At 38.8% G+C, this 72089-nt stretch overlaps 2 pseudogenes; both read right to left on the reverse strand.

The window, feature by feature from the left end:
• Positions 1–14369: 14369 nt before the first annotated feature.
• LOC105092525 (tubulin alpha-1A chain-like) lies at positions 14370–15708 on the reverse strand (annotated as a pseudogene).
• Positions 15709–59563: 43855 nt separating this feature from the next.
• LOC105092512 (tubulin alpha-1A chain-like) lies at positions 59564–60911 on the reverse strand (annotated as a pseudogene).
• Between the last annotated feature and the right edge of the window lie 11178 nt (positions 60912–72089).

Genomic DNA, 72089 nt, shown 5'->3' on the forward strand with positions numbered 1-72089 from the left:
AGCTGCCTCAGTCCTCCGCCCGGTTCAGGCAGCCTGGCCCGGCCCCCAGCTGCTGGCTCACGTCTCAGGCTGGGTATCGCAGGGACACTCTCTGGCCATTTAACTTAGTTCTGTCAGTCAAGGGGTGCTCCATACAGGTCTGAGCCTCAGAGGCTCCCCTTCCATCCCGCTGGCCATTGGAGAGGGGGAGACCCAGTGAATGAGCGCTAGTCCTCCTTTGCCGCTCCCTCACCATGGGACCAGTCCCACACTGTTTTGCCTTTTCTTCTTTCTTTGTTTCCTTTTCTCCTACCAGATTTTTGGTGTCTTTGTCTTTTGAAGAGGGTGATGTTCTGTCGGAGTTCTACCGGTGCCGTGGATGACTGAGTGGGTCCGTGGATGTGAGTCTTGGTGTATTTGTGGGAGAGAGTTAGCTATGAGCATCTTAGTACTCCTCTGCCATCTTAGCCTGTTGAACTACTTATCTATCTGCATCACTTTAAACATATCATGCCACTGCCTTCTGGCCTGTGGAGTTCTTCTGAAATGAAGCTGGTAACCTTGTTGGAGTTCCCTTGTATCTTATTTGTTACTTTTTTTTTTTTTTGCTAATTTTAATATTTTCTCCTTATCCTTAATTACTGTCAATTTGATGGCTATGTGCCTTGGTGTGTTCCTCTTTGGGTTGATTCTGTCTGGTACTCTCTGTGCTTCCAGGACATGGGTGACTATTTCCTTTCCCATGTTGGGGAAGTTTTTGGTTAGTATCTCAAAAAAATTTCTCAGGTCCTTTCTCTCTCTCTTCTCTTTCTGGGACCTTTATAATGTGAATATTAGAGCACTTCATGTTGTCCCAGCATTCTCTTAAACTATCCTCATTCCTTTGTATTCTTTTTCTCTTTTTTCTCTTCTGAAGTAGTCATTTTCACAATTTGTCTTCTAGTTTACTGATACATCCTTCTGCCTCATTTAGTCTATTCTTGGTTCCTTCTAGTGTATTGTTCATTTCAGTGATTTTATCCTTCAACTCTGTTTGGGTGTTCTTTATATTTTCCAACTCTTTGCTAAAAACTTGACTCTGTGCATCTATACTCCTCTTGAGTTCTCTAACATCTTGGCCATCATTACTTTAAACTCTTTGTCAGATAAATTACCTCTCTTTATCACTTATTTCTTCTTCTGGCATTTTATCTTGTACCTTGGCCTGGGAGCTATTCCTTTGCCACTTCATACTGTGTGTCTTTCTATGTGTTTGTAGATTCCTTCCAAAGAATTTGGCTTGATTGTTTTCTTATTTCTGGTATCTGCCTCTGGTGGATGAGGCTGGAAAAGAGACTTATATAGGGTTCCTGGCAGGAGGAGCAGTTGCCTGCCCACTGCTGGGTGAAGCTTGGTCCTGGACCTCTGTTGCATAGTGCTGTGTCTAGAGGCCTTTTTGGGTTAGGAAGTGTGATGATGGGTGTGGCTTTTTTCCCACTCTGTATGTTGTTTGGCCTGAGGCTTCCCTACAGGCTGTTGAGTGGGGCTAGGTCTTGGAGCTAATGATCCAATCAAGATGCAAACCTCCAGGAAAGCTCATTTAGATTAACACTCCTGGAATGTCAGCCACCAGTTTTATGTCCCCTGAGTGAGCCACAGCAGTACCCCTTGTCCCCAGGAGACCCTCCAAATCCAGCAGGAAGGTCTGGCACAGGTTCCTCTGAAATCACTGCCTCTGCCCTTGGACCTGGTGCACATGAGTTTTGATGTTTGCTTCTCAAGCTAATGGAGTCTGTTTCCCCCTGTCCTGTGGGGCTTTTGGAGCCAAGCACATCTGGCCTTAAAAATCAGATGTCCTTATGTGTTTCTCTTCCCAATGCTGGAACTCAAGCTGGGGAGACTGACTTAGGGCTTTGAGCTCTCACTCCTGTGGGAGGGCCTCTGTGACTTAACAAATCTTCACCTTGTGGGTCACCCACCTGGGGGGTATGGGGCTCAATTATATCATGAGCACACCCGCCATACCATCCTGCTCTGGTTCCTTCTTTATGTTTTCAGTTGCAGAAGATCTTTTTTTGCTAGCCCTTTTTCTATGCTTATTTAGCATTCAGTCCTGATTTCATTGTAGTCACGAGTAGAGGTGAGCTTATGGTCCTACTGCTCCACCATCTTGACCAGAACCCTCCCATTTGGGTCCATTTTCAAATGTGAGAAGTTATACTATGAAAAAGGCACCTGCATCTAGAAAGCTATAAGTGATTTATCAATAAATTAGCTACCAAATTATAATATGTGCCAGTTAACAATTGCTTACATCTCAACTTTCTCTTTAAAAGTAAGGTGGTTAATGGTTACATTTTTTAGTCAAAATTTATAAATGATACTACCAGGACTAATAAGGTAAAAAAAAATTCTGTATGCAGGAAAAGTAACACGTGATTTTTTTTTAAATTGAAGTGTAGTTGATTTACAACGTTGTGTTAGTTTCAAGTGTACAGTAAAGTGATTCAGATATGGATTTTTTTGCTATATAAGATATATGGGAAGTGAATCTTGAAAAGGCTTCTTTTGTGATCAATGCTAAGATTGGAAGAATTATTTATAAGGTTTTTAAAGCTCTGTCTTAGAATTAATAGCACCAACAAACAGAACTCGAATTTGGTTTTCTTTCTCTGCTAAAACAACAAAGATTACTTAGCTTCATAATGTGCTCTTGATAAGAAATTGTAAGAAAAGTTTATTCCTTAGGTTTTAAGTGTTTGCCTGGGAATCTAATGTTTATATATTAATGTTTTCCTGTAATTCAGATTGTCTTTATCAGATCCTTGATTACTTAAAGAAAACTGAGTTCTTGATATTAACAGAGCCAGATATTTTGCAACTATATAACTTTACATATTTTCCTTTGAAATATTTTGTCAGTTGGGTTAGATGAACTTACTGTTTCACAGTGACTGGTTATCCTATTTAGTGAAATGTTCAACTTTTTGACTTTTTGGCAGCTTCTCAAAAGTAGACTCTAAATACAGTCTTTTTGACCTCAAACTAATTTTGAGATTTTCTAGATGGCCCCTGGAAAATCTCAAAGTATTTGTATCTTATCTTATAAAAGATAGATGCTAAACTAATTTGGTTTATTTTGTATGTAAAATTACCTGGGATCCATTGTCAAATGAGAAGTGATAGATTTGTCAACAACTTGGTTTTCAGATTACCATATTAAAATCTTTCATGCCACAGAAATAACTAATATTCCTCATCAAATAAACTATATCAGAATTTTAACCATGGACATTTTATTTGAAACTGTGCTCTTTTTTAAAAATTTTGTTTTCTGGGCTGAAGGAAATGTCCCTTAACCTATCTGTATTGTACACCAATTTGGTAAGGTATCCTTTTGGAAACAAAGATGTGACAATTGATTTTTTCACCCTTCTTGATCCCTCCATAATTTGAATGCTTATATGTATGACACTATGGTAATTTGCATAAGCAATAAAATATCTTCTAATTATAATAGGACACAGTTGGAAACATTGGTTACATTACAATGAATTTGACTAGAATTTTATATTTGAGAGTGTTGCACATCCAATCAGATATGGCCTGAGAGCTTTAAGGAAGTTAGATGGACTTTAAGGAGCCAATACTTAAAAGTCTGTCTTTCAGCTTTTCTATTTGGCATGGGCAGAAGACAAATGCATAGAAGGATGGGAGTAGATTGTTGGGAGATTAACATACTGATGCAACTGCTGTACTAAGTGTGGTTTTATTGATACAGGGAATTCACATGTACTCTGATACTCAGCAGTGAGCTGTTGACCTGGCAAATGCCTCCCTCACCTTAGTGCCTACAAGATGCATTTTCCTTACAGGTGAGAGGCCAGTAATTCACCTTCACTATCCTACCTCAGGGATGTATCAACTGTCCACCCTTTGTCACATTTTAGTTTGCAGGGATGTTGATCACCTCTTTCACCCACAAAATGTCACAATGTTCCATTATTTTGATACATTACATTATGATGTTATGCTGCTTGGACCTAGAGAAGAGGACCAGCAACTACCCTAGACTTAGTGGTAAGGCATTTGCATGTCAGAGGGTGGAGACTGAATTCAAATAAAAGTCAAGGAGCTTCTGCTTCAGTGCCATCTCTAGGGAGCCAAAGCTGTGGGGCATGTCAGATACACTTTTTAAGGTAAAGTGTAGATTGTGGTATCTGCATCCCTTCTTAAACCTAAAAGACACAACACCCAGTGGGCATGTTGATTTTGGAGGCAACATATTCCTCATTTGGGTTTGTTAGCCTGTCCCACGTATCAAGAGACAAGAAGCTACTAGTTATTAGGGAAGGTGGTGGGGGGAGAAGAGAAGGCTCTGTAATGGGTCCAGTATGCTGTGCAAGGCATTCTACCACTTGGACCACATAACCCAGCAGACGGAATGGTTCTTGAAGTTACATTGGTTGACAGGGATACTATTTGAAGCCTTTGGCAGCCCATAGGTAAATCACAGCACTTGTATTTAGAATTTTAGAGCAAGGTTCATCTGTCAACCTCCAAATGATACTCTCCTTTTGGGAAACAAATCATGCTCTGTGACTGAACCTCATCAAGACTGAATATTAAACAATGAGCTACCAAGACATTATTTTACTGGAGTTGCCTGAGTTTTATCTGACCCAACAAGTCTTAAAGTTGGGCAGGCACAGCAGCACTCCTATGTCAAGTGGGGGTGGTACATATATGATTCAGCCCAGACAGGCCAGGAAGTTACATGTAAGTAACAAGAAAAAGTGCCCTCTCCCATCCATACCAGCATCCCATAATGTGGAGTTCTTTTCAGCCCCTTGTCACAGGAGGAAAAGCTGCAAGCCTGGTTACTGATGGCTTTGCACCATATGGAGGTGTAATCTGAAAGTGGAGAGCTGTGGTGCTACAGTACCTACCTGGGGCTTCACTGAAGGACAGCCAGGATGGACATTGAACATCCCACCATTGAGAACTTCAGGCAGTCAGTGCACCTGATTGTGCATATTGTTTGAAAGATAAAAAGGCCTGAAGTGTGATTATATAATGATTTGGGGCTATAGGCAATGATTTGGCTTGATGGTCAGGGACTTTAAAGAAACATAATTGAAAAACTGATAAAAATGAAATTTGGGTAAGAGTTATGTGGATAGACATCTCTCAATGGGGGAAAAATGATGCATGTGTCCCATGTCAATGTTTACCTAGGTTTGACCCCAGAAGTGGAAGATCTCAACAATCAAGCAGAGAGGATGACACATTCTGTGAGTATGTCAGCCTCTTTGCCTGCCATGCCAGTAGTTGCCCAGAGGGCTCATTAACAAAGTGGCTGTGGTGGCAGTGACGGAGGTCAAGCATATGCTCATCAACATGAGCTTCCATTCCCCATGGCTGAGTGCCTGATCTGCCAAAAGTGGGCAGCAGCACTGGGTCGCTCATGTAGCACATTCCAGGAAGTCTTCAGACAGACCCCTGCTGGCATGTTGATTAGATCAGAATGCTTTAATCATGGAAGGGGAGTAATTTTACCCTTGTTGAAACAGACACCTACTGAGGGTCTCGATTTGCCTTGACTGTATGCATGCTGTTGCCAAAACTACAGTGTGGACTTAAAGATGCTTTATCTGTTCTCCACAGTTTTCTATGAAGGATTGCTTCAGTTCAAGGAACTCACTTCACAGCAAAAGAAGTGAGGCTAAGGGCGCATGCCCATTGAATCCACTATCTCACCCTGTTCACCACCATCCTGAAGCAGCTGGTTGGATACAACAGGAAAAGAGCCTTTAGAAGACTCAGTTTCAGTTACACTCAGGAAGGTGGCAGTATATTGCAGGGTTGTGGAAAATTTCTTCAGGAGATTGTCTATGTCCTAAATCAGCTTCCAGTAATGGTGCTGTTAATAGGTCCAGGAATGAAGGGGTGGAAATGGTAGGGATGTCAGATTCTATATTACCCTTAGAAACTATTTCTTTCCTTCTCTCAAAACATTAAGCTCCACCGACATACACTTTGTAGTTCCAGGTGAAGGAGTGTTTCTGCCAGGAGACAGAACAATGATACTTCCGAGTGGAGGTTAAGACTGACACCTGACCACTTTGGACTCCACACTCCTCTGTGTCAACAGGCAAAGAGGTGAGTTACTGCACTGTATGGGGTGATTCTGATTACTGTCACAGGACAGCCATACCTGGAGAGTACTTAATGTGGTAAAAACATGTTTAATCAGAACTATAGTAATAAAGAAAAAGAGACTGCAAAACAGAATGGGGCTCAATGAAGAACAGAGAATTAGGAAGAGGGAAATTATATTAAAGGAGCTAGTCGAGGTCACTGGATGGTGTATTACTAATAGAAAACAACAAGGACCAGGGAATTTCTTTCTTTTTTTCAAGTTATTTTTTACTTTTAACATTTTTATTGATTTATAACCATTTTAAAATGTCAAATTCTAGTGTAAAGCACAATTTTTCAGTTATACATGAACATATATATATTCATAGTCACATTTTTTTCTCTGTGAGCTACCTTAAAACCTTGCATATATTTTCCTGTGCTATACAGTATAATCTTGTTTATCTATTCTACACTTTGAAATCCCAGTCTAACCCTTCCCTCCCCAGGCCCCCTCGGAAACCACAAGCTTGTATTCTATGTTTATGAGTCTGTTTCTGTTTTGTATTTATGTTTTCTTTGTTTGTTTGTTTCTGTTTTTTTTTTTTTTTTAGATGCCACATATGAGTGATCTCGTATGGTATTTTTCTTTCTGTTTCTGGCTAACTTGACTCAGAATGACATTCTCCAGGACATCCATATTGCTGCAAATGGCATTATGTTGTCAGTTTTTAAGGCTGAATAGTATTCCACTATATAAATATATGAAACCTTCTATATCTAATCTTTGGTCGATGGAGATTTAGGCTGTTTCCATGTCTTGGCTATTCTAAATATTGCTGTTAAGAATATTGGGGTACAGGTGTCATTTTGGGGTAGGATTCCTTCTGGATATATGCCCAGGAGTGGGATTCTTGGGTCGTATGGTTAGTCTATTCCTAGTCTTTTGAGGAATCTCCATACTGTTTTCCACAGTGGCTGCACCAAACTGCATTTCCACCAGCAGTGTAGGAGGGTTCCCTTTTCTCTACAGCCTCTCCAGCATTTGTCATTTGTGAATTTTTGAATGATGGCCATTCTGACTGATGTGAGGTGATCCCTCACTGTAGTTTTGATTTGCATTTCTCTGATAATTAGTGATATTGAGCATTTTTTTCATGTGCTTTTTGATCATTTGTATGTCTTCCTTGGAGAATTGCTTGTTTAGGTCTACTGACCATTTTTGGATAGAGTTGTTTGTTTTTTTCTTATTAAGTCATATGAGCTGCTTCTATATTCTGGAGATCAAGCCTTTGTCAGTTTCATTTGCAAAAATTTTCTCCCATTCCGTAGGTTGTCCTTTTGTTTTACTTGTTTCCTTTGCTGTGCAGAAGCTTGTAAGTTTCATTATGTCCCATTTGTTTATTCATGATTTTATTTCTATTGCTTGTGTAGACTGTCTTAGGAGAAAATTTTTGAAATGTATGTCAGATAATGTTTTGCCTATGTTTTCCTCTAGGATGTTTATTGTATCTTGTCTTATGTTTAAGTCTTTAATCTATTTTGAGTTGATTTTTGTATATGGTGTAAGGGAGTGTTCTAGCTTCACTGTTTTACATGCTGCTGTCCAGTTTTCCCAATACCATTTGCTGAAGAGACTGTCTTTATTCCAATGTATATTCTTGCCTCCTTTGTCGAAGATGAGTTGACCAAAAGTTTGTGGGTTCTTTTCTGGGCTCTGTATTCTGTTCCATTGGTCTATATGTCTGTTGTTGTACCAATACCATGCTGTCTTGATGACTGTAGCTCTATAGTATTGTCTGAAGTCTGGGAGAGTTATTCCTCCAGCCTCTTTCTTTCTCTTCAGTAATGCTTTGGCAATTCTAGGTCTTTGATGGTTCCATATGAATTTTATTATGATTTTTTCTTGTTCTGTGAAATATGTCCTGGGTAATTGGATAGGGATTGCATTAAATCTGTAGATTGCCTTGGGCAGTGTGACCATTTTAACAGTATTGATTCTTCCAATCCAAGAGCATGGGATATCTTTCCATTTTTTAAAGTCTTCTTTAATTTCCTTCATCAGTGGTTTATAGTTTTCTGTGTATAATTCTTTCACCTCCTTGGTTAAATTTATTCCTATGTATTTTATTACTTTGGGTGCTATTTTAAAGGAGATTGTTTATTTTCTTTTTCTGTAGATTCATCATTAGTGTAAAGAAATGCAACTGATTTTTGAACGTTAATCTTGTAACCTGCTACCTTGCTGAACTGTTCAATCAGCTCTTGTAGTTTTTGTGTGAACCTTTTAGGGTTTTCTATATTTAGTAACATGTCGTTGGCATATAGTGACACTTTTGCCTCTTTTTTTCCAATTTGGATCCCTTTTATTTCTCTCTGTTGCCTGATTGCTGTGGCGAGGACTTCCAAGATGATGTTTAATAGGAGTGGTGATAGTGGGAAACCTTGTCTTGTCCCAGATTTTAGTGAAGAATGTTTTGAGTTTTTGACCATTGAGTACTATACTGGCTGTAGGTTTGTCATGTATAGCTTTTATTATGTTGAGATAAGTTCCCTCTATGCTCACTTTGGTAAGAGTTTTTATCATAAATGGGTGTTGAATTTTATGAAATGTATTTTTCTGCAACTATTGAGAAGATCATGTGGTTTTTGTCCTTTCTCTTGTTGATGTGATGTATTATATTGCTTGATTTGCATATGTTGAAGCACCCTTGTGTCAGTGGGATGAACTCCACTTGGTCATGATGTATAATCTGTTTCATGTGTTGTTGGATTCTATTTGCTAATATTTGGAGAGGATTTTTGCATCTATGTTCATCAGAGTTATTGGCTTATAATTCTTTGTTGGTAGTGTCTATGCCTGGTTTTGGTATCAGGGTGATGGTGGATTCATAGAATAAGTTTGGGAGTATTCCTTCATTTTAAATCTTCTGGAAGAGTTTGAGAAGGACTGGTATGAGTTCTTCTTTGTATATTTGGTAAAATTCCCCAGTGAAGCTGTCCAGTCCTGGACTTTTATTTGTAGGTGGGCTTTTTTTTTTATTTCTAATTTGATTTCATTTGTAGTGATCAATTTGTTCAAGTGGTCATTTTCTTCTTGGTTCTGTTTTGGTGGACTGTATTTTTCTTGAAATTTGTTCGTCTCCTGTAGTTTATCCATTTTGGTTCTATATAGTTTTTCATAATATTCTCATATGATATTCTGTGTTTATATATTATTTTTGTAATTTCTCCATTTTCCTTTCTTATTTTGCTTATTTGTGCTCTCTCTTTTTTCTTCTTTGTGAGCTTGGCCATAGGTTGTCGATTTTATTTACTTTTTCAAAAAACCAGCTCTTGGTTTTATTAATTTTTTTCTATGGCTTTTAAATCTCTATTTTGTTTATTCCTCTCTGATGCTTATTATTTCCATTCTTCTGCTGCTTTTTGGGATTTATTGCTCTTCTTTTTCTAATTCTTCTAGTTGACGGGTTAAATTGTTTATTTGAGATTGTTCTTCTTTTTTGAAAAGGGCTTGTATCGCTATAAACTTCCATCTTAGCACTGCCTTTGCTGTGTCCCTTTAATTTTGTGTGGTTGTGTTTTCATTTTGATTTGTCTCAAGGTACATTTTAATTTAACATTTGATTTCATCGTTGATACACTGGCTTTTTAATATCATGTTGTCCAATCTCCATGCTTTCCTTTTTTTCTCCTTTGTTTCTCTGTAGTTGATTTTTAGTTTCATGGCATTGTGCTCAGTAAAGATGCTTGAGGTAATTTCTATCGTCTTAAAATTGTTAAGGCTTCTTTTGTGCCCAAATACATGATCAATCCTACAAAATGTTCCATGTGCACTTGAAAAGAATGTATATCCTATTTTTGTGGGTTGTAATGCTCTGAAAATATCTATGAAATCTACTTTTTCTATTGTATCATTTAATTTCTCTGTTGCCTTATTTATTTTCTGTCTGGACGATCTGTCTAGTGATGTTAATGCAGTGTTAAAATCTCTGAGTATGTTTGTATGCTCATCAATATTCCCCTTTATCTCTGTTAGTAATTGTTTTATGTACTTAGGTGCTCCTATATTGGGTGCATATAGATTAACGTGTGTAATATCCTCATCTTGTATTACTCCTTTAGTTATTGTAAAATGTCCTTCTTTATCTTTCTTTATGGTCTTTTTTAAGAATCTATTTTGTCTGAAATCAGTACTGCTACATCTGCTTCTTTGGCTTTTCATTTGCATGGAATATCATTTTCCTTCCTTTCACTCTCAATGTATATGTGTTCTTCTCCCGAAAGTGGGTCTCTTGTATGCAGCATATTGAAGGTTTTTGTTTTATTATCCAGTCTGCCACTCTATGTCTTTTGACTGGAGCATTTAGTCCATTAACATTTACAGTAATTAATGATAGATGTGTGTTTATTGCCATTTTGAACTTATTTTTGCAGTTGATTTGGTTTTTCCTCTTTGTTCCTTTCTTCTTCCTTTTGTGGTTTGGTAATTTTCCTTTCTATTATCATGGATTTTATTTAGTTTTTATGACTCCCTTGAGAATTTTTGGCTTGTGTTTATCTTTTTTTTTTTAAGTGTATTAGCCCATTACTCTATCTTGAATCCATCCTACTGATAACAAAAAATTTAAAATAGAAAGAAAAAAAGCCTTATATTTTCTTGCTTCCCTCTCCCACTCTTAATGATTTATATGTATTCTACAATTTCACGTTTATTTTATTTGTAATTCACAGTAGTTATCACCTTTCCAGTTATGAGTTTCTCATTTCTGTAGCATAGTGTTGCTCTTCTATTTAGAGTAGTCCTTTCAGTATTTCTTGTAGCATGGGTTTAGTGTTGCTAAACTCTTTTTGTTTTTGCTTCTCTGTGAAATTCTTTATCTCTCCTTCTTTCCTAAAGGATAGCCTTGCTGGATAAATTATTCTAGGCTGCATCTTTTTTTCATTCAGGACATTGAATATATCTTGCCACTCCCTTCTGGTTTTAGTGTTTGTATAGAGAAATTTGCAGAGAGACTTATGGGGGCTCCCTTGTAATTCACTCTTTGTTTTTTTCTTGCTGCCTTTAGGATCATTTCTTTAACCTCGACTCTGGCCATCTTGATTATGAAATGTCTTGGTGTGGGTCTGTTTGGGTTCTTCCTGTTTGAGACCCTCTGTACTTCCTGTACTTGGATATCTGATTTCTTCTTTAAGTTTGGGAAGTTTTCAGTCATGATTTCTTCAAATACCATTTCATTCCCCTTTGATCTTTCTTTCCTTCCTGGGACCTCTATTATGCAAAGATTTGTACGCTTTATATTATCCCATAGATCCCTTATGTTGTTTTCATGTGTTTATCTCACAGTTGTTCTGTGTGATTTCTGTTGTCCTGTCTTCTAGATCATTTTTTCGTTCCTCTGCATTATCTAGCCTGCTTTGCACAGCCTTTAGATCAGTTCTCATTTCAACCAATGATTTTACCAAGTCTACTTGGCTCCACCTTAGAAGTTCCATTTCATTTTTGACATATTTTATATCTCTAAACACTATCTCTTTTAGTTCCTTCAGTATTTTGATCACTCCTTTTTTGAAATCTTGATCTTGTATGCTATCAATGTCTTTCATTGATCGTTCTTTCATGGGATTTATCTTGTTCTTTTAATTGGGAATGGTTTCTCTGATTCTTCATCTTGCTTATATCTCTCTGGTACTGTGGCTAATGGAGTATCAGTTATCTATTGTGGTCCTTAAGCAGTTTACTTATTTATCTATCTAGTGCCTATGTAGGAATAAAACTTTAAAAAAAAAAGAGAGAGAGAGAGAGAGAGAGGATTTTAAAAGAAGGGAGAAAAAAGGTTTGAAAACAGTGTATAATTAATTATAGAAGAGGAATTTGAATCAGACTAGCATTTGAGTTGAGATGTCTTTTTAAAAACCCTGTAAAAAAAGGGAAAAGATGAAAAAATGGTATTTGAAGCCTATTTATAAACAATAACAGGGGATCTAAATAAAAAAATGAAAATGAAATCAAATGGATTTTTAAAAATAATAATAACTACTTTAAAAGAAAAAAATTAAAAGGAACTAAAACTAGAAACATATACAATTGTTGAGAAAGTAGAAATTAAAAAGGTAATAAAATACAACAGATAAAAAAGATAAAATAAAGAGAGAATTTTAAAAGAAGGGAGGAAAAAAAGGTTTCCAAACAGTGTATTACTAATAATAGAAGAGCAAGTTGATGCAGAATAGCAATCAGGTTGAGACATCTCTTTAAAATGTTTAAAAAAAGAAAAAGGAGAAAAGAGGAGAAAATATATTTGAAACCTGTGTATAATCAATAACAGGAGATCAATACCAAAAGAAATAAAAATGACATGATGTCAATTTTGTAAAATAATAGTAATAACTTTTCTTAAAAGAAAAATTTAGAAGGGATTAAAACTGGTGGGATATATAACTGTTTAAAAAGTAAAAATTAAAACAGTAATAGAAAATAGAACAGTTAAAAACAGATTTAAAAAAATGGAGGTGGTGTTCTCCTGGAGACTGTGTCTTAATGAGAAGTCTTTCTGTCTTAGCTCTGTTTCATGAACTCTGCTTGTTGTTTCCAGATTCCCTACGTTGGTGCCGTAGTCTGTGCTGCTCCTATTGCCTGTTGGCAAGCAGATCAAGCCCCCTCCCAGTACTAGGTCAGGTGCAGCTCTCCTTCCCTGTAGGAAGGTGGGTCACTGCCCCTCCCGATGCTGCAGTCAGATGTTGCAGACTGGCCACGTGTGCCAGTGGATCGCAGCCCCTCCCAGCACCCTGGTCAGGGGCTGAGTTCCTGCCGGAAATGCGGCGGCCACCCATCGTCTCCAGGAGCTCGTCGCTCCACACTGCGGCTTGCTCCGCCCCGGGTCAGCATTCCACAGATGTGCCCTGGGAAGACCGCGGAACAGTCCCGGCCCTGCTCCGTGACCAAACTCAGGTCCTTGTTTGTCCTGGTGGTGCAAACTCAGCAAGGCACCAGGGCAGAAGTATCCTATGTGCCTCGGGCTGCAAACAAGTCTCCATCTGGCCTTTGAGGCTGTGAAGCCCCTAGGCGCGGATTCTGGTTTCACCCCCGCCCCCGCCTGGGTGCCAATCGCTGGAGAATAAGGCAGCTGTGCCTGAGCCCCTCTTCTCCTCACCGAAAAGCCTTCCACAGATTTTCAGAGGTGGGGATATGCATCCTTCCCCCCAGGGCACATCAGCTGTGCTGTTTTATGGAGGGTCCAGGTTATTCTGCCCTGTGCACCTACTCATCCACGTTGCACAGCACCCTGCTTTCTCCCGGGGCTGCCTCAGTGCAGCCGTCCCAGTCCTCCGCCCAGCTCAGGCAGCCCGTTCCGGCCCCCAGCTGCTGGCTTGTGTCTCGGGCTGGGTGTTGCAGGGACCCACTGTGCCCATTTAACTTAGTTCTGTCAGTCAAGGTCTGCTTTGTACAGATTCTAGCCTTGGAGGCTGCCCCTCCATCCTGTGGGCCTCTCTGTTGGAGAAGGGGAGACCCAGTGAATGAATGCTAGTCCTCCTTTGCTGCTCCCTCCCCATAGGACTGGTCCTGCACTGTTTTGCCTGTTCTTTCTTTTCTTCTTTTCTCCTACCAGATTTTTGGTGTCTTTGTCTTTTGAAGAGGACGGTGTTCTGTTGGAGTTCTACAGGTGCTCTGGTTGGCTGAGTGCAACCGTGGATGTGAGCCTTGGTTTATTTGTGGGAAAGGGTAAGCCATGAGCATCCTACTACTCCACCATCTTGGCCTCCAGGAATTTCTTGGTAAACAGACATATGGGATTTTTGCTGAAAATGAGTCAGATTTATCAGATATTACCTGCTGTGGAAGATGGAATATGAGTAACCTAATTAGATATTGAGGGTGATCAGACCTGGAGGATGAAGGCCTCATGCAAAACTCTCTCAGCAGAATTCTTGCTGAGAATTTTACAAGGGGGTACCAATATGGGCTTCAGAGAAGTTTCAAGGGTCTGATTAAAGTTTGGTCAACCAACTAATCCTTTCAGGCCCGTTCTTTGCAATTTTTTTTTTTAAGACAGTGACTATTTTATTCAAATCCTTCAGATAAATGGATAGCTTGGGTCTGTAATAAAGCATTGTGTTTTAAAGCATAAGTCAGAAATTGTATATGAGAATATACACTGGTACATACAAATTAACTGATCAGACCACAACTTTTCAATGTTGAAAACAGAATAAGCTTCCCCATAAAGCAGCACCTTTGTGATATTTTAACTTTAGTATACCTTTCCCTCTCATTCAAGAGAATCTACACCAACCTCATCATAATCCTTCTCAAGGTCAGCCATGACTGAGCCATGGCCTCAGAAAACTCTCCTTCTTGTATGCCCTCACCCACGTACCTGTGAACAAAGGCAAGCTTGACACACATCAGGTCAGACTTGTGTTCCATGCCATCCCAGTCTTCAGTGATGGCTGTGATGTTGCTCAGCATGCACACAGCTTGCTGTACTTTGGCCAAATATCCACCAAGTACTGTGGTGGGAGGCTGGTAATTAATGACAACTTTGAAGCCAGTGGGGCACCGGTCCACAAACTGGATGGTACACTTGGTTTTGATGGTGACAATGGCAGTATTGACATATTTTGGAAACACGTCACCAAGTAGCAAGTAGCAAACATGACACAAGTAGCAAGCCATGTATTTACCATGGAGAGGGTCACATTTCACCATCTTGTTGGCTGGATCAAACCAAGCATTGATGATCTCTGATACAGAAAGGTGTTCATGGTAGGTTTTCTCAGCAGAGATGACAGGGGCATATGTGGCCAGAAGGAAGGGAACGTGAGGATAGGAACCCAGGTTGGTCTGGAATTATTTCAGATGAACGTTCAGGGCTCCATCAAGCCTCAGGGAAGTAGTGATGGAGGATACAACTTGACCTATCAACCTATGCAGTTTAGTGTAAGTTGGGCACTTGATATCAAGGTTTCTATGGCAGATGTCATAGATGGCCTCAGTGTCTACCATGAAGGCACAATCAGAGTGGTCCTGGGTGGTGTGGCTGGTGAGGATGGATTTGTAGTTCTCAACTACAGCTGTGGAAACCTGGGGCCTGGGTAAATGGAGAACTCCAGCTTTGACTTCTTGCCATAATTGACAGAGAGACATTCCATCAACAGAGAGGTGAACCCAGAACCAGTTCCCCCACCAAAGCTGTGGAAAACCTAGAAGCCCTGAAGACCTGTGCACTGGACATCCAGTTTCTGAATTTGGTCCAAGACGAGGTAAATGACTTTGTCCATGGTGTAGTGACCATGGCCATGTTTATTGGCAGCATCTTCTTTGCGTGTGATGAGCTGCTCAGGGTGGAAGTGCTGGTGGCAGGTGCCATTGAGAACTTCATCAATGAATGTGGGTTCCAGGTGTGCCAACACTGTCCTGGGTACACACTTGCCAGCACCTGTTTCACTGAAGAAGTGATTGAAGGAGTCGTCTCCTCCCACAATGGTCTTGTCATTTGGCATCTGGACATTAGACTGGATTCCGTGTTCCAGGCAGTAGAATTCCCAACAGGCATTGCTGATCTGGACGGCAGCCTAGCCAATGTGGATGGAGATGCACTCAGGCATAGTTGTTTTTTAGCGGCTGCTGAACAGATGGTGGAGAGCAAGAAGAGAGGTTGTTGCTTCTTATAGCATGACTCTTAGGCAGTCTATGTAAGAGAATCTGCTTGTAATCATTTTTTTTAATTGAAGTATAGTCGATTTACAATGCTGTTAATTTCTGGTGTACAGCATAGTGATTCAGATATATATACTTTTTGTTATAGTTTATTACAAGTTACTGCATATAGTTCCCTGTGCTATACAGTAGAAGTATATTGTTTATCTATTCTATATATAGTAGTTAATATCCACAAATCCTGAACTCCCAATTTATCACTCCCCATCTCCTTTCATCCTGGTAACCATAAGCTTGTTTTCTATGTCTGTGAGTCTGTCTCTGTTTTGTAATAAGTTCATCTGTGTCCTTTTGTTTTTCTTTTTGGACTCCACGTATATGTGATATATCATGGTACTTTTCTTTCTCTTTCTGGCTTAACTTCAGTTAGAATGATGATCTCTAGGTCCATCCATGTTGCTACAAATGGCATTATTTTATTCTTTTTATGGCTGTATAGTATTCCATTGTATATATACACCACCACTTCTTTATCCAGTCATCTGTTGATGGACATTTAGGTTGCTTCCATGTCTTGGCTATTGTAAATAGTGCTTCTGTGAACATTAGAGTGCATGTGTCTTTTTCCAGTTAGAGTTTCCACCAGATATATGTCAGGCCCTTTCTTGCTCAAGGAAAGTAGAGACAGGTGTCCTTCTTTCCTTTGAATAACATAAACTCAGTTCTTGTTCAGACACACTTTGTTCATTAAGGACCAGCTGAATCATCTGTTAAGACTTGTTAGTAGAGTGCATTTGCTGGAGGGAACTAGCCATCCAGCACGTAATGAATAGTAGTTTCTATGAAAAGCACAGGGGGAAATAAAGAGTAATATTAAAAAAAAAATGGAATCCAGAGGGCAGCCAATCAAGAAGATGTTGGGCTCAAAACGTCTTTAGATAGTGGAGAGAGTGTAGCTGTGTCAATTCAATGGATGCACCAGATTTCAGTTTGATTGTCCATGGTGATGGCGTCAGATATTCAGGTGAACTTGCTGAGTGCCCCACACAGCAGCTGACACAAAAGTTGCCTTTTCATGGTCTGTTGTGAATTCCTTTAAGTTTCTGATAAATTTTCTAGCTTCAACTTGCCAGGCTTGGGAAAAGCATAGTTTTCCTTCACAATGATTCCAAGTCATAAGGGAGAAAAATTGGAAATGCTATTTTGGAGAGCTTTAGTGAGAACTTGGAGGAATCTACAATAATCCAGGATTTGTCAAGGTCTGCCAAGATGTGCATAATCAGACCCAGAAGTGTACATCATAGTTTTCCATTGAAGCAAAATTTTACCTCTATTGTCACCACCTCTTCTATCAGAGAGAATCATAGACAAATTTGTTTGCAGAATAAGTCCAGTCTCATTAAACTTAGTCTGATTATTTATGTAAGTAGAGCAAGAATATTGTATGACCACATGGTGTCTTGATTTTGCTTTGCTGGAACTTTTCATAAGGAACCTGAGATTAGACTTTTAAAAGCCTCTGGAGGCTATGAAGCCAAGCCAAGAGTTTACACTAGATTTTGTCTACAATACCTGTCTATTGAGGTGAATTCCTCTTTTCTATACATTCCCCAAATATTCTTTTTTTAATAGACTTTATTTTTTTTAGGTTAGTTATATACCTGTCCATATACAAATCTCAAACTCCCAGTCTATCCCTTCCCACCCCCCTCTACCTTGACAAACACAAGCCTGTATTCTATATCTGTGAGTCTGTTTCTGTTTTATATTTAAGTTCATTCCACTCATTTGTCTTCTAGCTCATTGGTCCGTTATTCTAAGAGCCTCATTTAGTCTATTCTTGGTTCCTTCTACTGTGTTATTTATTTCAGTGATTTTGTTCTTCAACTCTGGGTGTTCTTTATATTTTCCAACTCTTTGCTCAAAAACTTCACTCTGTGCCTCTTGAGATCTCTAAACATCGTCACCATCATTACTTTAAACTCCTTTTCAGATAAATTGCTTATCTCCTCATCACTTGTTTCTTCTTCTGGGATTTTATCTTGTGCCTTGGCCTTGGAGATATTCTTTTGCCACCTCTTATCATCTATCTTTGTATGTGTTTGTGGATTCCTTACACAGGCATTGGGATTGTTGTGTTCTTACTTCTGATATCTGCCCCTGGTGGGTGAGGCTGGACTAGAGGCTTATGCAGGTTTCCTGGCAGGAGGAGCCAGTGCCTGCCCACTGCTGAGTGAAGCTTAGTCCTGGACCTCTGGTGGGTAGAGTCCTGTCTAGAGGCCTTTGTGGCTTAGGGAATCTGCTGATGGGTGTGGCCTTTTCCCCACCCTGTATGTTGTTTGGCCTGAGGCTTCCCTAGAGTCTGTATGTTGGTCTCAGTCTTGGGAGTTAATGATCCAATCAAGATGTCAGCCTCCAGGAAACCTCATATAAATGAACACTCCCAGAATGTCCACCACCAGCTTTTATGTCCCCAGGAGTGAGCTGCAGACATCCCCCTCATCCCCAGGAGATATATCATATCCAGCAGGCAGGTTTGGTACAGGTTCCTATGAAATCACTGCCTCTGATCTTGGCTCTGGTTCATGTGAATTTCCGTGTATGCTTCCCAAGTGGAGTCTCTGTTTCCCTCAGTCCTGTGGGGCTCACACAGCCAAGCCCCACTGACCTTCAAAACCATATGTCCTGGGGTCACCTTCCCTTCCCAATGCTGGGACCAGAGCTGGGGAGCCTGATGGGGGGCTTAGAGCTCTCACTTTTGTAGGAGGCCCTCTGCAACTTAACAAATCTTCAGCTTCTAGGTCACCCACCTGGGGGGTATGGGGCCCAATTATATCTTGAGCACACCCCGCCTACCATTCTTCTGTGGTTCCCTCTTTATGTTTCCAGTTGCAGAAGATCTTTTTTTTTGCTAGATTCTGTTCTTTTTTTTTTTTTTTTGATGGTTGTTTAAAATTCAGTTGTGGTTTTGTTGTAGTCATGAGGAGAAGCGAGTTCATGGTCCGACAGCTCTGCCATCTTGACTGGAAATCCTGAACTTGTCTACATTCTTCACATATTCTGAGGTTCCTGGGCCTGCCTGAAGGTGACTCTCCTTACTGACTTCTAAATTGTGAAACCCCATAAGCCAAGTTCAGGCCAGATTTTCCAAGGGGGACTTTGTAATAATTGGGTCCTTAAAGTCAACTTTAGTTCCTTAAAGTTCTTAGGTCACATCTGGTTTGATGCATATCATTTTCAAATATGACAATCCAATCAAAGCCTTGGTATTATAATCAGTGTTTCCAATTGTGTCCTTTAGCAAGGAGAAGAGAATGTTATTGTGTTACTAGGGTAAGGGAATTAAGAATTACCTCAGTTCTTAGTCACCTAAAAAAAAAAGAATTTTTTTTATGAAAGACAAACAGTGTGATATAAGCAAGATATTTTATTAGTGAATTAAAAATAATAGTGAAAGTACACTCCCACAAGTTGGGAGAGGGCTAATCCAAAAGAGGAAAAATGGCACTGTTTCTTTGTTTTTCCTGTTACATATAAGCTACCTAACATTCCACCCTCTAGTCATAGAACCCCAGAAATTTGGGACATAGAGGGCAATGACAGATCTAGATATTTCCTGCTGATATGGGACATCACTGGACCACATTGGGTCCAGACTTGCTGGCTGTCACTGGGTAGGAGATGATCAAAGTTCAGTGTCCATCGAGGGGCTTGTATAAAAGCTGTATTGGCTGATTGGTTGATTACCTTATTGTATAGCCATTTTTTTTTTACAAGTTTGAATTGTAGTATTGCTTGAAAAGCACAGATTGCTAAGAAGTCCATGAGAATATGTGTCTCCCATTGGTGAATCAGATCTCACCAACATTTTCAGGGGTTTGTCAGTGAAATCTGTTCTAGATCCTAGAGAGATGGATAGGGCTCATGACATAGGTGAAAGGGAAGATTCAGCTGGTGATAGTAATAGTGTAGCAGGATTGAATGCCCCACAAATAGAGACGGTGACTTCTGAATTTTTGAGCATTTGATTGGCAGAAATGTCCCTTGCCTTTTAAAAGATCAGAAACATGGTGGTTAGCATATGCTTGTATAGGGGCCCCCAGACTTAACTTAAAATTTTCCTCCAGGAGAGTGGAGAAGGATCACAACACTCTTAGGCAGGAAGGCCAACCTTGAGCAATAGGATCTAGCTGCTTGTAGAGTTATCCCATGGGTTGTTGGGTGGGACTCAGCCTTTGGGTGAGGACCCCCAAGGCTATTCCTTCTCTGTCATGAACATATAACTGGAAGGGCCTTGTGGGATGTTGAAGCCCCAAGGCTGGAGATCTTACTAGGAGAGTTTTTAATTTTTCCATTGCTTCCTGTTGGGAAAGATCCCACCATAGAGTTATTGAGTGATCCTTCCCTTTAAACTGTCATACAGAGTTTGGGCTATGGACTAAAGCCTATAGTAACCTGTTAGTCCAATAAATGTCCTGAACTGTTTTTGAGTAGTGGGATTAGGGTGTTGTAAGATTCCCTTAATTCATTCAGGGGAAATGCTATGGTTTGTAGGAGTCAGAACAACTGCCAGATAAGTTACCTCTTGTTTGACCATTATGGCCTTGGACCTGGAAACTTTAAATCCTGACTCAGCCAAGGAATTAAGAGTTTGGTTGCATGCTGGATGGCCTGTTCTCAAGTAAGGGGGCAGATAAGTAAGTTACCTACAAACTGGAGAATAGTTCATTTTTCAAGCTGTAAGTCCTGTAAATTTTGGGCCAAATCTTCCCCAACAAGGGGAAGACCGTCTCTAAACCCTTGTGGTAGTGCTGTCCAGGTTAGCTGGCATTGATACCCATTATGTGAGTTCCACTGAAAGACAAATAAGTATTGGGACTGGGGATGAACGGGTATATAGAAGAAAGCATCTTTAGATCTAAAGTACTGTAACACCGGGATCCTGGAGGTATGTTTTCAGTAATACACAGGGGTTTGGGAGAACTGGATGAAGAAGCACTACAGCCTCATTTATGATTTTCAAATTTTGGACTAGTCTATAAGCCCCATCTTTCTTAATGACCAGAAGGATAGATGTGTTGTAAGATCTAGAGGAGAAGGGTCTGGAGATGGAAGCCAAGACTGAGTAGTTGGCCCCAGTATCCAAAAAGAAACGTATTGTCCTATCTCCCACATACATTTGTCCCCATGGCTCTAGCCCAGTGGTGAAGATCTCTTCCATTGGGGTTAACTGGAGGGGGCTTCTTTAGTCCTGGACAACCATCTGCAGGTTGCATGCTTGTTCTCCCCCATGGGCTGTTTGGCTTGAGGGACAGAGGGACACCAATGACCTTGCTTATTACACCAAAAGTAGGCAGATCTTAGAGGTTTGTCCTTATGGGGACATTTCTTGGCTCATTGACAAGGTCAGTGTCAGATATTGTATTTATCATCAGGCTTGTCTCAAGCTGCTGTGGACCAAGGATTTAGGGATTGTGGATGGCCTTGAAGGGCTGTAATCATTTGGGCATGCCTAGCCTCTCTCTTTGTTTCCTTCTCCTAAGCCTTGGCCTTTTGTACCTGATTCAAAAAAAACAAACAAAGAAACAAGCAAACAAATAAACAAATACCTGTGGCAGCAATGGTTAGCATTTATCAAGAGTTACTCTGTGTTCCTGGATTGCCTTTTGGAGATTTTGTCTAATGTCAGGTGCAGGTTGGATGAGAAATTTATCCTTTAAATGACGATTATATGGTAGGCAGAGCAGGGGAGGATGAACATTTAAGGAAGTCCCCCTCAAGGAGGTGTTTGTGACCACAGGTTGATGATAGTAACCATGGCCAAGGTGGTTATTTTGCATTTCTTTAAGAGATCATTGCTGTCCCTCAGCAAATAAAAGATCTGGATATATGGTATTTTAGACCATTTGCCTTGTATTGTAGAAGATTTTAAGCTGGAGTAAGGTCGTTGAATTTATGCTCCTATTTATGGGCCATTCTATTGGCTAAGATATAGCCCAGGAGAGTACCAGCAGGGATCAACTGTTGCCTTTCCATCTGAAGGGCAGGATACTGGGGAAAGGGGTGTCTTCAGAGCTCAGATTCCCAAGGTGAAAGCCACAGGCTATAGTCTGATGTCTCAGTCTTCTGCCTGTAGCCAGGAATATTCTTAGGCCATTGACCAAAGAGAGACTGGCATCCCAGGATCATTGGTCTTCAGAAGGAGGACATGACCTCCTAGCCTCCTCTCTCAATGGGGATAGTGGCCACAGTATTACCATGAGCTGGAAGTCTCTGCAATCCAAGGAAATAGTCAGTTTTAACCCCGTGGGTTGTCAGTGATCCAGGAGCAGGAGAGATTCTCAACTGGGATAGCCAGAGACATGGGGAACAAAAACAGAGAAATGACTTAGGGTTAGAGAGTCCCTATGGAAGTTCCTTAATGGGGAAGGCAGCAGGAGAGAACATGAGCTAGAACTCCAGCATCTAAATTTTGAAAGGCAGGAAAGTTTTCTTGCCAGAACAAGTGTCCCTGGTGGAATATGAAGCCATAAAGGAGTCAGAGACATTGCAGCTCATGATTACTGTCCACGGTGGTGTTTTCTAGAAAAGGCCACCAGGGACAATATTACTCAAGCCATATATGAAAGAGGTGGCCAAACACTTGCTTGCCAGCGAATAAGGGATACAGATTATGGTTATAAGAGATCCCAGGGCCCCATAGGTTAAAATAGTGGCAACAAGGCTGTGGCATCAGCCGCATTAGGAAACTGAGGGTTTTCTTTTGTGTCAAAGAGTAAGTTAATAATTGCCAAAGATTGAGGCACACTTGTCAGAGCCATAGGACCTTGCAGTGATGAGTGGGTAAAAGAGATTTAGAGATTGAAGGAGGGTGTTTTTTGGAGAACTTGATAGTAGAGCTCAGAAAGCAGAAGTAAGGATCTCCATATATAGGCTAGAGACCAATATATAAAGGTGTGAGTGATAAAATAATTGGTATACAGACCTGGTCCGCTGTCTTGGGTCAACTGTCTATCTCAAATGTCATCTTCTTCCCTTCCTGGTTTGGTAGCTTCTCTTTTGTTTGAACATTCTTTTAATGTGGTCAGTACTCTTCTCTATAGACCAGTCCAGTGTAAGGGTCAGAAGTGATTAGTTTACTGTGGTTCTGGAGTAAGCATGTTTATCTCCAGCAGGAGCTCCAAGGCAGGCAGGGCTGGTGGGGGCATATGCACTGGAGAAGTTTGCATGTGGATGGGCATAGGGAAAGGCAGTAGGGGGCCTTAGTACCCTCGCACTGCAACCGGCCCAGTTCAAGGTCCCAGATGGGCCACTCGCTGCCTGACTGGCCCAGCAGCACTTAGAGCTCCAAGACCTGCATCCTCTCTCCAGCCTCCACAGCTGGCCCCAGGAGCCTGGGCTTTGTTGGCCTCGGGGAGGCAGGGGAAATTGAAGGAACAGAGATTAGGTTTAAGCACACCATCTGAATCACGGCAGCAAAATTAACATTGCCAGGAAAATGGAAATAAGTATTACCTTGGTTCTTAGTCACCCCCCCAAAATTTTTTTTTGACAAGAGACAAAAAGCGTGATATAAGCAAGAATATTTTAGTAGTGAAGTAAAAAAACAAAAGTGAAAGGTAGTTCACTCCCAAAAATTGGGAGCGGGCCATTCCAAGAGAGGAAAAATGGCAATGTTCCTTTCTTTTTCCTGTTTTGTGTCCTTGTTTCATGATTAATTGATTGATTGATAACTCAATTTCCCTGTGCTCTGGTTGATTGACAGCTCAGGTTGCTTGTGTACTGATTAGACAGCTCAAATTCCTGGCATTCTGGATTGCTCCTTTCCCCTTCCTCTCCTCCTGCCCAGTGCTCATTTCTATCAAAACTATCTAACAATTGAACTTATGCAAATAACTATATTGCCATAAACAATAGTTGTTATATCTGTGTTCACAAAGGTATAATATACCAAACTGCAGAAAGTTATACCTAGCTTAAGATAAAAGAATTTCCTTCAATCTGGAAAAGAAAACTTAAAAACAAAAACAACAACATTAAAACCTAGGGATATTTCAAAAATGTATAAAACATCAAAATTTCCCCCATCAGTTCATTCAGTCACAGGGAACTCATTCTTATTCTGCATGATTGGTGCCTAACAGTTTTAGTAACTCATCAATGTTGTCATTCCTTCTGGATAGTCTTACTCAGTCTAGTGGCATGGATTCAAATTTGTTGTTCACATTCTGCCAACACAGAGCTTTCTTTCCTGTAGCTAACTGTAAAAACTTTCAGAAAAAAACTCAAAGTATCACATTAACTGTGTGTGAGTGTTAAATGACTTAAAATGGTCATGGTTACAGTTCTTCTGAGAGCTCATTCTATAAATAAAATTAGTTATTTATATGGCAACAGCATTATAACATAATAATATCTGGACAACTAGTGTTGACAGATTTCTATGTGCTTCATACCATTCCTGGAGTACCTGTATCAATGACATATATCCACCTCATATAACCTAAGAAGCTTTACCATCACTATCATTTAATAGTGTTTTCCATGTAATTTAACATACCAAATAAACCAGAATATTTCTGCATGTCCCTTTTCCAAGGCAAGGAAAAAATCCTTGAAGATTTTCCAGGAGGTTTCTGGCAAATCCCAAGTCAGTTTGAAGTAAAAAAGACTCCCTTTAAAAATTGATTTTGAGGAGTTATCAGCAATGTCAAAATATTTGAACACTTGACTAAGACCCCAGGCAACTGTGAAACCATACTTGTCTATGTATTTAACCAAAGTGACAATTAAAATATTTCAAAAGCAAATACAGAAAATGACATGGCTGTAAAAAAATATGTAGAAACTCTATTTTTTAAGTTGTCAAATAAATGATAAAGACAACATGAAGGACAGGGAATGATTTTAAAAGACAAAATTTTGGCTTGCCAAGCAGAATACTTAAGTAAAAGGAAAACTTTTTTGCCATTTCTTATTAATGCAAACCTGTAATCTGAGAAAATATTGCTTCTGTACAATGGAAGACAACTTAATATTGATTTTGCATCAGTGTGCTATTGTTTATGAGGTTAATTATAAAACCTTGTAAATAAACCTATTCAAATTAGCCATATTTTACCTTACATTATAAAATTCCTTTTCAAGATTATTTTTCTCACAAACTTTCTAAAACTTTGTTTTGTTTTGTATTTAATATCCATTCCATTTTTGTCTAATATGTTCCCTCTTTTCTATTCTGGAATATTAATCATTAATTATTCTATTTGAGATTAATCATTCTATTTTATGACAAAATTGTTCATTGTTTCCTTTAACAGAAACACATCCTTCATCATTCTTCTCATCAAAAACACATCTTACTTTCATTGACTACAGAGTTTTTCTTTACCCTTTTTAGTCCCAGTAGTTTCACGTACATGTATTATGAGAATGTCTCAATATTATTCCTTTCTTTTACAGAGAAATCTCAGAAGTAAGCAATTATTAACTTTGGCCCAAAAGCATCATTCTGTAGCAAATTTATGAATATACCATTTCAAAATTTTCTAGTGGCATATGTCCTTTTCTTGCTTATAATTAATTCCTAATTTTATAAGTTTGACCTGTACACCCAGGAAACCATCACCACTCTCAAGACAATGGCCATACCATTCCCCCCAAAAGTTTCATTGTGATCCTTGGCTGTCCCTCCTCTTTGTCCCTCTCTTCCTTCTTATCCTCAGGCCACCACTGAACTACTATCCATCAGTATATATTCATTTGCATTTTCTGAATTTATATCAATGTAAACACACAGTATGTACTTTTTGTATACTTGATTTCACTTAGCATGATCATTTTGAGATTCCTCCATGCATGTGACTGTTTTGAAGTACAATTTCTCATGTTGGTAAACAGACTCCATAATTTTTAGATTTTCTAAAATTGTAAAAATCAGATTCCAAGGAGATAAACATATGTTTACTAATTAAATTTCCATATTTTAACCTTATTAGGGAATGATGTAGATAGCCAATGAATATCTATTTTATATCTGAAAGCATATAGCTTTGGTGTTCAAGTTACCAAATAAGTTTATGAAACTGTTTTTATGTGGACTTTCATAAACATAATTATTACAAAACATAAGTATGAAAAACATGATTATTATGCAACATATTATAAATCATATAAAACATAAAACACTTATTAACATATTCCCTTACACATTTTATATGATTTACATCTGCTTAATTCAATTCTGTTTAACAATTATATTTGATTTAATCATAAAAGTTTCATGAGCTAAACAACACATCTAGCCATTATCCTAAATTTTTTGGTGGCATAGTACATAATTACCAAATATCAGAAGCAATCAATATAAAAATTTAAACATATTCTCCTTCCTTTTTTCTCTTCCTTTTTTTATTTGTCCTGTTTTGATATGCATCACATGAGTTTTGCTTGTTTGTTTGTGTATTTTAAAAAAAATTTTAATATACTTTATTCTTTTAGAGCACTTTCAGGTCCGCAACAGAATTGAGTAGAAAATAGAGTTCCCACATAGCCCTCTCCACCTAAACATATATATTCCCCTACCCTCAACTTCCCTCATAAGTGTGGCATATTTGGTACAAATGAAAAACCAACATGGGTGCATTATTATCAATCAAAGTTCATAATTTACATTAGGGTTCACTCTTGATGTTGTATATTCTATGGGTTTTGACAAATGCATAATGACATGTAGCCATCACTATAGTACCATACAGAAAATTTCCATTGCCCTAAAATGCCGCTGTGTTCCATCTATTCATTCCTCCCCACCTCCCTTTCCCCAAACCAATGGAAACCACATTCTTTTTATTGTTTCTGTAGCTGTGTCTTTTCCAGAATGACATTTTGCTTGAATTTTTTAGCTTTTCTAACCTTTCATAAATTGCTGAAAATCATGGGTGATTAATTTTTATTAAACATTTTGTTCTAAGGGTGGATTTATAGTTCTATAATTCTAAGCATCTAGTGTAGATAATTTAAGCTTCAGTTTGACTAATAAATGTAGGTACAAAAATAGTATGTTGCATTATATTTAATGCTGACAACTTGGAAGTTATAGCTGTTTTATTTTACCAATAATTTAAAAATCTAGCTTTATCTACCAGAGATTATCCCACATCATGGGAATGTTAAAAACTGAATGTGTTCTTATATTTCATATGATGTTAGGAATACCTAATATTCTGTAAGAAGCACTTGGTTTTTCTCTAAGATTATTTAAGCATAACTCCTTTATGGGATTTTAAAATTAACTTAGTAATAGCACCCATGGGTAGAAAAATGTCAAGTGTACATAACATGCATGTATGAACACATTCATAAGCACATACAAAAATACAGATATGCCAACAGAGATCTTACATTTTCATTGTAAATCTTAGCCACAAGTCAGTAAAATATAGTGATATAATCACACTGGTTCATCTCCACTTTATATTTCATCTGAATTTTTATGGAGAAGAATTTTAAAATGTCCTTTTGCCCTGACATATAATCTGATGACAGTTGTAGACTAAGTTTAAGTTCAGTGACTGAAGACAAATTTAGCAGTTTTCTGGGTGTCTCCAAATCATCTGAACAGGTAAAACATTTAGTTCTATTTTCAAATAGCCTTTTGTTCTCTATTCAACCTCAGGTGTTTCCTTAACAGGGTCACTTAATACCTGGAGAGCCCTCAATGGAAGGCAGGGGGCATAAAGTTCAGATGACCACAGAGAATGGAGGGGTCAAGGTGGGAAAATTCTGGCTGGAGGACAGAGGGATTGAGGAGGTAAAGATTTGAAGGGAGGAATGTGAAAGAATCAAAGGAATTGAAAGGAAAATTTAAAGGTAAGTAAAAGGAGGAAGCAGATGCAGCTGTGATGGAAAGGGACAGGTTTTAAAGAAGCCAGTGTGAGAAGACCTTAAATTTCCAAAGAGTCCATTGAAGTTTCAATTTATCCTTACCAAAACAATGCCAAGAACAAAGAAGCAGAAAGAGTTAATGGGGAACATTTTCAGTAGGGGTTCAAGAAGATGCTCTCCAGTCCAAGGAGAAACTTCCAAGGCCTAAATTATTGGTAACCACATACTTGTGAACAGAAACTTGGGAGTCTCAGTCTAGTATCTGCTGGTCTAGCACTCTAAACCAAGTACTTACAACCAGTGCTTGTTTTGGACACTGACTCAGCTAATTCATGGCTGGGACTCTCACCCAGCTTCTTATAAACAGAAAAACCCAGCATTGTAATCTAACCTTTCTTTGTCTGGGACTCTTAATACAACTTCTAGAAAATAATTCAAATTTTAAGAAATAAAATCTATTGCCACCAGCTTCAAGGGATCTTTGTCTGGAGTACTTGTGTGGGAGTTGAATGCACCACTGGAAACTTGATTAGTCAGAAGTGAAGACAGAGTCTTCCTAAGCACACAGTTATGGTCCTGGGTGAGTGGTATAGTGCCCCATTGATGAATCTGATCCTATCTTACTTGTAGTACCATAATGTCAAACAGAAGCCACAGGTTCAATTAGTAAAACAAATTTTATTCAGGAATGTTGCTCTAGGGGAAAGGAAGCCTTAGTATGGAATGGGCTCATTTCCACCTATTTCATGGACACTTGGGAATTTATAGCTAAGGATTCTGATGTGTGCCAGTGGATGGACTATTGTAAGAGGAAGCATCAAGTGTAGGGGCAATTCTACCTGAATCAGTTTAACAGGATTCTTGGATTCTTGCTGAAGACAGGCCTGGCCGATCAATACTCACCTGTCACATGGTGGAGGATGAAAACCTGATTGATACAGAGAGTGATTAGACATGAAAGATGAGGGACTCTTGCTAAACAGACTTAACTGGGGTCTTGCTAAGGAGTTTTCAAGAAAGTGCACAGGTGGACATAGGGGACACCCAGCTCTTTTTGTTACAAGATGGTCTTCAGTGTTCTGGAGTACTTGGAGCATTTCAGTTGTTCTTTCCTCTGCACAGCCACCTCCGATGCAGGAAGTGGACTTTGGGAGGACACAAACAGGAGGAACAGGACTGCTTGTACCAAAGCCCTAACCAGAGTTGTATGCAGCCCTGATGGGCAAATCTGCTAAATTACCATGAGCAGCAATTCCTCCAGTGTTTCTGTTGGGGTCATCTGATTATTTCTGGGTTTCCTGGAATCTGCTCTCTAATCTGATTAGATTTAAAAATGATAATGACTGTTTCCAATAGTAAGCAGAGCAATGGTAGACAATGGTGTGAGCTGATTATAGAGATTAATTTCCTTGTGTCTGGCTGTTTACACTGGATCCTTGTTTCATGAAAACTGCAGATTTTATTTTTTTCTTTCTCCCTTACTGGAATAGACAGTAAACTTGGTACAGCTTTGCCTTATCTGTACGCAAAACTACTGCCAAAACAATCATTCATGGACTTAAAGAATATCTTGTCCACTGTTATGTTATGTTATACACCATTGTTTCAGATCAGTGAACATACTTCATAGGAAAAGAAGTGTGGCATTGGGTCCATGTGCATGGCATTCCCCACCGTTCTGAAGTAGCTTGTTTGACAGAATAGTAGAAGGCTTTTAGAAGACTCACTTATAGAGCTAGGTGGCAGGACATTTGTTACAAGGCTGTAACAGGGCTTTCCAGTAGGCTGTATATGCTCTGAATCAGCAGCCATTAGTGTGCTGTTTCCTTATATCCAGGCTTCATGGGTCCAAGAACCCAGGGATGGAAAAAGAAAAGGCACCATTTTTGCTTCCTATTCCCCCAACCTAATGCTCTCTTGACCTAGAGCTCTAAGATACACAGGAAGGACTGCTTCCCCTAAAAGACAAAGCAGTGATTTCCCTGGATAGAAGTGAAGAGTGTCACCTGGCCACATTGGGCTTCTAGTGCCTGTAGGTTAATATCCATGGAAGGGAGTTTGGGTGCTGGCTAGGGTGATTGATTCTGACTACTGTCAGAGAAAATCCACAGTTGCACAATAGGTAAAATGATAAAAAGCAGGTTTATTCAGGATCCAGGACTATTGTAATGGGGTAAAAGAGCCCTCAGTATTGAACCAGGGTCAATTCTGCAGTCATTCCACCCTATTATTCAAAGGATTGAAGAGAGATTCTTTGTCCCTTAGAATAACATGAGTCCATTTCTTCTGAGATTATCTTTCATTCATTAAAGACCTGCTAAGTTTTCTGATTATATTTGGTAGTAGAGGGTATGCTTTATGGTGTTAGCTACCAGATGTTTAAAGAAGTTAAGCTTGTATGAAAATAACAGGGAGAAAAAAGACTAATATAAAAATCCGTTTCTGTTTTCAGAGGGAAGACTGTTGAAATTTCTTGACAGTGCATTAAAAGCATCATTACAATGTGGCTACATATCACAGTGGGAATCTGATGGATTTCCTGGTTTGCAGCTGGAAGTTCTGTAGTGATGGCATTCGGTTTTCTGTTGAACTTTCTGCATGGTGCACCGAGAAGTAGGTATGATGTTTGCACACACATGATCATTTGTGGTAATCTATTGAGGTTTATGCAACATCAACTTGTAGAAATTCATGAATAGGGAAGTTTTGGTTCTCTGCAATTCCAAGTCAGAAAGGAGAAAAAATGGAAATAATAATTTGGAGAGTCATAGGCAGATACTGGAGGAAACTAGAACTCAGGCTTTTGTATAGACTGGCAAAATGTCCAAGATGTAATCCAAAAGGGTAGAGTGCAGTTTTCCATTGAAACATAATTTTTCTCACTAAGATCACCAACATTCAATCAGAAAAAAAGCAAGAAAAATTTTTTGCAAGTTAATCTCACTTCATTGTACTCTGCCTGATCATTTACATAAGTACAAGAATAGTGATAAACCAAAAGGCCTCTTGAGTTTGCTTTGCTGGAACTTTCCATATGACTATTCAGCATCTCTCCAGGAAGGAAAATGAAGTCCAGTACTCACCAGGAAATTGTGCCTATACTACCTGTAGAGTTGGGTGAATTCCTTTCTTCCAGGGATTCCAAAAATGTCTTGAGATTTGTGGATCTGTCATGAAGTGATCTTCCTTAGTGAACTGTAAGTTTGGAAATCCTTTAAGACAAGTACAGGCTCTTATGTCCAATTGGTTTTATAAGCATTGGCTCCCTAAATCAACTTTAGTTCCTTTAAACTATCTAGTTCTACCTCATTCTATGCACATCTATCTGTAATATGACATTCTAATCAAATCCTTGTTAATGTAATCAATGTTTCCAATTGTGTCCTTTGGACAAGGAGAATAGATTCTTATTGAATTTATTCTTATTGAATTTATGATTTCTTATTGAATCATATTCTCATAATAGTAAGAATGCTTACTAAGAGTTTTCAAAGTGTAGGACAGAAGTTAACAAGTAAAAATCATTGTTGCATCCTTATTCCCCAAGGATAAATTTACTAAATTGCTGTAAGTACACATAGTATAAGAAAAAAGTTTCCTTAATTTTTGAAAGATGAACATTCAAAAAAAAAAAAAAAAAAGCAGTGTTTCAAACAAATCCATCAAGGATTATAATGGCACTCATTAGTTCATTGAAATCCATGAAATATTTTTTTTCTCACTTTTCTTGGGTTAGCAGTTATTTCATTCCATTGGCTTTTTCAGTACTTTTGGAAATTTCTACTCAGACTAAAATCATAATCTGAAAGTTATTTAAGTGATGCTGTCAGTGATAATTCCTGCCTAGAGCCAATTATAAACACTTTTTTTTAGAAGACTCAAAGTCAAATAATAACAGTCTTTGAATAGACTTACCATATGACCTAGGAATCCCACTCCTGGATATATATCCAGAAGGAACCCTACTCCAAAATGACACGTGCACCCCAATGTTCATATCAGCACTATTTACAATAGCCAAAACATGGAAACAGCCTAAATGTCCATCAACAGGTGACTGGATAAAGAAGCAGTGTTATATTTATACAATGGAATACTACTCAGCCATAAAAACCAACAACATAACATCATTTGCAGCAACATGGATGCTCCTGGAGAATGTCATTCTAAGTGAAGTAAGCCAGAAGGAGAAAGAGAAATACCATATGAGATAGCTCATATGTGGAATGTAAAAAACAAAAACAAAAACAAACAAACAAACAAACAAACAAACAAAGCTTAAATACAGGACAGAAATAGACTCATAGACATAGAATACAGACTTGTGATTGCCAGGGGGGTGGAGTGTGGGAAGGGATAGACTAGGATTTCAAAATTGTAGAATAGATAAACAAGATTATACTGTATAGCACAGGGAATCACAGAGGAAAAAATGTGATAATGAGTGTGTATATGTCCATGTATGACTGAAAAATTGTGCTGAACACTAGAATTTGACACAATATTGTAAAATGATTATAAATCAGTAAAAAATGTTTAAAAAAGATATGGAAAATTGTGTTAAAAATTTCCTATTGAGCACAGATCAATAATCTCAGTAATTTTTTTGTTGTTTTAGGAGAGGGACAGAACCCAATTCTAGTGTTACATAAATGTAATATTAATTTTATGAGTAATTTAAAAATAATGTAAATTAATGCATCAAATCGATGGCAGTATCCAATACAAGGTTTCTTTTCCTAGATTACTTTCCCTCAAATATTCCCCTGTTAAAAAAAATGCATTCAGTTTTTCATCTTATTATTTACTTTTTCTCATTCTAGCAAAGCATAAAATCTATTTTTTTGAACAAAATTACACTCTTTTCTCCCTAAGAAAAACACACCCTTCATGTCTTTCCTTAACAACACATCTTATTTTCCTTGAATACAGGGAACCTTTTTCTTTACTGTTATTAGTCATAGGGGGATTCACATATATTGATTTGAATTGTTAACCAGTAGTCAACTTTCTTTTACAGAGAAAAATAGAAAATTAGCATGTTTTAAACTTTTTGCCATATAGTATCATTCTCCACTGTTCCAGAAACCTGAATCCTTTCAAGAGATCAAGCGGCCCATGGAGGGATGGAAAACTCAGGATTATTATGCCAATGGGCCCAGAAGAGTGAACACCCCAAGCTCTGGATCCCATCTGTATGTTTACCCAGTATTTTATGGGGTGTTAGGTTTAGATTAAGTTCTCACCACATACAAATGAGGTATTAGAAATGGAGCCATCAGGAGTGAGCATTTGGAAATCAATAGAATTTTAGGGGTGAATTTCATTTTCTTTGAAGTAACCCATTTTACAGAAGCACAAAAGTGGGAAGGCAAAGGCCTTGCCTGGGAGGTCTTGCTGGTCCCTTTGTGAGTTTTGCCCCTTCACCCCCCCCCCTTTTGAGGTTCTCTTTACTCCTGGAGTGATCAATTTTCCTCAGGCTGCAGATACTCACTCAGTGTCTATATGGCTGGGATCTTAACACAAGCTGTAATATATAGGAATATCATCTGTCTATTAGGACATCTGTGGTCCAATTGAAGAGGGCTGTGGTTTGCTGAACTATCTCCACATATACTTGGCTGGTCTCACCTTTGGTGCTGTTTATGGGCAGGATAGTTTCATTGCACCACCTTGTCGCATTATAGGCTTGGCCTCCCCAGATAAAATTTAGTCCTGTGTTATTCATATAGTATACATCATATTCATTATCATCCGCCCATGGGTACCTGGTTGTCTCATTGAAAGACAAGGTGTAATTTCAGTAGGCCTCTTTAACATATACTATCTCATTGCCTTCATCACTATATAAGCTTTGGAAGCATATTGAGATGTTTCCCATTAGTTTGACTGCATACTCAAACTATAATCCCACGGAGGGTCTGGCTGGTCTGGTTTCTTTCTCATACCAATGGGGATGTGGTCCTACACCTGCTCATGCCCTCTCGGTTTTATTTCAGGCAATAGCATAGAACCAACTTAGAGATGGTGTTAGCATCATTAGGTCCTCCAGAGAGGCAGGATAGGCCAGCAGGGGAAATGTAGGCATATCATATTTTGTGTCCTCTTTTAGGCAAGCCCAGCATTCCCTCTGCTTGGCAATCCCTGCCATTTGAGTTACCTCCTGGCTCCACGGATGTGTGACCTTTCATCATGCAAAGAGGAATTATCCATAAAAGCAGGACGAGAGTTACAAGTCTGGCCAATCCTCGCTTTGCCCGAAGAGAGAGCCAGGTCATAGGCATAGGATATTTGTGAGGCATCCTACCTCAAGGAGATATGAAATTGCCAGTAAGAGTCTCCTGGATATGGCCAGTTGGCAGGAGCTACTACAGTCAGTCCTATAGTGAGGGTTAGAGTAAGGATAATTATGGGGAAGAAAAGCAAGGGGTGGCAATGCCCAGTCATCATAGCTGGGATCCCTATTAAAAGGGGCATTTTGATTAATCTGTCTCAGTTCATCCTTAGTGACTGACTTCCTCAAGCTTCTGCTGTGCATTCACTAGCCAGCTTCCAGGTGTGGCTAGGGCAGGGCTCAGTGTTTTCCAGTAGGTGTGGGGGTTATTTCTGGATTCTGAATTTTAGTGGCTCTCCAGGAACCTGGTTGATTTTCCAGAAGTCCTCATCTCGACATGGGGCTGCCCTGTTGACCCTGATGTGGTGAATCCATGGGATGATTTCTGCAACTTTGAGAACTGTTAGGGTGCTTAATACAACCGGGCAGGGACCCCTCCAAGTGGGTTTGATGGGCTCCTTTTTCCAATCTTTTACCCAGAATTAGTCCTTGGGTTTGTAGGAGAGTATTGTGGTTCCCAGTGATGCTGGGATTCTGTCAGTCACCCACTTATGGACCTCTCATACAGACTTTCTGAAGCCCTGCCTTTGCTTATGAAATTCTAAGCTTCCTACCTCCTTAATATTATCTCCCAATCTGATCAGGGGATGGAGTCTCCCATACAAGATTTCAAAAGGGGAAAACTCTATCTTGGTCTGAGGGACATAGCATATCTGCATGAGAGCCAGGGGCAAAATGTCAGTCCAAGGTAGTTGACTTCCCTGACAGTGTTTGGCTATAACCAGCTTAGGGTTCAGTTCATGTCTTCTACTGTCCCTGAGCTCTGGGGCCTGTAGGCCACATGTAGATTCCAGCAGACGTTTAGCACTTTTGCCACTTGTTGCACTATCTCCATCACAAATGCACGTCCTTTGTCTGACCCAGTGGTCAATGACATACTGAATCTGGGAATAATGTCTCTGAGTAAGCCCTTTGTTACATCTCTTGCCTTTTCAGTCCATATTGGATATGATTTTACCCATCCTGAAATGGTGCAGACAAAACCCAGCAAGTACTTGTACTCTCTGTGAGGTCCTATTTCAGTGAAATCCACTCCCATATTTTCAAAAGGGGCCTGGCCACAGCCCTGGATTCCCCTGGGCCCAGTTGGCCCCTATTTCTCATTGTTCTGGGCACATACAAGGCAGCACTGTGAAACTAAGGCACAGAGGGATGGAAGTCAAGATATCAGATAATATCACTCCAGCAGAGGCTCTAAGGCTGTCTTTCCCAGGTGGGTGAGCTCATGTTTCTGTAGGATAACCTTTTGGGCTAATTGTTCAGGTATGTATATTCATTTGTCAGGCATCACCCACTATCCTTCCTCTCCTTTGTTTCCTCCTTCAGTCCTGGCCCATATGTTTTCCTCTTAGCCATATCTTGGAGGTGTTGACAGCTTGGGTGCTATCAAAACCTGCACAATTGTCCTAGGTTCTCTGGCATGGCCCAATTGACTTGCTGCTTCTCACACAGCCTGATCTGTCAGTCGGTTTCCTCTGCTTACGGGATCATTTTCCTTTTGGTGTCCATTATAGTGGGTGACTGACACCTCTGCAGGCTCTCAAACTGCCTCTACCAGTTGTAATATCTCATCTTTATTTTTGATCTTTTTTCATCTGGATGTTAACAGACCCCTTTATTTATATATGGCACCATGTATATGCAGGGTAGAGAAAGTATACTGAGTCCACGCAAATGTCGACCCACTTTCCTTTTCCCTCTCGCAACATTTGGATGAGTGCCCATATTTCTGCCTTCTGTGCCAACAAGCCCTGTGGTAGAGGTTTGGCCTTTATTATCTCGTGAGCTGTGGTCACCACATATCCTGCCTTATGTCATCCATCCTGCACGTAGCTACTCCCGTCTGTAAAAAGTTCAAGTTCATGGCTCTGGAGCAGAATATCAGAACAGGCCTGCTTGGGTAGACTTCCTCTATTATTTCTTTACAGTCGTGGTCAGGTGGGCCATGTCCCTTGGGCAGGAAGGTGACTGGGATCAATGTTCTCACCGTCTCCAGGAGGATCCTGGGATTTTCACAAAGGAGTCCTTGGTAATGTGTCATCCTAGTGTTGGCCACCCATTGATGCCTCTGGCTATTCATCAGGGTGGTGACTGAATGTGGAAACTATATGTTGATAACCTGCCCGAGAGTGAGATTGTCTGCCTCCTTGACTAGGGTTACTGTTGCAGCCAATTCTCATAGGCAAGGTGGCCATCCTGATGCCACCCACTCCAGGCATTTTGGTAAATAGTCCACGGGCCACTCCTATGGCCCTACTGCTTGGGTGAGGACCCCTAGGGCTGTGTGATTCTTTTCATGGATGAACAAGTTGAATTCTCTTGTCAAGTCTGTTAGTCCCAGGGCTGCAGCACTGATCAGCAATCCTTTGATCTCATTTAATGCTCCTTCCTGCTTGGGTCCCCAGTTCAAGGATTCCTTGCCAGATCCCATGGTGACTTCATACAGGGGCTTGACTATGTTTCAGAAACCAGGGATCCAGATTCAGCAGAACCCTGCTTCCCCCAGGAATTCATGGATCTCTTTCTTGGTGCTTGGCTGAGGTATAGCACAAATGGCTTTTTCTGCTCTGGGCACAAAGCCTGGTGTCCTTCCAAGACAATGAACTCTAGATACCTGACTGTCTCTTTACAGATCTGTGCCTTATTCTAAGAGACTTTATAGCCAGCATCTGATAGCAAGGCTAACAGGGCCCAGGTTCCCTTCCAATAGTCCTCTTGATTGGGGCTTGCCAATAACAGGACATCCACATTCTGAAGCAGGGTTCAGTTTAGAGCTTCTCCAGGGAAAGCAGTCAAGTCCATGGCCAGTGCTTCCCCAAACCGGGTGGGTAAGTTTTTAAAACCCTGTGGTAAGCCAGTCCAGATCAACTGAGTTCTCCTGCCCATGTGGGGGTCCTCTCACTTGAAGGCAAATATTGGTTGACTGGCTGGTGCCAGCCTGAGGCAGAAGAAAGCATCATTGAGATCTAGGCAGATGAATCACTTGACTCAGGCCAGTAGGAGCCTCAGATATGGGCTCAGGACCACCATATGTATCGTGTTTGTAGCACCTTTGACTACTTGCAAATCCTGCACTGGTGTATAATATTTTCCTTCCACCTTTTTGATGGGTGGGAGAGACGTATTCCATGGATATTGGCACCCTGTGAGAATTCCCTCATCATGCAAGTGCTGGGTATGCTTTTGAATTCCCAGGTCAGTTTCTCTTGGTATGGGGGTACTATCACATCCTGGATGGGTTTATACCCAGTCGTAGGTCTACTGCCAGTGGTACGAGATTTTGGGTCAATCTGGTGGGGAGGCCCTTCTGCCCAGATGGAGGGGAATTCCTCCCACAGTGAGTCAGGGTTTGTCTGAGTGCTTTCTATTTGCTATAGGTGCCATTTTTCTTCTCAGGGCATGGTCACCATCATGAACAAAGTTTCCTTCCCTCTCAAGTCAGATGTGTTTGTTTTCCTGGAGAACATTATCTGATCCCCCATTTTTCATAGTAAGTCTCTTCCCAAAATGGGGATAGGATAAACTGGTAGGTATAGAAATTCATGAGTGACCAGATGTCCTCCCACCCAGCATGATCAAGGATGACAAACGGATGAGCAGCTAGGTCCCCCACATAATAACTGCCTTTTTCTCAGTCAAAATGGCCACAGAATCAGTCACCACTGAATGTTCCATACCAATGTCCACCATAAATGTCATCTGTTGCCCCCCCAACATCTCATACATGGGCTCCTTGGGGCCAAGGAGCAGGGATTGCAGTTCCCCCTAGCCTGAGTCCAACCCTGCCAATCCAATGAGGTCTCTTGGAGAGGGCTTGGGTCGGTACTTTCCTTCACTGGCCGGGGGCTTTCTCCTTGTTAGATTCTTTGCCTCTCCCTGATGAGGGCACTGATTTTTCCAGTGACCAACCTCCCTGTAGTTTGCACATTGGTCCTACTGCAGTGGGGCCCTCGCATGCGGTCCTCCCATCCACAGTGGGGTTGGATGACGGTTTGAGTTGTAGCTCCCTAGTGCCACTGCCACCAGGGATGCTTTCTGTTTCACCTTTTTGTCACCTTTTTGGGCTTCACGGTCTCAGTTTATGAAGACCTTGTTGGTCACCTCTAGCAGTTGAGTAGAGTTCATTACAATAAAACCTTCCAGCTTTCATAGATTTTGGCTGATGTTGGCATAGGACTGTGCCACGAAATCAGCACTGACAATTCACTGGTTTTCAGGGACTTCAGGATCAAACAGGATGTAGATCCAAAAAGTTTCACATAGCCTCTTGTACAAGTCCATGGGGGACTCATCCAGCTTTTGGATCACTGTTGTGGTCTTGGACCTATTGGTTGGCTTCTTCCTTCTGGCTTGCAACCCATGTAAGAGGGCACTCCAATATTCACACAGAGCCTCTCATCTGGCTTGGGTGTTAAAGTCTCAGTTTGGTCTCATTTTGGGGGCTGCTTCTTTCTGCATCTAGGGTTCCTGCTGGGGAGCAACCTTGTAGCCACTTTCTGGTTTCTGTCAGGTTATGCTATCTTTCTTAGTGTTGAAGAGTGTTAGGAGCAGCTGATGGATGTCATCCCAGGTTGGTTGGTGGGTCAGGAAGATAGACTCTAGGAGGTCAGTCATGTCCTGAGGTTTCTCTGAATAGCGCAGAGCATGGTGTTGCCAGTTTAAGAGGTCCATCATACTGAAAGGATGGTAGTATAGGATTGAGAGGCCAGGCTGCACAGAGCCATCATTACTTACTTGTTGGGGCCCTTGAGTCTCCCAAAGAGGCATCTTGAGGGAGGCATCTGGCTGTGAGACTCACTGGGCTGAGTGCAGTCTCCTCCCTATTGGCTCCTGGCTTGGAGCTGGGGTTTGTGGTAGTGGGGACATAGACAGAGGTGGACTATCCAGTAGGGGTGGCTGTGGTGGAGCCATAGAAGCAGGGGGAATATATATCAGGGCATCAGTGGCTGTTGTTCAGGGTCCCCTTGAAGGACTGGCTTCATCATATCTTCCTTTTTTCACCTTCAATGTTTGGGCCACGAAGATCCTACACTGTCCCTGACCATTTTTACAGAACCAGACACAAGGAGGCAAGGTTTGGGTGATCGTCAGCCAAGAGTCAATATATGGAAATTGGTCAGGGTGCCCTGGGGTACTGGTAATCACTCGATATACAGCCCGGACAGTTGGCAGGTCAAGTGTGCCTTCTGAGGGCCATCCCACTCCAAAGGTGGGCCATTCTAACTCACACAATGTGTGCAGTTTTCCAAGTGTCAATTGAACTCCATAGTCTCCTGAGAAGCTCTTTTTGAAATTTTTAATCATGAAATCCAGAGCAGTCAGCTTTGACTTTGAGGCCCCCATTGTTATTTGACAGATTTCATGGCTTATAAGCGTGGGTCTGCTTCTGGCACTGAGGATGGTGATACAGTATCTGTTTCCTCCACTCCTTAAAACAGTGGAGCTCCCCAAAAGCCAGCTGCCTCACCATGTCTAATATCTTCCTGGCTGCATGCATTGCCAATGAGTCAGTGTTTCTCACAGGAAATAAATCTCTGATGAATTCTAGGGCCTGGAAAATCTTCAGAGGTCCTTGAACAAAGACCTCTCTATAGCCTGAGCTGATGAAGCATGGGGCTGGGATGGCAAACCAGTGATAAAACAAGTGGACCAAAAAGGAGCCTCCAAGGAGGGATGCAGCCAGTCCTGGGGAAGACCTCTCTGGCTCACATCTTGAGGTCTCAATGTCAGACAGGAAGGGCAGTTCTGGGACTGGTTCACTAATTGCAACAAGATATCTCAGAGGTCCGATGATATGGTCACATCTGAAAATTTCTCAAATAATTCTCATACTAGTCCCTGAGGGCATAGGGGTCGCTTACTCATGGGATAATCTATGCCCCTTTCCCACCCTGTGTGGCCACCCTGTGCCAGTGTTGCAGACAAGACAAAGGGACTGACTTTTGCTGCATCCACCTGAGCACTCCCCTCTTGGGGATGAAGATGCCTCTTCACATTGGTGGGTAAATATTATCTGCTGACTCTGATTGATATCCCAAAGGGTTGATACTGCCCTGAGCCATATGAGGTCACCACGAAACCTCATGTTGGACTCACTCGAACCTGTAGCAGAGTGCCATGAAGCTACAGACTCAAACCTGAAGTGCAAGCAGATCAGGCCACACACACACACTCAAACACACACTCAGAATTTAATTTCACACTTCTGACCCCCAACTCAGGGATTCCTGACCTATGCTCCCAATCAGAGAACCCTTAAGAGGTGATCAGTCTCCTCATCTGCTCACTGGGACAGGACCTGACTATGGACTAGTCCACAGGTTAGTCTACCTGGTCTGGATGTGCCTGGTGAGTTGGTCCATCCCTCCAATGAATCCAGTAAGGGTTCATACACCCAGAAGATTGAACCACTTCCATGTGGAGGACCAGGAATACCATTGGGTGGTGTACCACCTCATTCACTTTTGAGATTCCCCTACCTTTATTTGGTTGCTCCACCACCCCAGTGGCTCAAGGTGCTGGCATGGTTGGAATCTCACTGGGGCCTCCAAAAATGTTACAAAAACCTGAATCTTGTCGAGAGACCAAGTGACACTTGGAGGGTTGGAGAATTCAGGTTTATTAAGCCGGTGGGCCCAGGGGAGTTAACACTCCAAGCTCTGGACCCCGACTGTAGGTTTACACAGACTTTTATAGGATTTTAGGTTTCTATTAAGTTTGTGACATATGCAAATGAGGTGTTAGAAATGGACAAATTAAGAGTGATCTTTTGGGACCAATGGGACTTTAGGGGTAAATGTCATTTTCCTATAAGCAAGCTGTTTTACAGAAGTGCAGAAGCAGGAAGGCAAAGGCCCTGCCTGGGAGGTCTTGCTGGTCCCTTAGTGGGTTTTGCCCCTACAGCACCAAATTTATTAATACATTATTCATAAGTTTTAAAAGCAATGCATTTTCTTTGTACAACATAGGATCAATAGTCAAAGAAGAGAGCTACTGTGCTGTCTGGGGTAATTTTTCTAACAACTGCCAATGAAAAACCATACCTGGAAAGTTGTTGAAGCAGAAAGAGAAAAAAAAAAAAACAGATTTATTTAGGACTATTGCAACATTGAAAAATGAGATCTCAGTATATAAATGTTTACAATTCTGGATACAGCATGGGCAAGTGGGAATTTATAACCATGGGTTCTGGTGAGATCAGGAACGTGATAATATAAGGAAGCTTCTGGTTAAGACTGTCTAAAAGAATTCTTGCTGAGACAGGCCAGACTGACGTGATAGATGATGAATGACAGAGGATAAGAAATCCAATTAAATATTACAGGTGTACCTTGGAAATATTGTGGGTTTGGTTCTTGACCATCACAATAAAGCAAATATCACAATAAGGAGAGTTACACGAATTTTTTGGGTTCTCAGTGTATGTAAAAGTTATGTTAACACTACACTGTAGTCTATTAAGTATTTAATAGCATTATGTCTAAAACACAATGCATAAAATTTAGAAGAATAATGCTATTGTATAAAATAAATAACCAACAAATATACATTGTAAAGCACAGGGGAATACACCCAGTTATAATAACTCTAAATGGACTATAATTTATGAAAATATTGAAGAACTATGTTACACAGCTGAAACTGACATTATATTGTAAATCAACTATACTTCATTAAAAATTAAAAATTAAAGATTAATCACATCAGAAAACATAATGCTATTAGAAAAATGGTGCCAATAGACATACTTGATACAGGACTGCCACCGACTTTGAATTTCTAAATAATGCAATCTGTGAAGCACATCAAAATGAGGCCTGCCTGTACAAGGTGATTAGTTATGGACAATGAGGGACAGTGCTAAACTGAGCAGGGTTCTTCCTAAATAAGTATTTCACAAGGAAGTTCACAGATGGGTTTAGTAGATGAATCAGGGGCCTGATTAAAGTTTGGCCAAGCAAAGAATCTTTGTTACTCTCTCTATTGTTCTTAAAAAAAGAGAAATTTTTCTTTGCTTTGAATAATAAAAGTCCAATTTTTATTCATTGGGGGGTCTTCTGAATCATCCATAGAAAACAATTAGTAAATACCATTTGCTGGATGGTGTTAGCTATGAAATATTTAATGAGAAGGAGTCTCAATTAAATTAAAAAAGAATAAAATCCCAGTTTCTAATTCCATAGAGCAAGCAATGGAAAAGATTTCTAGATGTTCCTCTCAAAGTACCTTTAAATGGAGGAGTGAGCAGAGCAGTGGCAATCCAGTGGATTTCCTGGTTAGTATTTTGAATCTCTGTGGTTGTGTCATTAGGTGTTCTGCTGAGCTTCCTGAGTTTCCCACACAGCAGTAGGCACAAAGATTGCCTATACATGATCTGTTCTAGTTATTTCCTTAATATATCTTGTCATCCTGCTTCAGCTTGCAGCACCTGAGAAAAGGGGTATTTTTAGTTCTCAGTGATTTGAAGTCAGAACAGATTAAAATTGAAAATGTTAATATGGAGAGTTGCAGGCAAGTACTGGAAGATTGAAATGATTCAGTCAAGAGCTGGCATAACATGTTGGTAGAACTCACAAGGGTACATTATAATTTCCCATGAAACATTATTTTTCTGTCTACAGTCATCTCCATCTCTATCAGAAGAAAACACACATGACTAATTTTTTTTTTGTAAAATAAATCTAATCTAATGAAACTAGGCTTGATTATTTACATAATGCCCCAAGAACAGTGTAGGGGCATATAAGTCTCTTGAGTTCCATTTGCTGAAAATATTCATAAGGAATCTCAGATTGTACTTTTGAAAACCTATCAAATTAGGAAGTCAAGCCAAGAACCTGCCACTATGTTTTGCCTGAAAGAACTATAGATTTTCATGAATCCCTTTCTTTTCTATATCCCAAAATATACTGAGTTTGTTGTGTCTGGTGGAAATGACCTTACTTACTGATTTGTAAGTTGGGTTACCCCATATTCTTAATGTAATGTGTTTTTTCCAAGGAGGTTTTATAAGCAGTGGGTACTTTAAGTCAATAGTAGTTCCATAAAACTGTCTGATCATATCTGATTGGTTGCACATTTTTCTCAAATAAAACATCCAAATCATGCTTTGATAATATAAACAGTGTTTCCATATGTCTCTTGTTACAAGGATAATAGGTTGTTACTGAACTTATGCAAGTAAAATAAAACCATAAAATTAAGAAAGCACACTAAGGTTTCAAATTCTAGAGGGACAAGGTAAGGAGAAAAAGGAATTGTTGCATCTTTGTTCACAAATATATTCTTTACAAATTGCTATCATTTCCTTAAATTGGACAAAAAAAAAGCAGTTTCAAACCAAACATTATTTAAAAAGTATAATTAGCCTTAAAGTTCATTCACCTCTTTGTGTTAATTTTTATTCTGCTTGATTTTGGGATGCAGTTAGAAATCCATCATCTTCTGCATTACTTCTGGAAGTTCCTGCATGGTCCAGAAACATGATCTCAAAGTTACTCAGGTGATGCCATCATGGAGCATTCCTGCATGTAGCTGATTGTAACACTTTAAGAGAAGATCCAAGCAAATAAATACTGTCTATAAATGACAAATAACTTCAGGCAGCAGCATGTAAAACAATGAAGCTGGAACACTCCCTTACACCATACACAAAAATTAACTCAAAATGGATCAAAGACTTAAACATAAGACAAGATACAATAAACTTCCTAGAGGAAATCATAGTCAAAACATTATCTGACATACATCTCAAAAATTTTCTCCTAGTAGAAATAAAAGCAAGAATAAACAAATGGGACCTAATGAAACTTACAAGCTTCTGCACAGCAAAGGAAACCATAAGTAAAATAAAAAGACAACCTATGGAATGGGAAAAAAATCTTTGCAAATGAAACTAACAAAGGCTTGATCTCCAGAGTATAAAAGCAGCTCATATGACTTAATAAGAAACGACCAAACAACCCAATCCAAAGATGGGCAGAAGACCTGAACAAGCAATTCTCTAAGGAAGACATACAAATGATCAATAGACACATGAAAAAATGCTCAATATCACTAATTATCAGAGAAATGCGAATCAAAACTACAATGAGGTATCACCTCACACCAGTCAGAATGGCCATCATTCAAAAATCCACAAATGACAAATGCTGGAGAGGCTGTGGAGAAAGGGGAACCCTCCTACACTGCTGGTGGGAATGCAGTTTGGTGCAGCCAGTGTGGAAAACAGTATGGAGATTCCTCAAAAGACTAGGAATAGACTTACCGTATGACCCAGGAATCCCACTCCTGGGCTTGTATGCAGAAGGAACCCTACTTCATGATGACACCTGCACCCCAATGTTCATAGCAGCATTATTTACAATAGCCAAGACATGGAAACAGCCTAAATGTCCATCAACGGATGACTGGATAAAGAAGATGTGGCATATTTATACAATGGAATACTATTCAGCCATAAAAACCGACAACATAACGTCATTTACAGCGACATGGATGTTCCTGGAGAATGTCATTCTAAGTGAAGTAAGCCAGAAAGAGAAAGAAAAATACCATATGAAATAACTTACATGTGGAATCTAAAAAACAAAAACACAAAGCATAAATACAAAACAGTAACAGACTCATAGACATAGGATACAAACTTGTTTCCAAGGGGTTGAGGGTGGGAAGGGATAAACAGGATTTTAAAATTGTAGAATAAATAAACAATAGATAAACAAGATTATACTGTATAGCACAGGGAAATATACACAAGATCTTATGGTAGCTCACAGGGAAAAAATGTGACAATAAATATATATATATGTTCATGTATAACTGAAAAATTGTGCTCTAAACTGGAATTTGATGCAATATTGTAAAATGATTATAAATCAATAAAAAATGTTAAAAATAAAAAAAAAGAACTAGAAAAAATATTGCTTCAAACGCCCATGGTTAAAGCTCTAATGGGAAAATTAGTTATTTCTGGGGCATGCAACAGTTTAGCATAATAAGTGGAAAATATTTGTATCTACAGATTTTCATGATGTTTGTACAAATTCAAAAATACCTGTGTTAGTAATAAATATCTGCATGTATATAACGTAAGGAGGTTTCTCATTACTTCTTATTTGACTGTGTTTCCCATGTAAATTAACATACTTTATAAACCTCATTAATTTAACATCCCCCTTTTAGAAATTGAGAGACAAGTCATTTAAGGTTATCTAGGGAATCTCTGGGAAATCTCATCATTAGCTTGAGGTCACAGATACTCCATTTAATATTTATTTTTAGAATTGTCAAGAATATCAAAACACTTGACTATACAGGAACACACATAACTGTGAAACTATATTTATCCATCTACCAACATGATAATTAAAAGTTTCCAAAGACAAAACCAGTTACATAGTTGTAAAAAACGTTCCTCTTTAAATATTGAGAACTCTGTTTAAACCAACATGAAGGAGAGGAAATGATTTTAAGACAAAAATTCTTCGTTTTGCAGGTAGATTATTTAAAAAGTAAAGAAAAAACCTTTTCACATTTTCTTATTATAACAGCACTATAATCAAAGAAAACCATTTTAGCAGATATAATCAGATGCTACTTTTGTATAAGTGTGTTACTAATTCTAAGACTGTAAAAAATCTTATTTACAAGACATGGAAACAACTTAAATGTCTATTGTCAGAAAACTGGATAAAGAAGTTGTGCAGTAAATTGTATATGCTTTCAGTTTTAATCCCTTTTAAATTTTTCTTTAAAAATATTTTTATTATTATTATTTTTAAAAATCCACTTCATTTCATTTCTATCTCTCTTGGTTTTTATATCCTGTATTGATTATACACAGGTTTCATTTTTTTGTTCTTTTCTCCATTTTGAAAGATTTTTAAAATACATCTCAACCTGATTGCTATGCTGCTTCAACTTGATATTCTATTATTGATTATACACTGTTTAAAAAGCTATTTATCTCCCTTCTTCTCTCTTTTTAAAGTTTTATTCCTGCATAGAAGTGAGAAAGATTAATAAACTCCTTAAAAATACAATAGATAATGGATACTCTATAAGCCACAGTGCCAGAGAGATATGAGAAAGATGAAGAAGCAGAGGAACCACTCCCAATTAAACAGAAAGAGAAATTCCCTGAAAAAACAATCAATGAAGTAGACATTGATGGCCTACTAGATTAAGATTTCAAAAAAGGAGTGATCAAAATACTGAAGGAACTAAAAGAGGTAGTGTTTAGACATATAAAATATGTCAAAAATGAAATTGAAGCTATAAAGAAGAGCAAAGTACAATTGGTAAACACATTTGCTGAGATGAGAACTGATCTAAAGGCTGTACAAAGCAGACTAGACAATGTAGAGGAACCAATCAGTGACCTAGAAGACAGGACAACAGAGAGCACCCAATCAGAACAGCTGAAGGAAGAACAAGTAAAAAACAATTAAAACAACATAATTTACCTGAGGGCTAATATAGTGTGTCAATCTATGCATAATAGGGATTCCAAAAGGGGAAGAATGATCGTAGGGGACTGAAAAGGTATTTGAAGAAATCATGACTGAAAACTTCCCAAACATAAAGGAGGAATCAGATATCCAAATACAGGAAGCTCACAAAGTCCCAAACAGGAAGAAGCCAAACAGACCCACACCAATATGCATCATAATCAAGATGGCCAGAATCAAGAATAAAGAAATGATCCTAAAAGTAGCAACAGAAAAGCAAAGAGTGAGTTACAAGGGAACCCCCATAAGGCACTCAGCTGATTTCTCTACACAAACACTACAGGCCAGAAGGGAGTGGCAAGATATATTCAAAGTCCTGAATGAAAAAAAGATGCAGCCTAGGATACTTTATCCAGCAAGGCTATCCTTTAAGATAGAAGGAGAGATAAAGAATTTCACAGACAAGCAAAAACTAAAAGAGTTTAGCAACACTAAACTCATGCTAAAAGAAATATTGAAAGCTCTACTCTAAATAGAAAAGAAGCAGGATGCTACAGAAATGAGAAACTCATAACTGGAAAGGTGATAACTACCATGAATTACAACTAGAATAAACATAAAATTGTAATAGAAGGCATCTAAATCATTAAGAGTGGGAGAGAGAAGCAAGAAAATATAGAGTACTTTTTTCTTTCTTTTTTATATTTTTTGTTCTCCAAAGGATGGGTTTGAGATTATATTACTGTCTATTTAATACAAGCAGTTATAGTAATGGATTAATAGACTTACAAAACAGGGTAACCACAAGCAAAAAACGTACAAGTTAGCTACAAAAACTAAATAAAATCCATGATAATACAAAGGAAAATTACCAAACCACAAAAGGAAGAAGTAAGGAACAAAGAGGAAATACCTACTCAACTGCAAAATAAGTATAAAATGGCAATAAACTTACATCTACCACTAATTACTATAAATATTAATGGACTAAATACTCCAATCAAAAGACAGAGTGACAGACTGGTTATAAAGTAAGAACCTTCAGTATGCTGCATACAAGAAACCCACTTTAGGGAGAAGGACACATGTATTTGGGAGTGAAAGAATGGAAAAGGATATTCCATGCAAATGGAAAAGCCAAAAAAGCAAGTGTAACAGTACTGATTTCAGACAAAATAGTCTTCAAAACAAAGGTCGTAAAGAAAGATAAAGCAGGACATTTTATAATCATTAAAGGAGTAATACAAGATGAGGGTATTACACTCATTAATATATATGCACCCAATATAGGAGCACCTAAGTATATAAAACAATTACAAACAAATTAAAAGGAGATATTGATGGGAATACAATCATAGTCAGAGATTTTAGCATCCCATTAATGTCAACAGACAGATCTTCCAGACAGAAAATAAATAAGGCAATAGAGAAATAAAGTGATACAATAGAAAAATTAGATTTGGTGGATATTTTCAAAGCATTACACCCCCGAAAAATTGGATATTCATTCTCTTCAAGTGTACATGGAAAATTTTCTAGGATTGATCATGTTCTTAGGCATAAAAGAAGCCTCAACAATTTTAAGAAGATAGAAAATATATCAAGTATGTTTACTGACCACAATGTCATGAAACTAGAAATCAACTACAGAGAAACAAAGGAGAAAAAACAGGAAAGCATGGAGATTAGACAACATGCTATCAAAAAACCAATGGGTACAATGATGAAATCAAAATTGAAATTAAAAAAATACCCTGGGACAAATGACAATGAAAACACAACCCCACAAATTTTATGGGGTGCAGCAAAGGCAGTGCTAAGAGGGAAGTTTATAGCGATACAGGGCTTCATCAAAAAAGAAGAACAATCTCAAATAAACAATCTAACCCACCAGCTAAAAGAATTAGAAAAAGAAGAGCAAAAAAACCCAAAAGGTAGCAGAAGGAAGGAAATTATAAAGATCAGGGAGGAAATAAATAAAAAACAGATTTCAAAGACAGTAGAAAAATTAATCAAGCCAAAATATTTTTTAAAGTAAATAATATGGACAAACATCTGGCCAAACTCACAAAGAAGAAAAAAGAGAGAGCACAAATAAACAAAATAAGAAAGGAAAATGGAGAAATTACATCAAATAACAAAGAATACAGAATATCATACAAGAATATTATGAAAAGCTATATGGAACCAAGATGTATAACCTACAGGAGATGGAAAAGTTTCTGGAAACATACATTCCACCAAGAACTACCCAAGAAGAAACTGACCACTTGAACAAACTGATCACTAGAAATGAAATTGAATTAGCAATACAGAACCTCCCTACAAATAAAAGTCCAGGACCAAGCGGCTTCACTGGGGAATTCTACCAAACATACAAAAAAGAATTCATACCAGTCCTTCTCAAACTCTTCCAGAAGTTTGAAAAGGAGGAAATACTCCCAAACTCATTCTATAAAGACACCATCAGCCTGATACCAAAACCAGGCAAAGACACTACCAAAAAAAGAGAATTAAAGACCACTATCACTGATGCAAAAATCCTCAACAAAATATTAGCAAATAGAATCCAACAGCACATAAAAAAGATTGTACATCATGATCAAGTGGGGTTCATCCCAGGAACGCAAGGGTGGTTCAACATATGCTAATCAATCAATGTAATACATCACATCAACAAGAGAAAGGACAATAACCACATGATAATTTCAATAGATGCAGAAAAAGCATTTGATAAAATTCAACACCCATTTATGATAAAAAACTCTCACCAAAGTGGGTATAGAGGGAACATATCTAAACATAATAAAAGTTTTATATGACAAACCTGCAGCCAGCATAGTACTCAATGGTGAAAAACTTAAAAGCTTCCCACTAAAATCTGGGACAAGACAAGGATGCCCACTATCATCTCACCTGTTCAACATAATCTTCAAAGTCCTAGCCACAGCAATCAGGCAAGAGAGAGAAATAAAAGAGCTCCAAATTGGAAAAGAAGAGGTAAAAGTGTCACATTATGCAGATGACATGATATTATATATAGAAAACCCTAAATGGTCCATACAAAAACTACTAAAGCTGATCAAAGAATTCAGCAAGGTAGCAGGTGACAAGATCAATGTTCAAGAATTAGTTGCATATCTTTACACTAATGATGAATCAACAGAAAAAGAAAGTAAAGAAACAATCCCCTTTAAAATAGCACCCAAAGTAATAAAATACCTAGGAATAAATCTAACCAAGGAGGTGAAAAAATTATACATGGAAATTGTTAAATCACGATTAAGATAATTAAAGGAAACTTAAAAAAATAGAAAGATATCTCATGCTCTGTATTGGGAGAATCAATATTGTTAACATGGTCACACTGCCCAAGGCAATCTACAGATTGAATGCAATCCCTATCAAATTACCGAGAACATATTTCACAGAACTAGAACAAATCATAATAAAATTTATATGGAACCATCAACGACAGAATTCTCAAAGTGTTACTGAAGAAAAAAAAGAGTCTAGAGGAATTACTTTCCCAGTCTTCAGACTATACTATTGGGCTACAGTCGATAAGACAGCATGGTATTGGTACAAAAACAGACATATGGACCAATGGAGCAGAATAGACAGCCCAGCAATGAACCCACAGACTTTTGGTCAACTAATCTTTCACAAAGGAGGAAAGAATATACAATGGAATAGAGACAGTCTCTTCAGCAAATGATATTGGGAAAACAGGACAGCAGCATTTAAATCAGTGAAGCTAGAACACCCTCTTACACCATACACAAAAATAAACTCAAAATGGATCAAAGTCTTAAACATAAGACAAGATACAGTAAATCTCCTATCAGAAAATATAGGCAAAATATAATCCCAGATACATCTCAAAAATGTTCTCCTAAGAGTCTACTCAAGCAATGGAAATAAAAGCAAGAATAAACAAATGCGACCTAATGAAACTTACAAGCTTCTGTACAGCAAAGGGAACCATAAGTAAAACAAAAAGACAACCTACAGAATAGGAGAAAAATTTTGCAAACGATGAAACTGACAAAGGCTTGATCTCCAGAATATATAAGCAGTTCTTACAACTTACTAAGAAAGAACCATACATTTAAATTTTTAGATTTTTAGCCTCTGTGATGCATTTTTGATCATTGCTTAATTTGTCAGCAAGAAAAAGAATGTATGATGATAAATAGATTTGTTTCTTTAACTCATGACGTTTTCTTGATCAGTCCATACATACTTGTTAAACACAAGTAGATTAAATAGATGTAGGTGTGATAAAATATATAAGTGAACTTTTCAACAACAATTTTGTTTTATACTTTAGCTACTTAAAATAATTTTACAAACTTTTTGGTAACTTGAAACATTAAATCTATGCTAAGTTAAGGTCAATAATATAAATTCATTAGCATATATGTCATTTCCAAATAAGATAAAATATGGAAACATTAATTGTGGAACAAAACTCTGTCTACATTTGGCATATTTTAAAAATGGTATAGAGAAGCTAAATATATTTGGGCTTATTTTCCTTTATTTTTTTAATAGAGTTTATTTTTTTAGAGAAGTTTCAGGGTTACAGCAGAATTAAGCAGAAAATACGGAGTTCCCACATAGCCCTCCCCACCCACACATATATACTCCCCTACTCTCAACATCCATCATCAGTATGATATTTTTGGTACAATTGATGAACTAACATTGACGTATTATTATCAACCAAAGTCCATTGTTTACATTAGGGTTTAGTCTTGATGTTGTACATTCTATAGGTTTTAACAAATTCATAATGACATGTAGCCATCACTGTAGTATCATACAGAATAACTTCATTGCCCTAAAAATCCCTTGTGCTCCATCTATTCACTCCTCCCTCCATACCTCTCCCCAATCCCATGGAAACCAAGATCATTTTATTGTTTCTGTAGCTGTGCTTTTTCCAGAATGTCATTTGGTTGGAATCATACAGTTTGTAGCCTTTTCAGACTGGCTTGTTCCATTTAGTAATATATCTTTTTAAGTTTTTCTATGTTTTTAATGGCTTGATAGATTTTTTTTTGCTGCACAAATATTTTTAAATTTAGATATATGTACTGTTCATTGTTTCTGAGAATGTTTAGAGTTTTAGCTTTTTTAACTTACATAGTTATCAAAGGAATAAACCTAATCACAAAATAAGAATTAACTCAAAAAGATACATACACCCTGCTATTAACAGCAACATTATTTATAATTGCCAAGACATGGAAGCACCCCAAGTACACATCAAAAGTTGAATAGACAATGGAGATGCGGTATGTGTGTGTATATATATTGTGTATATATATATACAATTCATCCATAAAAAGTGGGATATTTTTCCATTTGCGGCCCTTCATTCACTTTTTTTTTTACTTCAAAAACCAGAATTTTATAACTTGCATAGACATTTCCATTACATCATAAACAACAAAACACCTATAAATAAACTTAACCAAGGAGGTTACCTATACTCTGAAAACCAAAATGACACAAAGAAATGGGAAGTTTTCTGGTGGTCTTGGATTGGAAGAATCAACACTATCAAAAAAGCCACACTAAGCAAAACAATTCAGAGGTCCAATGCAACCCCATCAAAATACTCACGACATTCCTCACAGACCTAGAACAATTCCAAAATTTATAAGGAATCACAAAAGACCCCAAATAACCAAAGCAATCTTTTGAAGGTCTCTCTCTCTCTCTTTTATTCTTTTTCTTCTTTCTGTTCTCTTTTCTTATGGTTTGATGACTAGAGGAGGTCCTTTAACATTTATTGTAAAGCTGGTTTGGTGGTGCTGAAATCTTTTAGCTTTTGCTTATCTGTGAAGTTTTGGTTTCTCCATCAAGTCTGAACAAGAGCCTTGCTGGGTAGAGTATTCTTGGTTGTAAGTTTGCCCCTTGTATTACTTTAAATATATTGTGCCACTCCCTTCTGGCCTGTAGAGTTTCTGCTGAAAAATCAGCTGATAAATTTGTGAGAGCTCCCTTGTATGCCATTCATTGCTTTTGTCTTGCTAATTTTACTATTTTCTCCTTATCCTTAATTGTTGTCAATTTGATGACCATGTACCTTGTTGTGTTCCTCTTTGGGTTGATTCTCTGTGCTTCCAAGACTTGGATGACTATTTTCTTTGCTAAGTTGAGGAAGTTTTCACTTATTATCTCTCCAAAAATTTTCTCATGTCCTTTCTAACTCTTCTCTTTCTGGGACCCCTATAATGCGAATATTAGAGCACTTCATGTAGTCCCAGGTTTCTCTTAAAATGTACTCATTCCTTTTTATTCTTTTTTTTTTTTCCTGTTCTGGAGTAGTGATTTCCATTTATCTGTCTTTTAGCTCACTGATGCATTCCTCTGGATGGATTTAGTCTATTTAGCCTACTTAGTCTATTCTTGCTTCTTTCTAGTGTATTGTTCATTTCAGTGATTTTATTCTTCAACTCCATTTGGGTATTCTTTATATTTTCCAACTCTTTGCTAAAAACTTCACTCTGTGCATCTATACTCCTCTTGAGTTCTCTGAACATCTTCACCATCATTGCTTTAAACATTTTCTCAGATAAATTGCCTATTTCCTCATCACTTATTTCTTCTTGTGGCATTTTATCTTGTGCCTTGGCCTGGGAGATATTATTTTGCCTCTCATATTGTATATCTTTCTATGTGTTTGTGAATTCCTTCCACAGGCTTTTGGATTATTGTTTTCTTATTTCTAGTATCTGACCCTGGTGTATGAGGCTGGACTAGAGGTTTATGCAGTGTTCCTGGCAGGAGGAGACAGTGACTGCCCACTGTTGGGTGAAACTTGGTCCTGGACCTCTAGTGGGTAAGGCTGTGTCTAAAGGCCTTTGTGGCTTAGGAAGTCTGCTGATGGGTGTGGCTTTTTCCCCACACTGTATGTTGTTTGGCCTGAGGCTTCCCTACAGGCTGTTGGGTGGGGCTGGTCTTGGTGCAAATAATCCAATCAAGATGTGACCCCCCCCAGAAAAGCTCATGTAGATTAACACTCCTGGAATGTCTGCCACCAATATTTATACCCCCTAAATGAGCAGCAGGCATTCCCCAAATCCCCAGAAGATCATCCAAATCCATCAGGCAGATTTGGACCAGGTTCCTATGAAATCACTGCCTCTGCCCTTGGATCTGGCACATGTGAGTTTCCATGAACACTTCTCAAATGAATGGAGTCTCTGTTTCCCCCATTCCCATGGCGCTAAATGAGTCAAGCCCCATGGCCTTCAAAACCATATGTTCAGGGGCCTCTTTATTTTCTCAATACCAGGACCTGAACTGGGTAGTCTGATGTAGGGCTTAGAGCTCTCACTCCTGTGGGAGGGCCTCTGTGACTTTAGAAACCTTCAGGTTGTGGATCGACCACTCAGGGGGTATTGAGCTTAATTATATCATGAGCACAGTCCTTTTACCATCATGCTGTAGTACACTCTTTATGTTTCCAGTTGAAGAAGATCTTTTTTGCTATGTTCCAGTCCTTTTTTCAATGGTTGTTTAGCATTCAGTTGTGGTTTCATTGTAGTCACAAGGAGAGATGAGCTTGTGGTCATATCACTTTGCCTTCTTGACCAGAACCCTACTATTTGGGTCCACTTTCAAATGTGAGAAGTAGTGCTATGAAAAAGACACCTGCATCTAGAAGCTTATGAAGTTATTTATTTATAAAGTGCCACCAAATGAGAATAAGTGCCTTTTAACAATTGTTTATGTCCTAGTTTTCTCTTTAAAAGTAAGGTGACTAATGGTTAAAATTTTAAATCAATAATTATAAATGATATTACCAATACTAATAAGGTAAAAAAATAGTTCTGTATGCAGGAAAAGTAAGACATGATTTTTTAAATTGAAGTACACTTGATTTACAATATTGTGTTAGTTTCAGGTATAGAGTAAAGTGATTCAGATACGGAATTTTTTAAGTTAGAGAAGATTTGTGGGAAAGGAAGATTTGAAAAGGAATCTTGTGTGATCAGTACTGAGACAGGAAGAATTATTTACAAGGTTTTTAAAGCACTATCTTACAATTAATAGTACCATGATGCAGAGCTACAGTTTGGTTTTCTTTCTCTGCTAAAACAACAAAATTTACTTAGGTTTGTATTTTGCTCTTGATAAGAAATCGTGAGAAAAGTTTAGTCTTTAGGTTAAATGTTTGCCTGGGAATCTAATATTTCCATCTTAAAATGTTTTCCTGAGAGGTTCAGATTGTCTTTATCAGAACCGTGGGTAATTAAAGAAAACTGAGTACTTGATATTAAAAAATCTATGTATTTACAACTATATAACATTATATATTTTTCTTTGAAATATTTTGTCAGTTGGGTTAAATTAAATTTTTGTTTTACAGTGACTGTTTATCCTATTTAATGAAGTGTTCAAACTTTTGACATTTTGGCAGCTTCTCAAAAACAGATTTTAAATAGAGTCTTTTTGACCTCCAGCTAACATTGAGATTTTCCAGATGGCCTCTGGAAAATATCAAAGAATTTTTATCTTATCTTGTAAAAGACAGATGCTAAGTTAATTTGGTTTATTTTGTATGTTAAATTACCTAAGGTGCATTGTCAAATCAGAAGTGATACATTTGTCAACAGCTTAGTTTTCATATTCCATATTAAAATGTTTCATGCCACAGAAATAACTAATATCCTCAAATAACTCACCAAATAAACTGTATCAGAACTTTAACCATGGACATTTTATTTGAAACTTTGCTCTTTAAAAAAAATGTTTTCTAAGCTGATGGAAACTTCCCTTAAGTTATCTGTAACATACACCAATTAGGTAAACTCTCCTTTTGTCACCAAAGATGTGACAATTGCTTTTTTCTCCCTGCTTGATCCCTCCAGAATTTGAATGTATATACGTATGACTCAATGGTAATTTGAATAAATTCAATGGAAAATATATTTTAATTACAGCAAGACAGAAAGGGAAACATTGCTTACATTACAATGGCTTTAACAAAATTTTATGTTTGAGGGTGTTCTGCATCCAATCAGATATGGCCTGAGTGCTTTAAAGAACTAAGATAGACTTCAAAGAGCCAATAATTAAAAGTACCCCTTTCAACTCTTCTATTTGGCCTGGGCAGAGGACAAATGTATTGAAGAATGACAGTGAATTGTTGGGAGACTAACATACTGATGCAACTGCTGTAATAAATGTGGTTTTATTGATACAGGGAATTCACATATGATCTGATACCCAGTAGTGAGCTGTTGACCTGGCAAATGCCTCCCTCACCCCACCTGCAACTTACAAAATGCAGTGTTTTATGGGTGCAGACCAGCAATGCACCTTCGCTGTCTTACTTCACGGATGTATGAATTCTCCAGCCTGTGTCACAGTTTAGTTTGCAGGGATATTGATTACCTCTCCCTCCCACAAGATGTCACACCAGTCCATTATGTTGATGCATTACATTATGAGGTTATGCTGCTTGGACCTAGAGAGAAGGACAAGCAACTACTCTAGGCTTAATGATAGGATGTTTGCATGTCGGAGGGTGGAAAATGAATTCAAATAAAAGTCAAGGAGCTTCTGATTCAGTGCCATCTCTAGGGAGTCAAAGGTGTGGGACATGTCCAGATACCCTTTTTGAGGTAAAGTGTAGATTGTTGTATCTGTATCCCTTCCTAAAACTAAGACACAACAACCAGTGGGCATGTTGATTTTGAAGGCAACATATTCCTCACTTGGTTGTGTTAGCCTGTCCCACGTATCAAGTTACAAGAAACTACAGGTTTTGAGTGGGGGGAGAAAAGAAGGCATTGTAATGGATCCAGGACACTGTGCAAGCCATTCTGCCACTTGGACTACATAACCCAGTAGACCCAATGCTTCTTGAAGTTCTATTGTTTGACAGGGATGCTATTTGAAGACTTTGGCAGCCACAGGTCAATCACAGCACAGGTATTTAGGATTTTAGAGCAAGGTCCAGCTATCAAACTCCAATTATTACTCTCTTTTTGAGAAGCAACTCTTGCTCTGTGGCTGAACCTCATGAGGGACTGAATATTAAACCATGAGCCACCAAGACATTATATGACTGGAGCTAGCCAAGTGTTCTCTGACCCAACAAGTCTTAAAGTTGGGCAGGCACAGCAGCACTCCTATGTCAAATGGGAGTGGTACATATATGATTTGGCCCAGACAGGCCAGGAGTTACACATAAGTGACAGGAAGAAGTGGTCTCCTCCATCCATACCTGTACCCCATAAGGTGGAATTCCCTCTGGCTCCTTGACACAGAAAGAAAAGATGCAAGCCTGTTTACTGATGGTTTTACACCATATGGAGGCATCACGTGAAAGTGGAGAGCGGTAGTGTTACAGTATCTTCCTGGGGCTTCAATGAAGGACAGTGAGGATGGACAGTGAGCATCCCACCATTCAGGATTTTAGGCAGTCAGTGCACCTGCTTGTGCGTAATGTTTGAAAGATAAAGTGGCCTTAAGTGTGATTATATAATGATTTGGGGCTGTAGGCAATGGTTTTGCTTGATGGTCAAGCCAAAGGGACTTTAAAGGAACATAATTAGAAAACTGGTAAATGTGAAATTTGGTGAAGAGGTATGTGGATTAACCTCTCTCATTGGGAAAAAATAAAAGATACGTGTGTCCCATGTGAGTGCTCACCAGGGTTTGACACCAGAAGAGGAAGATTTCAACAATCAAGCATGGAGGATAACACATTCTGTGGGTATCAGTCAGCCTCTTTCCCTGCCATGCCAGTCTTTGCCCAGAGGGCTCATGAACAAGTTGGCTGTGGTGGCAGTGATGGAGGTCATTCTTGTGCTCATCAACATGGGATTCCATTAACCATGACTGAGTGCCTGATCTGCTAAAAGTGGTAGAAGCACTGGGTCTCTCATTTGGCACATTCCAGGGGGTCCTCAGACAGACCCCTGCTGGCATGTTGATTACATCAGTATACTTTAATCATTTAAGGGGTGTCATTTTAGCCTTGTTGAAACAGACACTTTCTATGGGTCTCTATTTGCCTTGACTTTGTGCATGCTGTTGACAAAATTACAGTGTGGATTTAAAGATACTTTATCTGCTATGGTAGCATTCTAAGAAAGATTGCTTCAGCTCAAGGAATTGGCATTGCAACAAAATAAGTGAGGCCAAGGGTGCATGCCCATTGGATCCACTATTTCACCCTTTTCACCACCACCCTGAAGCAGCTGGTTGGATACAACAGGGAAAGGGCCTTTTGAGGACTCAGTTTCAGTGGCACTCAGGAAGTTGGCAGTATATTGCAGAGCTGTGGAAAGTTTCTTTGGGAGACATCTGTGTCCTGAATCAGCTTCCAATAATGGTGCTGTTAATATGTCCAGGAATGAAGGACAGGAATGAAGGTAGAGGCACCACATCTTATATTACCTTTTGAAATGTTTTTTTTTTCTTTTCATTTTCTCATGACATTAAGATCTGCCCACCTAGACTTTATAATTGCAGAAGAAGGAATGTTTCTACCAGGAGACAGAACAATGATTCTCCTGAGTGGAGCTTAAGACAGACACTCACCCATACTGGACTCTTCATGCCTCTATGTCAACATGAAAAGAGAGGAGTTACTGCCCTGTATGGAGTGACTAAGTCTGAAAACTGTTACAGGACAGGCATACCTGGAGAGTATTTAATGTAGTAAAAACATTTATTCAGAACTATAGTAATAATGAAAAAGAGACCTCAATATAGAACTGGGCTCAATGACGAATAGAGAATTTGGAAGAGGGAATTTATATCAGAGGAACTCAGTGGGTGTTACTCGATGGCATACTACTAATATGAAACAACAAGCACTAGGGAATTTCTTGGTAAACTGACATATGGGATTCTTTCTGAAGACAAGTCAGATTGATTAGACATTACCTGTTGGTGGGGGTGGAATATGAGAAACCTAATTAGATATCGAGGGTGACCAGACCTGGAGGATGAAGGCCTCATGCAAAACTCACTCAGCAGAATTCTTTCTGAGAATTTTACAAAGAGGTACACATATGGGCCTAGGAGAACTTTCAGGGGTCTGATTAAAGTTTGGTCAACCAACTAACCCTTGAAAGGCCCATTCTTTGTAATTTTTAAAGACAATAAATACTTTATTCAAATCCATCAGAGAAGTGGATTTTTTTTGACGTTCATATTTCAGTTTATTTTCATCTTCACTATTAATTATGTACATTAGTATATTACATCACAATTCTCAAGGGCCTTTTTCAACATTGATTGATTCTGTTCTATAAGAGACCTACCGGGTAAATTCTGGGGTCTTATCAGAGACCCTACCTCCATGGAGACAATGTAAGTAACATGATCCAGAGAGATGAGGGGTGTTAATATATGACATTATCCTTTTATAAGCCTGAATGCTGGGAAAACTGAGATGGGAAAATAGACACTGATAGAATGTTTCCCTTCTTAATAAAGTTGCCAAGGTGAGGTGAGAAGCCCCATAAAAAGACAGACAGGGCAACTACTCTCCTGCTAGCACCATCCGGTTCCCTGGCCCAGAGGCTCTATCTCACTTTTTGCCTCTGAAAAGTCTTACTTACCCTAAAATTCTATTGGTTCCCTGAGCTCACTCCTGATTGGTTATTTCCCTCACTCCTGATTGGTCCATTTGTAGTACTTCATTTGCATGGAGCTCACTCCTGATTGGTTCTCTCCCTCCTGATTGGTCTATTTATTTTATTTTATTTTTTTTTTATTGATTTATAATCATTTTACAATGTTGTGTCAAATTCTAGTGTTCAGCACAATTTTTCAGTCATACATGGACATATATAAACTCATTAACAATAGATAAACAAGATTATACTGTATAGCACAGGTAATCACAGAGGAGAAGTGGATATTTGGGTCTGTAACAAACCATAGTGTTTTAAAGCGTAAGTCAGTAATTATATATGAGAATGTACATTGCCACATACAAATTAACTGATCAGACTGCAGTTTTCAATGTTTAAATGTTTCAGAATAAGCTTCACTGTAAAGCAGCACCTTTGTGACATTTTAACTTTACTATTCCTCTCCTACTTCCTCTCCTTCTCCTTCAACAGAATCTACACAAACCTCTTCATAATCCTTCTCAAGGTCCTCTATGTCCTCATGGGCCTGAAAAAACTCTCCTGCCTCCATGCCTCAAACACAAACCAGTGAACAAAGGCATGCTTGGCATACATCATGTCAGACTCGTGCTTCATGTGAGTCCAGGCCTCAGCAATTGCTGTGGTGTTGCTTATCATGCACACAGCTCACCATGCTTTGGCCAGTTCTCCACCAGGTACCATGATGGGAGGATGTTAATTAAAGCCAAATTTGAAGCCAGCAGGGCACCATTCCACAAACTGGATGGTATGCTGGCTATTGATTTTGGCAATGACAGCATTGATATATTTTGGAGCCATATCATCATGGTAAAACAGGCAGCAAGCTACGTATTTATCATGTGAGGGTCACATTTCACCACCTTATTGGCTGGCTCAAAGCAAGCATTGGTGATCTGTGTTACAGAAAGCTGTTCACAGTAGGTTTTCTCAGAAGAGATGAGAGTGGCTTGTGTATCCTGAGGGAAGTTGATGTGAGGATAGGGACCCAGGTAGGCCTGGAATTCTGTCAGATCAGCGTTCAGGGCTCCATCAAACCTCAGGGAAGCAGTGATGGAGGATACAACTTGACCTATCATCCCATGCAGGTTAGTGTAAGTTCTGTGCTCAATATCAAGGTTTCTATGACAGATATCATAGATGGCCTCACTGTCTACCATGAAGGCATAATCAGAGTGCTCCAGGGTCGTTTGGGTTTTGAGGATGGAGTTGTAGTTCTCAACTACATCTGTGGAAACCTGGGGGACAGGGTACATGGAGAACTTCAGCTTGGACTTCTTGCCATAATCGACAGAGAGATTTTCCATCAGCAGGGAGGTGAGCCCAGAACAAGTTCCCACACTGAAACTGTGAAAAACCAATAATCCCTGAAGACCTGTGCACTGGTCTGCCAGTTTCTGAATTCAGTTCAAGAAGAGGTCAATGATCTCCTTACCAATGGTGTACTGAACATGGGCATAGATATTAGCAGCATTTTCTTTCTTTGTGATGAGCTACTCAGTGTAGATCTGGTGGCAGGTGCCAGTGTGAACTTCATCAATGATTGTGGGTTTCAGGTCTACAAACACTGCCCTTGGTATATGCTTGCCAGAGCCTCTTTCACTGAAGAAGTTGTTGAAGGAGTCATCTCCTCCCACAATGGTCTTGTCATTTGGCATCTGGTCATTGGGCTGGATTCTGTGTTCCAGGCAGTAGAGCTTCCAGCAGGCATTGTTGATCTGGACATCAGCCTGGCCATTGTGGATGGAGATGCACACACGCATAGATGCTGTTTTGTGGCTGTTGAGCAGGTGGCGGAAAGAAAGAAGAGAAGTTGTTGCTTCTTACATTGTGACATAAATTTTTTTTTTCAAATTGAAGTATAGTTGATTTACAATGCTGCTAATTTCTGGTGTACAGCATAGTGATTCAGATTTTATATATGTATATATATATAAAAAAGATGTCTTTGCATGTTTCAGAATGTCTAGATGAATAAACATCCCTCACGTAGCTTATCTCCTCTTCTAGGGAAGAGGTCAGTGTGTTGCACCATGTTAGGCAGAATTATGAAACTCGGTATTGTCTTGTTTTTGAAAGTTAATTATGGTTGAAAGAGGTGAGTGTAGGTGACAAGTGGACAAGGGGTAGACTTGTGATAGTAACTTTCCTGGGCTAAGGGATGTACAGATAGCTGGTAAATCATTATTTCTCACTGCATCTGTAAGGGGGTGTCTAAAAGGGATTGTCTTTGATTCAGCGACTGAGAAGAGAGACCTGCTTTAACCAACGTGAGAGAATCTTTCACTCAGAATTCAGGGCCATAGAGGAATGAAAAGCAAAGAAAGGAAAAAAAAATATTTATGTCTCTTGGAACTGGGACATCTGTCTTTTCTTGCCCTGGGGCATCAGATATCCTAGTTCTTGGGCATTTGAACTCTGGGATTTACACCAAGAGCTTGGGGAGTAGCAGTTACACCATCAAATCCCCTTGTTCTTAGACTTTCAGGCTCAGATTGAATTATTCCACCAGTTTTCCTGGCTCTTCATCTATTGGATGACATATTGTGGGACGTTTATCCTGTATAGCTAGCAGAGTAAATTCCTATAATAAATGATCTTTATTATCTAACTATTTCTATATCACTCTGTCCTATAACTTCTGATTTTTCTGGAGAACCCTGACAAATACAGATTTTGTCATGGAGAGCTTTTCTAGGGGTATAATTTATAAGTGAGTTTTCTTGTGTAGGGGTCTCTGGAACTGCTCTCTAATTAGATATAAAGATGCTAGTGACTCTATTTCCATTAGAAAGCACAGCTCTGTTTGTTCATGGTGTGACAAATTTATGGAGACACACAAAATTATCTGCATTGAATATTTCTCATCAATTTATAAAAAAAATCAGCTAAGTATATGTATATGATCCATTCTAACATTTTTAGAAATCAAGGAATAAAACAGAATTTGTTTGTTCCTCCTAATATCACTGGACAAATTGTTGGGGGATGGGTGAAAGATGAGCTCATACCTGGATATCCATTTCCTTCTTTAGGTTTGGGAAATTTTCAGCCATAATTTCATCAGATACTTTTTCTATGTCACTCTCTTTCTTCTCTTTTTGGAACTCTTATAATTGTTTTTAACATTTTTATTATATTGAGTTATGGTTAGTTTATAATGTGTGAATTTCCAGTGTAGAGCACAATTTTTCATACATATATTCATTGTCATATTCTTTTTTGCTGTGAGCTACCACAATATGTTGTATATATTTCCCTGTGCCATACAGTATATCCTTGTTTATCTTTTCTACATATACCTGTTAGTAGCTACAAATTTCTAACTCCCAGTCTGTCCCTTCCCACCCCTTTCACCTTGGCAACCACAAGTTTGTATTCTCCATCTATGAGTCTGTTTCTGTTTTGTATTTGTGCAATTTGGTGCAGCCACTGTGAAAAACAGTATGGAGATTCCTGAAAAGACTAGGAATGGAATTACCATATGACCCAGTAATCCCACTCCTGGGCACATATGCAGATGGAACCCTACTTTAAAAGACACCTGTACCTTAATGTTCATAGCAGCACTATTTACAATAGCCAAGACATGGAAACAGCTTAAATGTCCATCAACGGATGACTGGATTAGAAGATGTGGTATAATTTTACAATGGAATACTATTCAGACATAAAAAATGACAATATAATGCCATTTGCATCAACATGGATGTCCCTGGAAAATGTTATTCTAAGTGAAGTAAGCCAGAAAGAGAAAGAAAAATGCCATATGAGATCACTCATATGTGGGATCTTAAAAAAAAAATACAAAACAGAAACAGACTCATAGACTTAGGAACACTTATAATTTTAATGTCAATGTGTGATGTCCTCTTTTGAAATCCCTAAAACTGTTCTCAGTTTTCTAAATTTATTTTTAGTTTTGATCTTCTAGTTTGGTGTTTTCCAGTATTCTGTCTTCCAGATTACTTAGTCATTCTGTATCTTCCAATCTGCTTTTATTCCCTCTAGTGTAATTTTCATTTCTCTTTTTGTATTTTTCAATGCTGTCTACTTCTTCTTTATGCTTTCTATTTCTTTGTGAAGTTTTTCACTGTGTTCATTTATTCTTTCCCCAAGTTCAGTTAGCATTCTTATTACTACTCATTTGAACTATTTATCAGTTCAATTAATTTATTTCTGTTTATTTAGGGGTGATTTCAGGGCTTTTTTCCCCCTTGTTCTTTCATGTGAAACATATTGATCTGTCTTTTCATTTTGCTTAACTTTCTTGGTGTCTATGAAATTAGGTGAAACAATCATCTATCCCATTTTGAAGCTGATTCCTTATGTGAGAGCCGATATGTGCAGTCTCTGTTTGCACAGTGGCTTTGTTGGGAGAACTGGATTCAAAGTGTGCATGGGCAATGTTTTTCCCTAGAATGTGCTAAAAGCCACTGTCTTGGTGGGAGACAGAATTGCATTTGAAGGGTCTATAGCCAGATCGTGCAAACTGAGATTTCTCCCATGCTCAATGGCTGTTACTACACTTTGCATGTGGGATAAAGTCCTGAGGCTCTGGATCAGGAGCCCAGTAGTTCATTTCTCTCAGGTGTGATGACAGTCTCTGACTTGGTTTGTGTACAGCTAGGAACTGAGAGCTTAAGGCTGCACTTTTGAGTTCGTTTCATATTTTTCACAGTGTGAGTAACTTGATTAGAGGCTAGATAGGGCCCAGAAGGGCTGGTGCCACACTGCTGAGCTGGCTCCCTTCCACGTGGGAGCAGGGACAGCTATTCAGGTAATGGCTTCCACCCTGGTGCTAGCATTACTCTTTTTCAAGTGGGAAAAAGTAAGCATGTTGTAGAGGTGGATGGTCTCTACCTTTCAGCTAATATCAGTCTTTCCCTAGTGTGTGCACCAAAGTGCATGCTGTCAGTAGCTGCTTCCAACCGGGTCAGAGGCAGGGCTGGGGTCAGAGCTGGCTCTGTTCCAAAGTGGCAGCCTCCACCTTAGTGAGGAGCAGGGCTGCAGCAAGAGAGGATGGAGCAGGAGGCTGATGCAGGCTAGGGGATGTGTTTTGATGGTCTCAACCAGCTGACTGGAGCCCCAGAAGGTTTGCAGTCTGTTCCTTCAGCACTGTGGCTGGGCATAAATAAGTCACTGCTTGCACTCTTCGATGGCAGAATAAGTTTCTTCCAGCCCTTCAGTAAGTCTCTCTGGTTTTCAAACCAGCTGAGGGGTCTTGTTTTCCCAGTGTCAGATACAAGGCCTGGGGTGCATAATATGTGGCTCAAATCACTTGCTTCCCAGGAGGAGTCCCTGTATGAGTGATATCCTCTACTTCATGAGCCTTGCTAGGAGTGTGTGTCCCAAAAAGACCACTTACCCTCCCTTCTTACCAGACTCTCTGTGGACCTTTCTTTTCAGCTTTGGTTGTAGAAGAGCTATCCTGCAAATCCCCAGGCTGATGTCAGTTAGTATTTCTATACCCAGTTGTAATGATGTGTTTATGAGGGGAGATGAGAACCCAGTATTCTCCTACTCTGCCATCTTGATCCCCCTGCCTGATTATGGATTTTTTTTCCAGTGCAAGTGGTCTCAACACCCACAGTGGAAGAGAGTTCTCCAGTATTATTGGGTTTCTCATCTCCATCCTAAGTGGTAGCGGCCTCCTAATTCAGCATGGTATCAGCCTTTCTACTCTAGTCTGAGGGTAATAATCCTGAGTTAAACAGGAAAATGGTGGTATCCTCTCCTGATGCAGTGGCCACTGATGACTAGACTCAGGTCCTTGTAGACCACTAAAGGTGAGGTTACAAAATGTAACCAATGAGGATATTTGGACACTGCAAAATAACTGCTTGAGTGTGTGTGTGTGTACAGGATTCTGGGGAACATGTGTAGGAATGTACTTTATGGGTGTGGGAGATAATGGTAGAAGCAATATAAATTTGAATCACTGCCAATTAACTGGTATAGGCCCGTAAATCAGGGATTGTGTATTTGCTATTGTAATATTTGGAGTTAGAAAGCAACCTAAGCAGTTATTTTTTATGACAAAAATGTGTACAAAAATGTGGATGAAAAGATGGCCCACAATATGGAAACTTGGCATATTTATTCTTACTTGGTTTATCATAGAGGGAGGTGTTCAAAAGTTTAGGAACACTGGAATGTAACTGTGTATTTGTTATTGGAGACCTATTTGCCCACACTAGGAGGGTCCTGAAGGTCACCTTTCACCAATTATTTGAGAAATGAATTTGAGAGTGGAGTTCTAGCACCTTGAGGATCTCTGCATTTTCTATTCTGTGTAAGCTGAACCTCACAGTGGGAATTGGAAAATCTGCTAAATTGAAAAATCTAATAAACTATGCATAATTGGATCATGGTGTGGCAGAACAAATAGCATGAATTAGCCACCAAATTCAAGGTAGGAATATTTCCTGTAGTGAGAAGCAGAAGCAAAGCAACAATGTAAATATCCTGGTTGGCATGGGCCTATGGTGTTGGCTAATTTATCATGATGTTGCTAAAAGTGAAGGAAACAGGAAACCTAATTAAGTATTACTTGATCTGCATAAGCAGAAAAGTTATGAAAAAAAGTAAACTTGAATCATAAAGAGAGTTAGTCATAGCCTTTCCATCAGTACCCTGACATGAGCCAGTTTATAGACCTAGAGACCCTTAAATTAAGGGGAATGAAGTCCTAGGAAGGATTGTACTTCAGTAACAAAAAATTATACTGTTAGTCTTTCTCCTAGCCTTCCCAAAAGGGAGCTACTGTAATTTACCAAGGTAACTGTGCACTTGGTGGGGAGCGTGATATAATTAAACACATCAAGGACTACTTGGGCATTGGCTGTGTTTGACAGTTCCTTTAGGAGAATCAAAACATCACTCTGCCCACTGCTCAAAGGAGAGTTTTATGGGGGTCAAGTGATCAATGATATTTTAGCTCAAGTCCATGTCGCAGAGGGTCCAAATTTTCTCCTAATTCATCCTGTGGGCATTCCCATCTCTAGACTATAAAATTGGAATAACGATATTTAGCAGCTGTCAGAATCCTCTCACTGGTTTCTCAGTCAGAAGTGTGATGGCTATTATGTTGCAAAGGTCACATGGAAGTCATTTGAACTGCCTCTACCTAAAATCAAAAGCAGTGCCACATTCCTAGAGGAATTGCAAAGATCTGTCCCCCCATTAAGGACTTGAAGGGTGCATGGTTTGTAATTCTGACCACAACCCCTAAAATCATCTGTGTGGTCTGTGCAGAAGACAAAAGAGTCTTACTGAGTAACAGTGGGCTAAAGAAATCTTACCCAGATGTGATTTTATTGGTGAGCAAGTTCATACACCCCATGGTAGTCACGAAGCAGCTATTAATCTAGCACGTGTCTTTTTCTCCAGCTTCTCCATAAGGTTCACCAGAAGCAGTTTCCTTTTAGGTTGCAAGGTCGTTAATAAACCTTTACATCCTGTCTGGGGAACATCAACTTTGCAGCGTATGACACAATGACAATCATTCCTTCTACAAGGTACTGTACTTGTTCATTTTATTGATAACATTATGCTGAATGGCTCTTTGAAGCAAGAAGTGTGACCACTTCAATCTGACTGGTGAGACATTTATGTATCTGATATCGGGGAATACATTCAACTAAAATTCAGGGGACTTCTACCTCAGTGAAATTTCTAGAGGTTTAAGTATTAGGGCATGCACAGATATCCCTTTCAAAGTTAAGAGTTGTATCATCTGGCCCCTTTTACAACTAAGAAAGATGCATCATGCTGATTGGTCCTCTTTGGACATTAGAGGCCACATATTCTTCATTTGAGTGTATTTCTCTGCCTCAATATTGGATAACCAGAAAGCTCACTAGTTTTGAGGAGCACCCAGAATGAGGGATGGCTCTGCAACACGCCCAGGCTGTAATTCAGACCGCTCTGCCATATGGACCATAAATTCCAGCAGACCCGAGTTTCTGGAGTTTCACTGACAGATATGAATACTGCTTGGAGCTGTGGCAGTACTGTAGATGAATTAAAGAACAAGCATTTAGGATTTTGTGTCATGACCTAGCTGTCACTGATGGATAACTAACTACAAAATTATTTTATTTTTACTTAACAAAATGCAATTCGATTCCTCATACTTTTTTTTTATTAAAAGCACACATCCCACTTTGCTGCTTGTACTGAAATATTTCCCTTATTATTTGTAGTAGCTTTAATTACATATTTAAACTAGAATCTTCAACTCTTAAAAACCTTGATTTCTAATGAAACCTAAGAAGTAAACAATAATTAACCATCTTTTACATTAGCATTTTGTAGATTGGCAAACAAAAATACCAATGGTAATTTCTCAAAAAGTGTGCTTTCTTATAGAAAACATCTCAGTGTGGCCTCAAACATATGTATTAATATTCCTAAGGGGAAGATATACCTTAATGGTTGAGTGTGTGCTTAGCTTGCATGAGGTCTGGGGTTCAATTCCCATTACCTCCATGAAAAATAAATAAGCTTAATTACATCCCCCCCAAATAAATAATGGTTTAAAAATAAAAGTTAATAAAATAGTCTTAAATATTGATACTCTGTAAAAGGAATCATATGTTCATTAATTAACGATTCAATATATTATTTGGGAATGGCCTAACTACTCAGTAAACGTACATCACTTAACTTAATTTTGTGTAACTCTGAATTTTTAACTTACCAAATATCTGAGAGATTATTTTAAGTAGACATTCCTAAAATATAATTATTCCTGAAGAGTTCATCCTAAAGCTCTTATCTTATTTATATTTAATTTACTTATAAAAATTGCATCATAACAAGTTATACTTTTTGCTGAGAAATGGGCAAAAGATATAAACTTATTTGAGTTCTGTTAAGCCAAGGTACATCAAATTACTATACTTAATATGTTCATGACTCTAGAACATCTATGTTAAATTAATTCAATAAACTTTAAACCCGGGTATTGACTTAATATTGACTATTTCCCAGTTCACATGAACCTGAAATTAATTCTGGCCAGTTTCTTTTTATATGTCTGAGAAATAATATAGGTGTCTAAATTCCTTTAAGCCAATTAAGCAGAGTTCATTTGGAAATTAATTTTGATAATACCACTCAAATTTAAAGACATATATACATAACTGGAGTTTTCATGCTTCATTTTAAAACTTAGTCATGAATCATGTATTACAATATAAAACTCACTAGTTTATAAATTACAGCTGTAATAAGTTTCCCCCATTTTCCCACTTACTTTCAAAATTGGAGATGACACAGATAACGTAAGTGTTCCTGGGAGCCCTGGTAAAATATTTGCATCTCAAGGCACAGGGAAAGAAAAATAATTTCTCCTGGAAGGACTTGTTTCTTCAGAGTCAGAATTCTGAAAAGATGTTGTATGAAGCCAGCTCTCTCTAAGAACTGTGTATGCAATAGAAGAGCTCATATTGGCCATTTTCAGGGCAAGATTTGTCTTTAATTCCCAATTAAGTACTTGTAAGTATAAATTTTATACATACACAAACCTGGCTGGAGTGTTAGTTGGAGACTGGCTTTCTGACACCCCTGATTTCTCTGTTTGAGAGTCTCTATTTCCCATTTTGAAGTTGAATTTGTCATGGATACGATGAACTAGTGGAATTGTGTGGTGGGCCAGTGTGCTGCAAGTGAGCTGAATTTCTCTAAGCATCACCTGAATGTCATTTAAGCCTTCTAGTGTGTCTTGATTTCTCCATTTTGTGGTCTAAGACCACCTTGGGTTCTCAGATCACTGAATGGTCAATTCTTTTTTTTTTTTTTTTTAACATTTTTCATTGATTTATAATCATTTTACAATGTTGGGTCAAATTCCGGTGTTCAGCACAATTTTTCAGTCATTCATGGACATGTACACACTCATTGTCACATTTTTTCTCTGTGAGTTATCATAATATTTTGTGTATATTTCCCTGTGCTATACAGTATAATCTTGTTTATCTGTTCTACAGTTTTGAAATCCCAGTCTATCCCTTCCCACCCTCCACCACCCGGCAACCCCAAGTCTGTATTCTCTGTCTATGAGTCTGTTTCTGTCCTGTATTTATGCTTTGTTTTTGTTTGTTTGTTTGTTTTTGTTTTTTAGATTCCACATATGAGCGATCTCATATGGTATTTTTCTTTCTCTTTCTGGCTTACTTCACTTAGAATGACATTCTCCAGGAGCATCCACGTTGCTGCAAATGGCACTATGTTGTCAGTTTTTATGGCTGAGTAGTATTCTATTGTATAAATATAACACTGCTTCTTTATCCAGTCACCTGTTGATGGACATTTAGGCTGTTTCCATGTTTTGGCTATTGTGAATAGTGCTGCTATGAACATTGGGGTGCAGGTGCCATCCTGAAGAAGGGTTCCTTCTGGATATAAGTCCAGGAGTGGGATTCCTGGGTCATACGATCAGTCTATTCCTAGACTTTTGAGGAATCTCCATACTGTTTTCCACACTGGCTGCACCAAACTGCATTCCCACCAGCATTGTAGGAGGGTTCCCCTTTCTCCACAGCCTCTCCAGCATTTGCCATTTGTGGATTTTTGAATGACGGCCATTCTGACTGGTGTGAGGTGATACCTCATTGTAGTTTTGATTTGCATTTCTCTGATAATTAGTGATATTGAGCATTTTTTTCATGTGCCTTTTGATCATTTGTATGTCTTCCTTGGAGAATTGCTTGTTTAGGTCTTCTGACCATTTTTGGATTGGGTTGTTTATTTTTTTCTTATTGAGTCATATGAGCTGCTTATATATTCTGGAGATCAATCCTCTGTCAGTTTCATTTGCAAAAATTTTCTCCCATTCTGTAGGTTGTCTTTTTGTTTTACTTATGGTTTCCTTTGCTGTGCAAAAGCTTGTAAGTTTCATTAGGTCCCATTTGTTTATTCTTGCTTTTATTTCTTCTAGTAGCCAATTTTTGAAATATATGTCAGATAATGTTTTGCCTATGTTTTCCTATAAACCTGTTACAAGAGGTTTATTGTATCTTGTCTTATGTTTAAGTCTTTGATCCATTTTGAGTTAATTTTTGTGTATGGTGTAAGGGAGTGTTCTAGCTTCATTGTTTTACATGCTGCTGTCCAGTTTTCCTGAATGGCCAATTTTTGTACGTGATCTCTGAATGAGCAAATATTTTAATTAAGTAACTAATGGATTTTACTATGGGACCACTGCACAGTATGAGGACTCTGCACAAACCACTCCCATAAATTTCTCTGTTGTCCAAGAAAGCATACTCAACTGGATGGAGCCTTGTCTGTCTTCTTCAGAGCAAAGGTCTCATGTAATATCTTCACTTTTATTCCAACAAATTCTAATAAGGCAGTGGAATTAAGGAAAGGTGTCAGATCAGCCTCCTACCCAATCACTCAGCCCAGACAACTCAATGTCTTTCAACAAACAAAGCCCACTGTCTTTCAACCAGGGTCACTCCAGTATCTTTTAATTGGGTGGGCATTCTTCCAGTATCTTTTGAATAGGGGGTCAGGTACCTGTTAAATACCAAAAATAAAAGTCAGGATAATCAACCAATATAGGAGAGCTGAGAACAAGAAGGGACTCTAGAAATTTGTCTAGACTCTTCAAGGTGGCAGTTGGGCATAATCGGCCTTTGCTGGTACTAAGCTCTGGGTCCTTGTAGAGTTAAAGTGATAAGGAGATGCCTGCTCTTGGTCCCTTCATTGGAGCAACAAAACTGTTGACTGAAAAAAATGCACAATATGAGAATTGTGAGTTCTGTTTTATTTTGGGCAGGATGATGGCTGTAGCCTGGGAGGCAGCCCCTTAGATAGCTCTGAGGAATTGATCTGAAGAGACAACGAGGGAGGGCAGTACACATGGGACTTTGGTGAAGGGAGGTAACTGCAGTCAAACACACATTTTGGCAGAAGGTTACTGCTAGTCATAGGAATGTTGTTGCTAGTCATGAAGAGAAAACGTCTCTGCTAATGATTTAGTGCTTTTCTAGATATGAGAAATGCAAAAATTGGATTCATAAAATCTTTTCCTGAAAGTAACTAACTTTCTGAAGGCCTGTTCTGCCAGTTTTTCCCCTTAGAACAGGATGCCTCATTCCTGATTTCCACTCTGAACTCCTTTAAAGTTGTGTTGAAGTTCAGTGACTGCAGTGGCCAGTGACTTCATTCTTGTAGAAACAGATGGAATGTGACAATTCTGTATTTGGCAGTAGCAACCTGAGTTAGAAATGAGAACAAAATGGTATTTGAGAACATAGTGTTTTTCCCACTGGTTTGGGTTTTGTAGGCATCCAGATAGTTGCTTGCTGTCTCCTCATCACTGGCCTAAAATTTTATCCATGGCCTCCATCAGATTACATGTCAGGGCAAAAGGAAATCTTAAAAGTCTCCTACTTGAATATTGGTTAACAGGTAAACTTTGTCCCATTTGCCAAAAACACAGTTCAGATAAATATATAAAGTAGAGATAAACCAATTAGATTTTATCACTATGTTTCACTGAGACACAGATACAAATTTAGAATGAAATATATAAGAACTCTGTTTGCAGCTTTATGTGTGGTTACATATTTATGAATATATGTAATCTATATGTGACATTTTCTACTTCCCAAATTATTTCTAAATCAATTTGTAAAATCCCTTAATAATCTCTATTCAAATTGGCTTAGAGGTGAATGAATACTTCCATATATTATGTTCCTAAAACTCAGAAATATAAAAACCAATCTAATTTGTTAAGTTCACATGATTTGAGATAATGTTTGTTAAACAAAGCTAGTTTAAAAAATTGTTGGTAAAATAAAAACAGCTATGTTTTCAGAGTTTTCAGCAGTAACATAATGCAGACATACAGGTTTTTTTTTTTCTTCATAGGTTTAACAGTCAAACAAGCTTATAATAACTCTACTAGATGTTGAAGATTA

The sequence above is a fragment of the Camelus dromedarius genome, chromosome 29 (genome assembly GCF_036321535.1).
Source record: "Camelus dromedarius isolate mCamDro1 chromosome 29, mCamDro1.pat, whole genome shotgun sequence".
Taxonomy (NCBI): Eukaryota; Metazoa; Chordata; class Mammalia; order Artiodactyla; family Camelidae; genus Camelus; species Camelus dromedarius.